At 42.0% G+C, this 64930-nt stretch overlaps 2 protein-coding genes and 1 long non-coding RNA gene across 4 annotated transcripts; 2 read left to right on the top strand and 1 right to left on the bottom strand.

Annotated features, from left to right (window-relative positions):
• The first annotated feature begins 3578 nt into the window (after window positions 1-3578).
• Window positions 3579-7055, top strand: cunh1orf52 (chromosome unknown C1orf52 homolog). Its single transcript, XM_019894395.1, has 3 exons — window positions 3579-4043; window positions 4649-4859; window positions 6006-7055. Exons 1-3 carry the CDS (start codon window positions 3741-3743, stop codon window positions 6158-6160), a joined length of 669 nt encoding a protein of 222 aa, XP_019749954.1. The 5' UTR covers window positions 3579-3740; the 3' UTR covers window positions 6161-7055.
• Window positions 7056-13371: 6316 nt separating this feature from the next.
• syde2 (synapse defective 1, Rho GTPase, homolog 2 (C. elegans)) lies at window positions 13372-60747 on the top strand. 2 transcript variants are annotated; one of them, XM_019894385.1, is made up of 8 exons: window positions 13372-15557; window positions 22528-22814; window positions 23798-24146; window positions 36140-37272; window positions 43818-43944; window positions 50485-50666; window positions 50803-51034; window positions 58581-60747. In XM_019894385.1, exons 1-8 carry the CDS (start codon window positions 13577-13579, stop codon window positions 59294-59296), a joined length of 5007 nt encoding a protein of 1668 aa, XP_019749944.1. In that variant the 5' UTR covers window positions 13372-13576; the 3' UTR covers window positions 59297-60747. The 2 variants fall into 2 exon arrangements, with proteins under 2 accessions (XP_019749944.1, XP_019749945.1); XM_019894386.1 differs by having other exon boundaries at window positions 13375-13694.
• On the bottom strand, window positions 44913-47074 carry LOC109530553 (uncharacterized). The gene is made up of 2 exons (XR_002171024.1): window positions 45441-47074; window positions 44913-45317 (listed from the first exon to the last, which is right to left on the bottom strand). It is a non-coding gene; the product is annotated as an uncharacterized LOC109530553 (long non-coding RNA).
• Window positions 60748-64930: the final 4183 nt, after the last annotated feature.

Here is a 64930-nt window from a genome sequence, read left to right on the forward strand (position 1 = left end):
ACTGGACTTCCAGTAAATCTTTAGGCACAACAGCCGTGCATTCATGCAGACAACCTTCAAAATGCTAAAGTGCATATGAAGCCTTCTGTTATGGAACATGAAGGGAGGGAAGGGACGGAAGCAAGAGAGAGGAATGGAACGTGAGCAGTGGCTATTTGGAGTAGACTTAAGATTTATGTGTCCTTGATGCTGTGCTTTGTCAGGTAGAAGTTTGACCTCTGCACAAGGCCAAATGCTGCACCCTCTTAGTCTCGCCGACTTTTCGAACATGAAAGAAACACATGACATGTTGATGGTTGCTTGTAGCTACGTATGTGAATGAACAGGTGTCAGTCCAAAAACTGGTAAAACTACACAAGTTAAATACTTAAAAATATATACTTATACTGTACTGCATGAATATACTGTATATTACCTTTTTTGGGAGCCCTTTGACTCTGACCTCAACTTTTTGTTTTGCTTGACTACACAGACATCTAGTGGCCAAAAAGTGTAGGTGCATCTTGTTTATACAATTACCCTGTTCAAAAGCAGATGCAATTGATCAAAAAAGTCTTTTTATTTATTTTTATTGGACTTAATAGGTAAAGTAAAAATATTGAGCCAATTACACACACACACACACACACACACACACACACACACACACGCACGCACAAATAAAGACAACAGCCACTGGCCACGGTGTTTCGTCATAGGGCTATTACAGTTTTTCTCTGTTGGTTTGTCTCATTTTTTTGAAACAGAAATAACATTCTCATGATAACTTGAACAAATCTCCACACCGCCTTGCAATCCTTCACAACAAATTCGAATTTCTCATTGATTTCACGCAATTTGATGAAATCAATGTCCAATGTCACAGTGATCTTTCAAAAGGGTTATCAAGTACAAGTAGTAGCCTACAGAGCACAATCAGCCCACATTGACCACATTTTCCAAATAAATAGATCTTGCGTATCTATACTTATTAACTGGTTCTAAGTGGAATTGTTGTTCTCTCCAAAATATGTCATCATCATTTACTTGTATACGTCATCATTTACACAATACTCTGTTCAATTGTCAAAATTAGTCAAGTACATAATACCATATATGAATAACTTTTTTATCAACAATTTTTGATAAAAATTGATGGAATTGAGATGCTACCATGGCACTCTCCTATCCTCAATTCGATTAATGATTTTATTTTTCCCCGCTTGGAGATGGAAAGCTTATGAACATGGGGTTCAGTCCCAGAGGTCCCTACAGTACTCCATTCGATGGATGCTGCGTGCTGGCAAATCACAGGGGATCAGCATAGGAAATGGGTTGAGACATTTGCAGCGTATCTTCCTTCGTTGCATCACAACAGAAATCTGCGAAGTCGATGAAAATCTATGGCCAAACTCAGAGCAGTGCGTGTCCGGCCAGGAGGATGAGAATAGTGGCCAAGAGAGGGGGGGTGACAACAACAACAACCGGTGAAAGTGTTAGTGTAGTTTTGAAACTTTATTTAGAGCACTGTAGACCAGATATACATATACATGTTTTTTTTGTGTTTATGTACCTTAAATGTACAGAATACTGCATACATTTTCTTTTTACGTACTCTACATTAATATATGGAAGTTACTTTGTGAGTGAATAAAAATGCTTGCAATTTCCTTGGCGGTAAAAGTTCAGTGTTTGGGATATCAAATTTTTTAGGCTGCCCTTGCCGTGAACCCTGCTAAAAAAAAAAAAAAACAACAACAAAAAAAAAAACAGCTCTCCCAACTGATGCACACCACTCAGCAAAACCAACATGCTGTTGTTGCACTGATGGTAGCTGGTGACACCAGCAAGACCAGCTGGCTCCTGGTTGGGCAGGGATGGCGTTACACCAGGGTGGGCTATAAGACCCGTCAGAAATATGTATCGCCCCAGTTAAGACCCTCCAGCATTTTATTTGACTTTTTAAATATACTGAATTTTAAAATTACCCCCCCCCCCGTGCGCCCAACCCAATAATTGGTCAAGCCACCCCCTTTTATCCTGAGAGAGAAAAAATCATGGAGCCAGACCTGTGGCGTGACTGTTTTGCTTTTACTGCTACTGCTGATTTGCTCTTGCGACTGACAACCAACAAGTCAGCACTCCACACGAGAAAAAAAAAAAAAAAAAAAAAACACCGCCACCAAATCTTTCTTATCTTCAGTTTCATACATCATTGTAATGTGTTAGCTTGACCTTTGCTGTAGTGACAAAACATTTGGGCATTTTAACTTGCAATGCTGACACAATTCCAAAGGGATACAGTCATGCATTTTATTTGAGACTATTTTTTTGAGAAAGGAATTCAGTTTTGGCACCTAGGTCAACTGTTTTGGGAGAGATACAAGCGTTTGCAGGTGTTCTGGTGAACCATCCAAATTATTTTTGGCAAAAGCACCAAGTGGATGCAAATGAGCCAAGGCAATTGAGAAGCATCTTTGAATTTTGATGGGACTGACTCCTTATATAAGAAAGGGATCTGGCTTGAACCTTAAGTGAGCAGTTTTGAGAGGTGAGCTTTTGCAAATGAGCTTTATTGTTGCGCAGAACTAAGACTGTCTGGCCAAATGATCTTAGTTTTAAGAATGTTGACAAGTGGTCTGGAATCAGACCGGATGGAGTGTGGATCCCACAAATGCAGACTCAGATAAAGGGTGATAACAAAAGAGGTTTATTTAAAGAAAAGCGAGAGACTGACAAAGTAGTCAACAAAAAGCGCTGGCGACAAAAAAAACAGGAAAACCAAATGGCAACAGAAAGCGCTTGCCAATTACAAGGACAGAATGATTAGTGAGAAATACGCAAAACGAAATGAGGTTAGTTCAATCACATGAAACCAAGAACAAATTCAGTGATTTAACAAATACTCGCAAACAAAATATTCTATGATGAGGAGAGCGACTACGAACAAGAACGAGAGATCTATAACATGGTACTTGGGCAAAAGCGGTGAACAAGAGCAATAGTTCGACAAGGGAGACAAAATGTGACAGTCCTTAATTGGTCCCTTGCTTAACAAGATAATGTTGATGTAAATTATATTTATTGAGTGATCAATTAACTCCCCATGCATGCTTTTGGAATGTGGGAGAAAACCGGAGTACCCAGAGAAAACCCACATAGGCACGGGGAACGGGGAGAATAACTCCACACAGGAAGGCCGGAGAATCGAACCCGTGACCTCTGCACTGTGAAGTGTATGGGCTAATCAGTTTACCACCATTCTGCCCATAATTATGATGATGATGATGATGATTATTACTATTGTTATCCATGAACATTTTCAACACCGCTTATCCTGAACAGGGTCACGGGGAGTTGCTGGAGCCTGTCCCAGCTGAATTTGGGCAGAAGGCAGATTGTGTGTGTGGTATTTTTTCTATGTTGTAGCAACATAAGTGACGTTTAAAAAAACGCATGAAAATAGCATACAAATCAGAGAGCTCAGATTTTTTAAAACGTGTTCATACGGAAGCAATAAACTTATGTGGAGAAACGGGTCCTTTGCCGGACTCCCAGTTCAAACGGCGGCGAGTGTTTACGACAATGTTTACGACATATACGAACAAACCACTTTGCGACTGTATTGGAGGTTGATTCAAAATGGAGTAAGGTTAAGAAAACGCAAAGGATTGAATGCGGTTTTGTATTCCAGTAATCAACATTGTGTGCAATTTATCTTCAACGATCCATGTGCGCAAGAAAATACCGAGCCCGACATAATGACTGAAGACAAGAAGACAGGCTCTCTGGGCTTCTTTGCGAGTTACGACGATTTGAGCGACAGTAGCGACTCGGACGAAGAGGCTGAGCGCCGCCGGAGAGATCCGAGACACAAACCAGAGACCGAAGCAACGAGAAGTGAACCGAACTCTTCCGACCAAGAAAGCAAACGAGAAGCCAGTGAAAATCGTTTGCCTAAACCAGACGAGCTCTTTAACTCGGTGTCCAAACCAACGTTTCTTTACAATCCTCTGAATAAGGAGATCGACTGGGATAAATTGACGGTGAAAGCTCCCGAAGAGGTAACCTGAGCTGGGAGATTTAAATTGTCATACGATCTATTCATAAATTAATCAGCTACATCTAATGACCCGAGGTCCAGGCATACACAGACGACAGATACAATATGAGCAACAAGATACAAGAATTGAGCATTGGGACTGCTCATTGAGCCAATAAGATTTTAAAGGACAATGAGGTGGCTCTCGATCGGCAATTCCCAGTCCTCTGGTTGGTTCGTCTGAGCAAAATTGGTTCCAGTCAACTTTGATTAGTGAGAACATCTGTAGTGATCTGCACAAACAACTAGCACCTCGGATGAGTATGATGATTTCATGCTTTGTGGCTTTATTAGATAAAACTGTTTCTAAACTGGTCCAAATAATGTATGTGATTCAGCTGCACACTTTTATACTGCATTTTTGGATAGTATTAATGGTTGGTTTCTATAATTGCACTGTGACAGTAGTGATAAAGAGAGGTGGGTTAAGTCGGCCAAGAACCCACTGTAAAGGCCCACCTACCAAATGTACTTCTTTCGTAGATGATTTGTATTTAAAAGAATGCTTTAGCAGTCTGCTCAGTATGTTTCTCCATTGTTCATTCTGCTTCCCTCTGCTGTTTTTAGGCACCAAAGGAATTTAAGCCATGGATGACAAATGCTGTGCCCCCACCCCAAAGTTATGCAGCGGAGCCTGAGAAGAAGAAGGGACCTCCTCCGGGTATGGACATGGCCATAAAATGGTCCAATGTGTATGAGGACAATGGTGAAGATGCACCAAAGGCTCACACAGGAAAAGCCCAGTTCCTTCCACCAGAAGAGCAACATGTTGACTCAGGTCAGTACACTTTGTTATTATACATGTATGAAAATACAAATTACATGTACCAATATGGTAACATACTGTGATGTTTGTAGTGTAAGGTGCAACTTTTTTCCCAAGCTTTAAAGCAGTTAATTGTGGCCCATTACCATGATATCTACACAAATTGAACCTGATGACGGGGAGAGGAAAATGGAGCAAATCATTTTTACGTCTAAACATAATTAGCTGTATTTGCCGTTATGGTGAGAAGTTTTATTGCAATTTTAGTCTTTGCTGGTCTAGAAAATCTCTCTGTGAAACCACTTCATTCATATTAGATGTGGGTGCTGCTACTCTCCCTACTTTGAGCTCACAGTGTCTGTACCACGACTTGATAGGGAGAGAATATCACATGAGTGCCACCCATCAATCTTTGACAACTTAAAGGTAACGTTAATGTGCTTGTATATTACGACAAACAAAGACTAAACTTAGCTCCTCCGCAACATACAAAGATCTTAGTCTTTTATTTGAGATGTATCACTTCAACAATACAATCCACAAGAGCATTTCCGACTCTCCTATTAGACAGGGCTTTGGGGTCATCCATTGGCGGGGGTTGGCCGTGTGGAATATATAAGAAAAACAACTTTGCCAGCATATAATTGTTGGTCTGCCCCTCATTAGCCAGAACATTAGGTACAGCAGCTAATGAGATCTAAAGTATGAAATTGTACCTCTTAAAAGATATTAAAATGCTTGTGACACTGTCTGAATTTTTTTTGCAACACTGACATTGTCTAATTATAAGTGCAAATCTGTACACTCTTACATGAGTACGTCACTGACGGTGTCTGCCAAAGTTAAGTGTTAGTGTCTTAAGAAAGGCAGCAATTATTATACTGCGATTGTATTACATGGCAAGAAATTTGGTGGTCGTAGGCTGCTAATGAAGTGGCTATGAAGGGACTGTAGAAGAAGCAACTTTGTTACAAAGGATTGGCAAACTGCCAGCAAAATCCTTATGGCAGCAATCATGAAAATATCAAAATTCACCCAACAGCTCTTTAACTTGAGAGACTTGATCGCTTGTGTTGGCTCTGTTTTTGTTGAATATTGTTGACCTTAATCATTTTAAATTGTGACTGTTCCACTGCAACCCTCTTGTTTGCTGATTAGATGAGGAGTCCAAGACGTCACCTTCGTCAGCCAAGAAACGTAAGGTGGAGAGCTTCCAGCAAAAGGAGAAGCGGAAGAGAGACATGGGACAGGCTACGTCTGACAAGAGTTTTGTTGAAGAGGAAAAAAGAATCCTCCGACAAAAGATTGAATGAAATCCAAAGTTGCCCCCAAAAGAAATCGGTTTCATTATGATCATTATTTTTATTAACTTTTTATGTTTCATCAGTAAAGAGCACATGGGGCATTTAGATCGATGTCCTGAATCGCAATTGGACTGCAAAGAGTTTGAGTGCAACTGGACTAAAGTGTCTGTTGAGTGATGTAATTTATCAAGGTGTTTGTTTTCATGTTAGCTTTATTGTCTTGGTGCACAAATGCAGCCCGCTCACCATTTTTAATACTACTCTTCTATTTACATTCACAGTGACAGGCTGTCTTGAGCCAATTCATAGTACTCCAAATAGCAGATTTTGCGTCACCTTTCCTTGATGCACCAAACGTGTCGTTTCAATAAAATTGTTACCAGAGAAGGTAAATAATTTGGGGGTTTTGCTATGGTTGTGGAAATTGTAGCAAGAATTTGTAGTCCTAGTGAATAGAAATAAAATCAAATTATTTTTATTTGTATTTCATTTTCAGTTACATATCATTAGCTAAACAAACGATTGTGTAGCGGTCTGTTTTTATCACAAGTTTTACTGAATTCAGTGTTGTACAATGATCCCTCACCACTTCGGGCTTCAGTTTTGTGGCTTCAGTGTTTCGTGTGTGTTTTTTTTTTTTCAATATTAAAAAAGAATTACAGCCATATCGGCACCCATATTGCGGAAAGACACGTTGTTTCATGTTGATGTGGCGAGAGAGCAGGTTTCCCTGCATGCTGAACAAAAAGCTGCAGCTTGTCGGAGATGGCACCATTAATAGAGACACATTGCTTTCGCGCGGCGACGGGAGGTAGGGAGAGGGTAGTCCACAGGCTAAAATGACAGCTGAAACTTTCAGCTCAGTCAGTTTTTTTCTTCACTAAAAAAAGCCCGTTGTCTGATAAAAAAAGAAACCTTAAACCTATTTTAACTCCCGGTAATAAGAAGACAAGGTGAACGTCATAGGGCTGCCCATCACCGTGATTTTCTCCGATTTAAAAACCTCATTCTCCAGCCTACGAGTCAAGTGAGAGCCGCCTCCTACGCCACCAACACAAGCCTCTTCACCTCTCTCAGAAGGCAATGTTCATCAATGTTCATGACTGTGTAAGGTTTTATAATTAAAGATTTGAGTAAATACGTGTACTGTTGCAATCTTTCTCTCAAATATGTAAAGTAAAAAAAAAACTTCACATATTTTAAACATGCTGATACCTGTGATGTTGCCTGCAAAAACATCAGACAATGAGTCTGTCAACTGACTGTAGTCTCAGATTTTCACCAACAGAGGGTGCTAACATGCTGTGGAACAGCCGTGAAATCCCTTTTCACGTATAACTGGATGCAAACATTCCATCCACATACAAACACGACAATTCCTAGAGGGTGCGGGTGGGGGTCGCAAATCCTACTACACGGTTTTTCACTTTTCATGAGGGGGTGGGTCCGGGAGCAATTAACCGCGTAAAACGAAGGATTTTTGCATTTGTCGATTCTACTGCCAGAAAGAAATGTGTTGCGCTACTTTTTTCACCAGATGGCACCATTATACCACTCCAAAATCCACTGCCTTGTGCTGTCGGAAGTCAGACAAGTTTGCATGTTTGCATAGTTTTCTCCGAGTACTGCGGTTTCCCCCAACATTCCAGAAACATGGATCGTAGGTTGGGTGAACCTTCTAAATCAGGGGTGTCAAACTCATTTTTGTCGCGGGCCACATTGTAGTTACGGTTTCCCTTGGAGGGCCGTTATGAATTTTGGGAAACCATATAAATGTTGAATCACCTCTACATATTACATACACAGCACACAACAAATGGATGGATAACTAGTTTTAAAATCAGAAGTCAAGAATAATGACTGTTACTGTGGATTACATGTGACAATTTGAAATTTTGGTTCAGACTTTAGCAAGCATCATGGAACTTGACATGCTTGATTTGCTTTCGCGGGCCACGTAAAATGATGTGGCGGACTAGATCTGGCCCCCGGGCCTTGACTTTGACACCCGTGTTCTAAATTGTCTTGAGGTGTGATTGTTAGTGTGAATAGTTGTTTGCCTTTGTGTGCCCTGCGACTGGCATGGTAACCAGTTGAGGGTGTACCCTCCCTACCGCCCATTGACAGATGGGACAGCTCCAGGACACCCGCGAAGACTGATGGATGAATGGATGGATGGATGATCTGCCCACCCTTATCAATGCACTTGCTCGCTTCACGTAGAAAAACGTTTTGTATATTCTGTCTCTGTCAACAAAAAGACATGTAATTTCCCAAATTTCATTGTATGGCATTTGATAGACTGAGCATTTTTACCATATGTAGGTGTGCGCACACAAATTTATTTTTTGAATTATCTGTGGCCACTGGAGCAATTCTTCTGCAAGCAAGAAAAAAAACCATCAACTTCGAAACAGTTAGGCAATCACGTGAATGCTTCCAGCCTATCTGTCATCATAGGTCGACATGAAATTGCTTCTGATAAGATTCCAGCTTCCAGGAACTTCCAGCTCTTGTCTGTAGTGCGTACCCACAGACTGATTTTATCAACCATGTTCAGACTGAAATAACCATAGAAGTCATAGTCATTATAGTTGAAGTCCTCATCCCACTTGCAGCTGAAAATATGTTAGATATTTGTTTTGAAAATCGTATTAAAGCTCTCAATAGAGACATTGATTGGTATTTGTTTTCCCAAATATGACACAGTTTGGGGTACACCAAACAACCTGCATACCAGATATTGCATTCATCTCTTATTTCCACCCACAGCATTCGATACGCCTGCAGAGTTCGAAATCGGTGAATGTGTGAAAGTGTTCTATCATAATTTGGACTCTTGGACGCTTGATTTCATTCACCAACAGTTGATTTGGATTTGATTTGATACACTCAAATTCTGAAAATCGTGAATCGTGTTTATTCTGTATTCTGCCCCCCCATAATTTAGAGCAGGACTACACACATGAGTTGCCCACCTGTCTGTTCTGAAAATAGGCCATCCATAATGGGGTATTGTCATTTCTTAGAAATTCTGTTCAAGTAATCTTTTGAAAAAATATAAACACACATTGATAGAAATAAAGTGGTGTATGTCATATACAGTATTTCTTATGTGTGTGTGTGTGTGGATGCGTGTGTGTGTGTGTGTGTGTGTCTGCGTGTGCGTGTGTGTGTGTGGATGTGTGTGTGTGTGTGTGCGTGTGTGTGTGCGTGTGTGTGTGTGTTTTAAATGAGGTGGGGGATTCAGAGCATTCTGCTGGTGGAAACCACAGCACTGGCTTCACATTGGATATAAAAATGAAATGCTCAGACGTAAGCGTAATATTATAATTTACTGTAATAGTGTCGCACGGATGACAGACGGCAGCAGAATATTTCCATCGTGGTTTCCCCGAAGTTGAGCATTTTTCCACGTATCCTTCTAACAATGCTGCGGTTTCAGAGTTAGACAAACACAGAGACAACTCCATTCATTCCAACACAAAACCACTTCATGTTTTTTTCATAATTCAGGAGCCCGGCAGTCTTTTGCCAGAAATCACAACTATTGAAATCATACGCATATGCAGAATTTTTTGGCGCAGCCCAGGCGTAAAGGTGGTCCAGTTTGGTCGTCTTAGTATTGCATCTCTGCTTTTCGCAGATGATATGGTGCTGTTGGCTTCTTCAACCCGGGATCTCCAATTCTCACTGGAGCAGTTCGCAGCCGCGTGTGAAGTGGTTGGGATGAAAATCAGCACCTCCGGACATGAAACAATGGTCCTCAGTCAGAGAAGGGTGGAGTGCTTTCTCCGGGCCGGGGATGAGATCTTACTTACCCCAAGTGTAGGAGTTCAAGTATCTCGGGGGCTTGTTCATGAGCTCACGAGGGCAGGATGGAGTGGGAGATCGACAGGCGGATCGGTGCAGCGTCTGCAGTGTTGCGGACTTTGTATCGATCTGTTGTGGTGAAGAAGGAGTTGAGCCAAAAGGCGAAGCTCTCGATCTATGTTGCTACCCTCACCTATGGTTACGAGCTATGCGTCGTGACTGAAAGAACGAGATCCCAGACACAAGCGGCCGAAATGAGTTTCCTTTGCAGGGTGTCCGGCCTCTCCCTTAGAGATACGATGAGAAGCACGGTCATCAGGGAGGGGCTCAGAGTCGAGCCACTTATCCTCTACGTCAAGAGGAGCCAGATGAAGTGGCTCGGGCATCTGATTAGGATGCCTCCTGGATGCCTCCCTGGTGAGGCGTTCCGGGCATGTGGCACCGGCAGGAAGCTCCAGGCATGACCCAGGACACGCTGGAGAGATTATGTCTCCCAGCTGGCCTGGGAACGCTTTGACATCCGCCGGGAAGAACTGGATTTCTTTCTTTTCAAATAAAGCATTGCCACTAACTACCTTGCTCTTTTCAGTGCATGCACAATGGCAGAATCTATCGATTGCTTCACACTGATCGGACAACAAACATAACTAAGACACACCAGTGTTTTTTTTTTGGGGGGGGGGTTTAATAGTTAAAATTAAAAAAAATATATAGATATCCTCTGTCCCCTGTTCAACCTTGGTAGAGGTCATTGTTCTACTAAGTGTTAGTATTAACTGCAATGTAAAATCAGTTTTATCTGAATCTCACTCAGATAGCACATTTGGAAGCTTTTAGCATGAACGACTCATTTAACATGTTCAAATACTTTTATCGCTGTCAGTTCTTTGACAGAAACTTTTTTTTTTTTTTTTTAATGAGATGTTAGAGGACGGACAGTTTAGAGTGTTCCATTAACCTACCATGCATGTTTTTGGAATGTGGGAGGAAACCAGAGGACCCGGAGAAAACCCACACACGCACAGGAAGAACATGCAAACTTCACACAGGTAGGCTGCAGCCAGAATCGAACCCGGCACCTCTGCACTGTGAGGCCGACGTGCTAACCAGTCGACGACTGGTTAGCACGTCATATATACATATCACTGCACACTGAAATATTATAAAATGTTTTCTTCAAACCAACACAACCACAATTTAAATAAATGCCATGATTGATTTGCAGTGAGCCTTTTATGATTTTATTTCATTGTAAAATGTGAATGACTAATGAACAACTAATAATGTCATTCTCCGTGACATAAAGCTGCAGTCCCCTGGGCAAGGCTTCTCTGACAGCCATCATGCAGCCTAATTTATACCCTGAGAAAGTCTCGTGTCCAGCACATAAATTTAGTTGCAGTGCACACTCGAAAAAAGGAAAGCCCATAAAGCAGCCGTGGACAGAGAGGCAGAGCCAGAGACATAGAGAGTGGGAACAATGGGCAGCCATCAGGAGGGGAGACCCAACAGCTGCGAAGCTCCAACACGCAGTCAGGTGCACACACACGCACACACGCGCGCACACACACACACACACACACACACACACACACACACACACACACACACATACACACACGCAAATATAGTCAGTCCACTCTCCATTCCCTTCTGCTCTCATGCTCTCACATGCGGTTTTCTTTCTCTCTGACCAGGCCTTGGAAAGGGGGGCAACTAAGCAGATGTTCTGCCACTGGTTTCACAATGGGCGAAAGTGACTGGTAATCAGGGATGATGGTTGCGGTGGTGGTAGGGGACACAGAAAAGACTTCCTCTATTTCTTTTTTTTTTTTCCAAGCACTGTGTAGTTGGTGTGTAGAGCAGATTTATGTAAGTGAATAATGTGTGTTCTTGATGTTACCTTCTCACGAATGCTGTATGTTTTTCATTATTATTGTTATTATTTCTCCTCTGTGGCATATCATGTTCCAGAAAATAAACTGTTTCTGCATAAAACCACTAATAACCATTATTATTCAGAAAAGACTTTCCACACCCTGTCGTGAGTGTGTCCTACAGTGGAGTCCAAAGGTTTGTCCTGTTCCTCAAACATGTGGTCTCTTTCCCCACTCCTCCTCCTCCTCCTCTTGCCCCCCTCTGGCTCTTTTTTCCACACAACACACTTTGCAGTCAGCAGGTTTTGACCTGAAAATAACTGCCCAGACAGGGTCTAGTCAGTCAGTCAGTTGGGGAGGCAGACTGAGGCGTCAGGTCTCCATGGCTCCTGCAGTGTAATAACAGATGCTTATCATGAGGGTGGCGGTGGTGATGGCTGTTTTGTGTGTGTGTTGGTGGCGGGGAGACACAGGGGCCCTGTTGATGGCTAACTATTTGGCAATAAAGAAAATTGAAGCAAAGGACTACTATAAAACCCTCTGAATTTGTATGTGTGTGTGTGTGTGTGTGTGTGCATTTGTGTGTTAGTGTTTTAACAACATGTCCCCTAAGCACATATGCACTCACACGCTCGCAGCTTTTCAACAGCTTGTCCTTTTGCACATTCCAGGTAAAGGCAACAGCAAACAAATGGCTTAAGGTTCAAATGAAGAATGTTTCATTCCTTTTCTTTGCTGCCTCAGTTCTCTTAAAGCCCGAGGTTGTGCTGCCAGCTTGGACAGGGTTAGCTGCAAGGTCAAAGAAGAGGGGATTACTCAAGATGCACTTGAGATAAAAGTGTCAGTTCAATAATCGGCAGCAATCGATCTTGTGGCAGTCCATGCGTGGTGTTGGCGTGGAGGCAAAAAAATGAGAGAGCCTTCTTTTGTGCAATATTGATTATAAACCTAAAAAAAAACCCCACAGTCATTCAAGATCGTGTGATTGAGAGCCAAAAAATGATCACCACTTTTGTCCAATTTTTCCTTCTTGCTGAAGGTTCAGCACATTTTTCTAACATGAGAGTTGATTTTTCTGCTCTTTAATCACGTATTTTCCTCACTCATCAGCCTATGTCAACAACTGCCTCTAGTTTACATTTCAGGGACAGATATGTGGTGAATTTTGAAAGTTTGTGTGTAGCTTGTGGTATTGGAGATGGAATTAAAACTCCCAACACATGCAATGAAAAAAGACGTTTCAAATTGCCAGAATGTCATTGTTATATAGAAAGGAGAAATTCAACAAAATATTATATATACAGTATATATATATAATATTTTGTTGTAATTATATATATTCAACAGAACATAAAAATATATACACGCACATATCATGTGTGTCAGTCCATCTCAAATGAGTTTGGGCCCAGGGACTGTGCATCGACTTTTTTCCTGACCTTAAAAACATTTTAGAAGCTGACACTTGTGCTAATGTTGATGTGAAGAGAGAGAGAGAGAGGGAGAGAGAGAGAGCGAGAGAGAGAGAGAGAGAGAGAGAGGTGGGCGAGTTTCGGCAGGCTGCACAGAGCGTGGAGCCAGTGCGGAGGTGACAGCAGAGAATGGAGACGAGGCTCCAGCGGCGAGCTGAGACCTCTGCGGCGAGAGAAGAGAACCCATTCGACTCTTTCCCTCTGGAACCAGCGTATTGAAAGGAATCGGGAGGAATTTCACTTATCAGGGGCATCGGAAAGGAATGGCTGATCCTCTGCGGAGGACTTTACTTGCGAAACTCCGTGGGAAAAAGTCCAAGAAAGGAGAGACGCTCAGCGCTGGATTCGGCTCTACCGCTGCTGCGAATGTGGGCCGAGAAGGTAAAGAAAAAGTTTTGCAAATGCAGCGTGACGCCGTCGAGGCTCACCCGGTAGTCACGCTATCAGGGCTGGATTACACGGCAGAGAGAATGAGCACGTACGAGAATTGTTTTGACGTGCCGGTGGTGCAAACCACGGGGGTTGAGTTGCTCCGGCTGAGTCCGTCAGTGGAGTTAGCCGGCTCACGTCCGCCGTTGCTCAGCAGCGGGGGCAGGGTTCGGGTTAATGGGCAGCTCCCGGGGGCCCCACTTCAAAGAGAGGTGCCGTTTGCGGGACACGCGATTACCGAAGCTAATACGAGCCACTGGGAGCCCGCGTGTGATGACACGATCACGATTTCAGGAGGGGTGTCCTTTGGGGAAACGCATGCCCAGAGGAAACACCTCACCTCAGTCCCATGGAAATGCAGCGTAGGAGATTCTATTGGCTTCGGGGACAATTCAAGTGATATTTATTCTTATGCACAATCAGGGAACTGCACCACTTCTGATTGTGAGCCCCTGATCCAAGGACATTCCCAGCATGTGCCAAGAACTGTCATTGCTGTAGATGTACATAATCCCAACAACCAAAGTTTGGAGACATCAATGCTTGTGAATCCAATCCCTGCTCAAACAGAAGAAAACCTCTTTCGAACAATTGAGAGCTTTGACCCTGTGTACTCAGGGGACTTCAGGGGCCCTCTGCAGAGCCCGGCCTTCTTCCCAACTGAGCTAGATATATGTGACATTAACATGACATCCATGTGTGACACAAAGGTATCACTCAAACATCCTTTAAACAGTGAAGATGATGATTACTATGATAACGAAATTCTCCCTTTCTATGAAACTCGAGCAAAAAGTGCAAGTGACAGAAGAGACGTGATGACGCTGCCCCCGATTGGTCAGGATGAAGGACAAGCTGATGATAGTCACAGTGCCCAGGAAACAGACAGACTTAGAAACCAGCTGAAAGAGGCTTATTATCTCCTGATCAATGCTATGAATGACATCAATTTGGACCAGCAGGTAAGTGCTGGTTTAACTGAACATCAGACCACCTCCTCCTGTAGTAGCCACTCGAGAGATAGCTTGTGCTCGCGTTTGTCTGCCCGGAACATGGACAGTGACTCGTGGTCCTCTGGAGGTGACCACAACCCCCAGCAGGTGTCTGACACAGATTCCTTGCTATTGTGTCTTGGCGGACACATTGATTCAAGCCTCAAAACCAGACTAAACTGTAAGAGCATGGACAATCTCTCTCTGGCTAAGATAAAACCTACTTTAGTCCGCTCTGCTAGTGACGGAGACATCGGATATTCAGCTGGACCGTTGCAGTGCACAAATCCTCTTAGAACCAATCCAATGGTGTGCGATGATCAAGTGGTTTCAGAGCTAAAACCTGACCGAGACGGTGAGGATGCTGAAGTTCTAAGAGTGGGTGAGCTTTCAAAATCTCAGGTGGTTTACAATGCCGCCAGCAGTGACGAGCGTTTTCAAGTAGCCGCCGGCGGGAACCTTATTGAAAGCAGTTGTTCAGTCAACAGCCTGACTGGTTCTTCGGACAGCAACACAGAGGGATCAGCGCCTCTCGGACATGATAATAAGCAACAATCAACTCAGGTTCCAGCACAGGGGCCACACTTAGTGAACAAGGGCCACGGTGTCACTGTCAACAAAATGCAACAGTGGATGCACAAAGGTCGCCTGTTGTCATCTGAGATGAAGCAACGCATAGAGGGTTCATCCTCGGCCCGTGGTGGGAGCCTAAACCAGGAGCGTCCCTCTCCTCAGATGTGCCCTGGGGGAACAGGGGTCCAAACAGCCAGCCGAGTGGTAAAATCTGTCAAGTCACCTGCAAGCAAGACACCACAGCATTCAGGTAGGATGGCCGCACGGAGTGGCCTCAACTCCTGTGGATCTCCTAAATCAGCGAACTTTCACCCTCCTTCCTGTATGATTACTGTCATCATCCTCCACTCATAGTACATTCCGCCTGGTGGCACTCCTCCTCTTCTGGATGCAAAGCAAAGGAACGAGACACCTCAGACCTCTTTGCTTTCTTTTAAGATTCTCTAACTGGTGGCGGGTTTTCTTTTTCAAACTAATGTAGGCACATTTTAACACTAAATTAATAGCACATCGGGTTTTAGATGGGAACACTCACAGTGTAGTCCAATAACAACTAACTCATTCTCCTGTTCGAGTTTTTCTGGTGTCGGTGACGGGATTTGTGTGTGTGAATGACATCTGGTTATGAACAAAATGGGTTCCAGTGAAAACATCTGTATCATGAAACCATCTGCGTTGGATTTTGACGTGTCTCTTTGTTCAGATGATGTTTCAAATGAAGTGGGAGCAAAGCAATTGGCTTTCAATTTATCCAAATGGCAAAACCATGCCAAAAGGAATATCTAGTTTCACAAGTTATCCATGATTTATCAGACTGAACATAGTGCTGGGCAATATGGGGAAAAAAAATCTCTCATGGTATAGGCTATTTTATATCACGACAACGATATACTATGACTTATTTGAGTTATTCTATCAAAAAAACAAAAAAAACAAATTGTACAACATACCATGCCTGCTTACCTTTTCTCACTTTATTCCCAAATGACTTTAAACAAAGACTTACATCAAATGAGAAATGCATCCAGTATTGCTGCTGGATAAAATTATCCAAACCAGAAGCAAAATTGCCTGCATATTTTTGAACAAATGCAGATATCAATCTAACAGGCATAAAAATAATATTTCAGACAGAAAGTGATTAAAAATTAAATAAAATATGAGCTCTACATTAAGGTCATTTTGAGAACATTTGTTATGCAGATCTCAAAAGTCCAATTCAAAACTCATGACTGTATTGTGAAAACAAATCACATGAGTAATATATGTATTCAATATGCTATACCCATCAATTTTCTGAATCGGTTATCTTGAATATTAAAATGCTTTTAATGTTCTAGGCCACACCCCCCAGCTGACATACGGGTTGCCGCAACAACCATAACCATTTTCTCCAGATGCTTATTAACTCGCCCGTTATTTAGCTGTTCAAAAGTGGATATGCTCTGCTTTAACGCAGTTCCAGCAAGATTTCTGTGAAATTTGTACTCAGTCACCCACGCACGATCTTTTACGATCGAAAACATCAGGTTACCTGAGAAAGTATCATAGCTTTCCAATCCTCCCTCTGTTAATTACTCCCATAATTCTTTCATGAGAATGCTATTTGTAAGAAGTAACGAGTGGTTAGCACGTTGACTTCACAGTGCAGAAGGTTCCGGGTTCAATTACAGCTCCGGCCTTCCTGTGTAGAGTTTGCATGTTCTCCCTGTGCTTGCGTGGGTTTTCTCCGGGTCCTCCGGTTTCCTCCCACATTCCAAAAACATGCATGCAGGCTGATTGGACACTCCAAATTGTCCTGAGGTGTGAGTGTGAGTGCGAATGGTTGTTCGTTTATGTGTGCCCTGCGATTAGCTGGCAACCGGTCCAGGGTGTCCCCCGCCTACTGCCCGAAGACGGCTGGGATAGGCTCCAGCATCCCCCACGACCCGAGTGAGGATCAAGTGGTTTGGAAAATGAATTATTCACTGCCATGCAGATTACTATTACTGATGTAGGAGTGAAATCACAACGTATTTAGGCGTAGTAGTAGACAGCTCGTTGATCAAGATCGTTGCTAGATAGCAAAAGTAGACAAGTAGCCACATGCCTGTTCGTTTATAGGAAAGAAATCTTAAAAAGCTGTGAATGTAATTATGCTCGTTTTTGTGTTTTGATGAAGTACAAAGTGCAAATTTAGACTCAACTCGAAATATATATATATATATATATATATATAGTGCATAATGATATCGAACATTTCGTGAAAATTATATCAACCAGCTCTAAGTGCACACGTTTCACCAGTTTGTGACGGATTTGCAGTAAATAAAAAAGTTAAGCCGTGGCATTTTGATGATTTGCTCAAAAAGACAGAAATGTGTTTTTATTTGCAAGTTTCCTTCATTGTATCATCCTTTAAGAGCTTGGATTGATGTTGTAGTACACCACATTTATCCTCAACAATGATCACACTATTCATGTGTTCTAATGGAACCAATTTAGCCTCTGACTATGCGACTATTGTTTTTGGGACAGGCAGTTTTAGGACTGTAAAAGATCACGAATTGTTTTGCTCATGTTTTTGCTCCCTTCCAGAGCAAATAGTTGAGCTGCCTTGTGTGCGAGCTGCTGTTGACTGTCAGTGCCCTGTTGCTAGAAATAGAGTATGATATCTGCGGCTGCTCAGAGGAAGGCCTCTGCGTTGGGCTATGCCATTGGCCCAGCATACAGTAGTCTATCGTTCATTGAAACCAGGGTTTTCGAAAGTTGTTCAGAACAAGATTTGAAATTCCTGCACGAGACCCAAACTTTAAAATAGGTCATGCCTTTCCATAATATTAACTTGCCTGAAGAACAATAACAGATTTTATTCTGTCAATAATCAACACAATGAAAACAGACCCGAGAGCCATACCAAATGCAACCCTCAGTTTGGGGAACTTTTTTTTTTTTTTTTTTTTTTTTTTTTTTTTAGTATTTTCCCCAATGTCTGCCTCTACTTGATTTCCCTGAACATTTCCACAGCTGTGGCCAGAGGAATCCAAAGCAGAACAGGAGCCAGTGCGCTAACTCGCTGTGTTGTGTTTAAGGGTAAGGGGGTTGGGCTGTCATGTTGCCTTCCTCCCCAGTCATTAACTCAGGGCAGCTCCATGGTAACTTGCATTTAAAAGAGACGTTGGATAGAATTTTTGGGATGCCATTCCTGCTGTTTAACTTGTTTGCGTGGCGTCACTTTCGCCCCATGAATGAACAATGTGTGCTTGCTCAGGGGTTTCGAAATAACAATGACACGAGCATGGCACTGTAATATAAAACTCTATGGTGGTTGTCCACTCATGTCAGAATTATTATATTTAGGTAGAGCAACATGCCAAACCCATAGTGAGCTACATTTTCTTTCTCACACAAAAACCATGTCGGTCTGATTTGTTTGTACAACAATTATGTAGAAAGGCAGTTTTGAAAGACATACTGTCAAGTGGTAAAGGAGAAATGTGGGGCATCTGTATTTTTAATGAGCTAAGTGAGTCGTATCACAGAGGGCATTCTTGTTATTTTTTTCAATAAATACGTCATCGGAGAGCCTTGTTTAGTCATACATCTTAAGATAGTTGGGTCTCAAGACAATGCACTTAAGAGGAAGTAGTATATGCATTCAGCCACACTGCCAAAGCATCTCAGCGGGGATGCTAGTGTTGACGTGTGATGTAACCCCGGACAATCTCTGGCGTTTGCTGATGTAAAAAGAGAAAAAGCTACTCCGAGAATCCTCATTACCATATGAATGTGCATCAACAGGAATGTATGGCAAACAGTAAAAGATCCCCTTTTGAAAGGAAGCCCGAAACGCTGTACACAACAAAGTGCCGTCTTTATGGACAAGAAAAGTTGTTGGTGTAGGTTTTGCGCTTATCAAAAGAAGAGCCTCTACGGAGACAAGCTAAAAGGAAGGCTGGTGGGAAAGTGGATCAAGTGTTCGCGAAGGAGAAAGCGAATCCGTCACTTAGTAGATTTAGATTGAGAATATAATTAGAGGGCGGTTTAGTTGCGCTACTACAGGTTTTTAATAGTACATCCAGGAAATAAGCTTTTCTCTGTTTTTAGCTCTGTCGCCAAACCGTAACACTTCTCCTCTCAGCGCCACCGCTTTTCCTCCCACACGGACATGCAAACCTTATATTATTGTGCTCTGGCCATCTGTTACCTTGAAGGGGTGTGAGATTTATGTAGGCTCACCGCATCCTCTACACAGCGCCGTGCCACAGGGAAGCAGGTTGTGCAGCTCTGTTATGCAAATGTATTTGAACTAGTTGGCGCTACATTGTCTGGTAGGTCACCACTCTCTCTTTTTAAGTAAACACAACTTTGAGAATAGAGGACAACATATGTCTGAGAATAACGTTCTAAATCGCAACATCCAGGCATCAGTCTATCATCCAGGCATGCATTTTCTTTGCCGTTTATTCTGTCTAGGGTTGCGAGGAGCCTAGAGGGGCACCGCTACACCCTAGACTGGTCGTACGTACATAAACACCCAAACAGAAAACAGTCACAAAAGTTACAGAACAGCAGTTATGAAGTCCATCTAACGGCTTGTTGCTTTGCAAATGTGTTAGGCCCAAGAAGGAGTGCGGCAGAGGCGAAGACAGCGTTCAGGCTATAAAATCTGGAGCTGTCCTCTGGAATGCTGTTCGTGTCAGCACACGTTTTTCTTTCCAGTTATGAAGGACCCCTTCTAGAAGATGGCATGCTGACAACTACTCCACACAGAGGCATCCTGTTGTCCTAAGGGACGAGCGGCATAGTAGCTTGTACATTAGTGGAGGCTTTATTGGAGCTGTTTTTTTGCAGACCTCCACCAAAGCTGACCAATCTTCATTTCGATTAGCACCTAAAAAATACTCTATCCACACATTTAGTACGGTCTGCATCTTTTTCTTTCCTCTCCAATGTTCTCATATCTAATGTTATATATATATATATATATATATATATATATATATATATACACACACACACACACACACACACACACACACACACACACACACATACATCATGCAATCTTGGAAAACAAACAAATCTCCCTGGCGGAGGTAATTTAAATGCAATTTGCGAGTGGACTGTAAAAGAAACCATTGTTGACTTCTACAATGTAAAACTCTAAAAATAGCTTCCTTTCAACTCAGGAAAAGGTACCGAACTCAGCCTTATCATGATTCATGTTATTTAAATACTTTTCGGTCTGGAAACTGCAGCATATTGAATTGCGCTGAAAGGAAGAGATATTTCCTGATGTGGTTTATACAATTATCCCCATTACATTTTTTTAAGCAACTAAAATGCGTCATGCCTGAGAGGCTTAATTCACTTTCAAGAAAAGAGATCACATTAAACCTGTTGACTTTTCTCAGTACCACTCGATGATATACATACTTGGATGTTTCCAATGATCTAATATTCGAGGACATTCTAAAATAGTCACTCCGATAAAGGCAATAATTCCACAGCACTGTTTATGACCCTTCTCAAATGACTGAGGTGGAAAGATGTTTGCTGACAGTCGTGAACTAATTTGTTGTGTAATGCTGAGAAAAGACATTTCAGCATTTCTGTGCTTCAAGTCACAGATGTTTTCCAACCACACAGTCTTGAAAGTACCCGCTTTGCTCCTTACACCAGCAGGAATGTTGAATTGATATCGAATGGCTTTCACAATGAAAAGAGAAGATGAATATGGCAGTACACAATCGGTGTTGGAGAGCAAAATCCAGACAGAAAAGAGCGAAATGAGAAAGAGCAGTTTGCTCCCAGTTTTGCCTGACATCACGTTTGTCTCCATATCTCACCGTTTCTGTTATGTCTTGAAAGAAACTCTCATTTTATGTCAGTTTGTTTCTGCATTTTGACTTTCCAAAAGTTCCTGAAACTAAATTGAAACTCCTCCAGTCATTGTTTGTTTTGTTTTTTTTTCCTTGGGGCAAGAGGGATAATTATATGACGTTAATCCTCACCCATTTACAATTTAGGAAGTGGTATGGACATACCGGATGTTTTTTATTCAGTATGAATTCTTTAAAATAATTTTATTATTTAATTGATTTTTTTTTTGTAGTCAATAATTTGGTGGATGCACATGCTGTTTATCCTTGTGGGAAAAAAAGAAGGAAGAAAACAGGCTTTTCAATGTTTCTGCCTTCCAAGTTATAGCAAGGCACTTCCCTCAGCCTCTCACCAGAACACACGTATTTCTCTCCGATGACATCCGCTCTTCAGAAAGCAAAAACATGCCAGACGGTTTGCTTGTGGCTGTTTCAAGAACATTCATGAATGTTAATCCTAAAATACACAAAAATTGTGACATATTCACAAAGCTGAAATGAGTGGAGCTTGTAAGCATTGAGGAGAAAATAGCTGAAGATCTTCCAGAAAGTCTGTGACAGTCTGATTAATCGTGTGGTGATAAAACAATATGACTAAAAACAGCCAGATAAAAATACAAGAACAAATTACCAGCAAGCCCAAACAAGACGTGGCTCTTTGAGCTAGAGAAATGAATGAAAGCAGATGTGAGATAACAAGTATATGTGCACTGTATATTCATTAGCGGTGTCACAAAAAAAGAAAAAAAATTACATCGGAAAATCGGTTTTGATTTAAAAGATGTGAGTACATTGGAAGTGAATCATTCCGCTTTAAAATATGTTGAGATACATGTTGAATTTTCTTTTATCGGAGGAATGCAAAACTCCAACATCCACCCATCATAGCCATAGCTGTATATTTTTATCCATTCAGGTCTTTGTTAAAATACTGTGAACACTCCTTTGGTTTCATGATGCAGAGTTTTCCTTCAATGTCACAGGGCCCGAATTAGCTTTAATTCAGTCTGGATTAGGATTGAATTTTAGATTGAGATTGAGATGATTGAGATGAATGAAATTGGTTAATCGGAAGCACGGCGCTGTAGTGGTTAGCACGTCATGTGAATGTGAGTTGTCATGATTGTTTGTTTCGATGTGCTCTGCGATTGACTGGCGACCAGTCCAGGGTGTACCCCGCCTCTCGCCCAAAGTCAGCTGGGATAGGCTCCTGCTCACCCGCATTCCTGTTGGGGTACAAGTGATGTAGAAAATGGATGGGTGGATGTTAACGCTGATTCATCTGGTTTGAATGTCCCCTGGCGTGTGATGGTAAGCCTTCCTTTCTCTAACCTCCTCCTTTTATCGCACATTCAGCTCTCACTGAGAATGTCCAAACGCAAGAGGCTGCCAGGGCCAATGAGCTTTCAGCGTGGCGACCGCACCTCCACACCATCACAGTTGCCAAGAAGCGCAACTGGCTGCAACAGAGCACCCTCGGAAAGAATCATTGCAATAAGGATGAGCTGCAAGGCAAGCTGGGAGCTGAGGAGGAGGCCAGCCCGGGCCAGACGCAGCTACCACCTCCGCCCAGTCCTTCTCCAGAGCAAATGAGAAGTTCAGGGGCATCATCATCACTGCCAGGCCACCTGCCTCTACCCAAGGTTAATCTCACAGTCTTGCTGTAATGGACAACAGCTTTTAGCTGGATGGATTGACACTCAAGAAATTCCTGATTTGCTTTCAAGATAATGAGCTTGATCTTACTTCTATAGTGTAGCTGCTCTGATCTTAAGCCCAGTCAAATCAGACTAACGGGAGATGTAAATCTAACCTTTTCGCAACAACAAAAGACAAAAAGACAAGAGGTTCTTGCTTTTTTTGTTTGGTGTTGCAATTAAGGCATAAAGACAAAGCTGGGTCAATCTATTTGGTATGTTTCATTTTGTTTTGTGATACCTACTTATCTTTTTATAAATCAATGTGTTGCCAGATATAACACATCTCAATTTCAAAATAAATGCCTCTTTTTATAAATCAATGTATTGCCAGATATAACACATCTCAATTTCAAAATAAATAGTGGGACGCTTGGCAACCTATAGCCATGAAATGAAAAATAAAGTATCTACAGATATATTTGTCCATTTGTTGTGAAGAATATATGTGAGATCTCAGGTCAACGATGGATGAGAGGACTCATGCCTTGATGGACAACTGAGCATGCAGTACCAATGAGTTGCCATATTATTGATAAACTGGTGCATAAAAATTTAACTTTATGTTCAAATAAGTGTTTTGATACTTCTGAGCATGAAGTCCATACAATACAGGTTCACAAAACAAAACACAAAACTGACTATGAAACAGTCTTACTAGTGGCAGGTGCTAATATTCTGGAGCTGAGTTTCCTAGCTAGGCTCGATGGTGATATTAAGTGAGCGATGAAAATAAATGGCTAATTTTCCTACTCATTATCAGTGACTTAGTTTTCCACCATTACAAGTCATACCGTCTGGGGTTAGGTGAAAACTAATTTCCCCTTCCTATTAATGTACACATATTTGGATAATATATGCCAATGTTTTTATGACAGCTTTTAGCTTGCTTTTTTTTTTTCCCCCTGTTTGCTTCTGTTTGGATCTAGGTCAGTGTGTCGCCCCACCCCAGGAGTGTCGACCCAGCAGAAGAGAATGATGCAGACGACGAAGGCGAGATTTGGTACAACCCAATTCCTGAGGATGATGAGCTCGAAGCGTCCAGACATTCTGTCTGTCTGCTTGACTACCCCCGAACTGAGCCTCAGAGGAGGCCCAGTAGAGGTCACAACGGGAGGACCCTGGAGACCAGTGGGCCAGAGTCGCTCGGTGAGAGCAGCTTAGGAGATGGCAGTCAAGGAAATGCTGTCCATTCGACAGAGGCGCAACATCCACACAGACAGATGCTTGTGTCGAAACCTCCGGAGGAGGGAGGGCCTTCCACCAGCAAATCTGGAGGTAAGTCAAGAAAAGAGACACATCATATTTTGATACTTTTTGACAGTTATAGTGTTGAAAATCGTGCTAACTGAGCTATCTGACTGCATGGGGAAAATACTTGACTTCAAAAGAATAGACCAGAGTGCGCTCATGCTTTTTGCAACCAAGAATTTGAGGCGAGCACCTTTGTTCGATGCTGTATGAAGTTAGATGGGGTAAAATATATTGACAAAAAGCCCTTCAAAACATACGATGTATATACAATCACTGTCAAAAATGTGGAGACACATTTTCATTCATTGAATTAATACATTTGTCAGACCTAAGCGCACCGTATTATTCGGCGCAACATCAATGAACGGATCTATTAAAAATATAAAAATAAAAGTATCATACATACGAAGCGGCGGCCCGGTAGTCCAGTGGTTAGCACGTCGACTTCACAGTGCAGAGGTACCGGGTTCAATTCCAGCTCCGGCCTCCCTGTGTGGAGTTTGCATGTTCTCCCCGGGCCTGCGTGGGTTTTCTCCGGGTACTCCGGTTTCCTCCCACATTCCAAAAACATGCGTGGTAGGCTGATTGAACACTCTACGTTGTCCTTAGGTGTGAATGTGAGCGTGGATGGTTGTTCGTCTCTGTGTGCCCTGCGATTGGCTGGCAACCGATTCAGGGTGTCCCCCGCCTACCGCCCGAAGACAGCTGGGATAGGCTCCAGCACCCCCCGCGACCCTAGTGAGGATCAAGCGGTTCGGAAGATGAATGAATGAATACATACGAAGCACCCGGTTAAAAAAAAAGAAAAAAATCATACATACGAAGTACCGGGTTATACAATCAGGTTTTATATGTTTGCACATGCACGGGGAGAACATGCAAACTCCTCCCAGGAAGGCAGGAGCCCGGATTTGAACCCCCGGCGTCTGTACTGTGAGGCAGATGTGTTAACTGGTTGTCCACCCAACTTAAATAAAGATATAAAGAAATCAATAACTGGATGGGGGGGATGCTGAAAGGGGCTGAGACAGATTTCTGATGGCGCTATCGACCCCTCGAGTCCCCAGTGTCGCCCATATAAGGCGCACTGTCAATTTTCAAGTGTGTCTTATCTCACGAAAACTCTGATAAGTAATTTTATACACAATGTAAGGAATGATTGTAGAATCAGGAAGAGCAGTGCTGTTTACAACATAAAAATGAATGACATTTTGTCTGGTCAACTCTATGACAGCCGGCAAATGACTCTTTGTCTCTTAATAAGCTCAGTTTGGTCTTTCTGAACTTCCGACTTGTTTTTCACTCTGATGTGGCAACATGGTAGTTTGGACCAATTGGCACAAGTTGAGCTGAGCATATAATTATGATTTTCAGCACACTTTTCTGTGGCACACAAGCAGTCTTTTGCTTGCTGAAGGAGCAGAAGGCTGAGTGAGTGGTTTGCGTATGCTGAGAAAATCAAATACTTAAGATTCAGTGCTCCTAGCAGCAGTCTTACTGCAAGAATGAGTAATAAGCTTTGGAGTAATTTTCGTCAAGATACTGTATTACCATATTATTAGTGTATATTATATTCCACTGCAGAAGTGCTCGCTGAGTGAAATGCAAGTGATGAATTTTTGTCGAGACAGTTAACCATTCTTGGGTTAGATTAGTTCTCCGTTGCTTTCATGACTTTCAGTGCGTCTTGCATGGTGCCAAAATTTTTCCTTTCTCCTTAAACTTTCTCTGTAGGTTTAGGAGCAAACCAAATCAGTCCAAAATAAATAATCATGACACATGCACAGAGCAAATTGAAGTTAGGCTCTTGTCTGTTGACACTGGCTGAATAAAAATTTGTCTAATTGTATCATTTGTGGCTTTTTTTTTGCTGCTTAAAAATATCAGTGGTCATAATTGGAGGCGGCAGTTGCATGCTCATCACTTTTGCAAGAGAACAAATGTTCTCTGGGTGTCTGTGGAAGTGATTTTTAATGTTCGTTTTCAGCAGTGACCTACTTCTGATTAATTTCCTCAATCACACCGTGGAATGGCTTATATTGTGGTCCCGTTGACAATATGGTACACGTGTACTCTTTTGGCGGCTATGAACACGAGAAGAGGGAGCTGTGTGCTTTTTAATGGTTCCGCCCCTTCACTTCAGAATCATTTTTCCTTCCCTAATGCCTGGTGACTTTGCACTTAATTCCTGTCGGTTCAATGTGATCGTCATTCCGCTTGCCATTATTGACGTTATTTTGTTGCCGATGCAGATTTCAGAAAGTAAATTGGCATTGGAAGACTTTTTACACAGCCACGATCAAGTTTGAAATCCTTTCTTTTTAATTTCGAAAGGCCGATTGTGTTGCACATCTCAACGCTATGATAGAAAAACATTGGCGATGTGTATAAAGTAGGGCCCAACTGAATTTTTGAGGACAATGCAGATTTTTACATATAGCAGAAAAAAATTTGATAACTGATTATTCAGCCAATTATTTTTCAAAAATATGTGATAAATAATAAACACTTAATTTGGTCCCATAGTGCTGCCAACAACAATGAGTGATTTTTTTTCTTTCAGAGTAATTATGTATGATATCCTGTATGTACTATATACACAAAGAGTTTCCCAAATTTTTGGCAATCAAGTCTCAAGTCCTGAAAATAGTGACTCAGGTCTGGCTCGAGTCAAGCATCTGACTCGAGTCCCCCATATGTCCTGTATTATGTCTTTTGAGGCAACATACTTCGCTTGATAGTTTCTTGTAGTAGCTCGTTTCCCAACTCGGTCTTGTGGGTTGTTTGCCAGTATTGTCATGCATTAAAAAACGTTGCCAATTTTCACCAAGGCTGGAGAGGATGTAGCATCGGACCAAGGGAGAAGCTTTTCATAACGAAGCATTGTATTACACTGACGGGCAGTTTCCAGTGATTAGTCGGATAAAAGAGGGCTTTGGCTCAGACGGCCTTGCCAAGGAACACAGTCTACTGTCATTTGTTGTTGCAAAATAAAGATGAATTATCAGTTCTATTCGACAAGGCATCTGGAGTGATTGGTGGGTTCTTAATCTCTCAGGTATATTTTTTTTTAATATCTGTTTATTCAAAGGCTCATGTATATTTTTTTCTTGCAAAAAAGCCTTAATTGTAATCACACCAGTAGTTTTGTACTTTGTAAATCCCAGTCAGTTTCCCAAAATAAAGGACAGCAACCACGGGCAAAATGGATTTTCAATGTTCTCAGAAGCATGATCTTGTGCAAAAGAAGTAGAATAATCTTCTAAGGTGTGGGAAGTGTAACAGCAGTGTATTGTACACAAAGCAAACATGATGTACATCCAATCTGTGGTGTGGTAAACCACATTAAAGAAGCATTCGTTGTGAGTTTTCTCACCACATCTTAGCAAATCCACCACAAGTCTGTTCTGTTTGTGAATAGTAAAATTTGATCCAAGCACAGGCAGTGTCTTTGAATGAAAATGTGAGTCACACTATTACCCTGCACACATTTAGCCCATCTTTTCTTGTCTTTGATTCTTTGTGATTATCAGCATTTATAGACTTCACTTTATTTGCAGGGGTAACGAATTAATGAAGCAGTGCAGATGTAGATGACTCTCTTTTGACTCTACTTTTCCTCTCTTCAGTTGGCTGGTTCTTTACCTCCTCACCGGATGCACTCCAGACTCCTTGTGTTCTGCCCATTGACTGGCTTTTTGTCCATTTCAATGCTCTGTTTTTATGGAAAATAATGATTGATGGACTCCAGGGGTGGTTAGCACGGTGCATTCCCAATCTCCTCTCTTTGGTGGCAGTTTTGGAATCTCACTTTGCCAGCGCTCGGAATGGGATCAGAGCTTTTTCCTGTGGGTGGTGGGATGGGGTGTTTTGCTTTCACTGTCTGCTGCATTCAAGATTGAACTCATGCTGCTAAAGTTACATCCGAGTTTGAATCTCTGAGTGAAAATCAAGAATCTAATCTTGGCGGACGACTGCACGGTTTGGCTGGTAGGGAGTCAACAAGACAGTGCAGCAAAATTCTGAGAACAACACTCTAAATCCAGAGGAGATTCCATAGTCTGGTGTTAGATGTGAACTTTAGGTCACAGAGTTGTGGCATAGTGTTCTTAGAATCCCGGCAACTCGAAGAAAAACATTCAGTTCTCTCGTAAGGCCAAATTACATGGAAGGCAGGACAGTTTTCTGCAGCCCATTTCCGACACAAGACAACTCAATGTGCTTCACACAAGCAAAGACACAACACCTACAAGCGTTTCCAAACACAACAGTTCACGACATTCAGAAGCAAACTAGAATGTACGTCGACAACAGAAATAACAGTAATAGAAGTGGGCTGATAAAATATCGTGGACACATGATAAGAGTTTCTCAGATATTATTATCTCTGCTGCAAACAGCATTTCTTTTCCTAGTGTCTTCATTGCATTGCATTGCATTACATTATAAAAACAAGCAAATACGGGCAACTAACTAACTAGCTAAATAAACAAACGAACAAAACTACAAGCCTGAGCTTGGAATAATAGAAAGTGGACTCAAAAGCGAAAAGCAAAATAACAATTGACAAATACACAATTATGTTTATTCACAGATGAATGCCTAAACAATTACTGACATTTTATGTCACAAAATAGGAAAATGATGACAGGACCTCCTTTATTGCTATGACGGTTACAGTGATAGTATTGTGTAGTTGTGTACCACACTGGCACTTTTGAAATCAAACACATCATACAATATGCCGTATCTTATATGCTGTCCATAATGTTTTACCTCTCACCTTTAAAGGAACCATTTTCAAACATAAATCAAATAAGAAAAAAAAAATTCTTTTGTCATGTCTTGTCTCATCTCACTCGGCTGGCCATTGGAGTTTTGGATTTTCATTCCACGCTGATAATTTATTTTCTTTACATTGCAAGTACATTTCCAAGTTGCACGATTACTTTACCTTTTAAATTTCAACAGGCTGTTTTCTATTAATTCAAGCCCCATTAAAGTTTTAAGAGTACCAACAGTGAACCCCTGCCTTTTGGTGGTTTGCTATTCACAGTCTCCCCCCCCCCTTTTTTTTTTTTTTTTGCTATATTGCTGTAGGGCTCAATCCCAATTCCCCACAAACGGTGATTATTTGCTGTACTATTGATTTGCCATTACTTTGACCGGTGCAACCACCCTTCTGTTAGAGTTGGGGCGGGACGTAAATGGCCGCACTGAAGCTTAACCACATGATGACTGCTTTGGCAAGTGGCCATGTGTTGCTAGAGAGAAGGCCTGCATGCTTGGATATATTAGCGGGGCTTTTGTAACCATCGTGATTAAGCAGCCAAGCTCCTGTGGCCCCTGAAAGGCTTTCTAATGGGTTGGAGCCAAGTGGATAGGAAGTAGCATGGAGCAGAACCACGCGGCCAGCGAGTGAAGAAACTAGTGGACAAGTGTGCTATTCACCGCTTTGTTTACACTGGACACACCGGCCCTGTTGGTTTTTACATTTAACACACACGTTTATTGTGGACAAAACACTCACAGTTCTCGATGAGCACTAGCAGGTTTACATTTTGGCATGATAAGTGACAGCAGATTATTATCACAGAATACAATCTTTTATCTGAACCAGGGCTAATGTTTGAAATGAACCATATCCCAATAGATCATGTCATCTCTCTCACACACCCTTCTCCCGGACCTGACTGGTGCCAGTGTTTTGAAAGGCCCACGTCATAAATTCCTCGCCTGTGTTGGCAGGTGTTAGAGGCTGGGTGCCCAAACGTAGCTCCAGGGTCAAAGCAGTCGTGTTTTCCTCTTGTATGCATATGAGCTTCTGCATTCTAGCTGCTTGTTACAGTACTTTGCTAAGAGCAAGTGCATATGTAAATGGTGTGGTGGACACAGTTTAAGGGCTCAGATGTCATGCACAAGAATGCAGACCTTTGGCCTTTGACCCAGGAACATTTCCTTGGAGGATAGTGTGTCAAAGTATCTGCCCTGAAAATCAGCGAGTGAAGTATTGTGTTACTGTCTTGCCTGCTGTCACGTGGCCAAAGACTAGAGGAGTTAGGTATGTGTGTCAAAGTCATTGACAATGCAGCAGGTTTTAACCGGTGATTACAGCCATCATCAGCCATCTCGTTACCTCTGCGTCCCGCGTCCTCGACGCATAATTTTCCCGTGGGACGCACAGTTCCAAAAAATGTGCGTTTTTGGGACGCAAGGAAATTTCTCAGTCAAAACAAACAAACAAAAAAAAACTACGGCAGGCCTGAGGATTTCATGGTAACAATCGTTACCGGTAGCGTGTCGTTTCCGTGGCGTCATTTTGACGGTTCCGAAAAATCGTTTAACAATAAAAGTCACCGCACACGAGTTGACTGTACGCGATTGAATCTCTCCTGTGTGATGAACCCGATTTCACTGTGCTTGTATGTGTGTTTGTGGTGTGGTGTGTGAGTGTCTTTCGTGCAAATTTGCTCCGGGGTAGCCCCGGAAAACAGCTTACACCGGAGCAAATTTGATCCACCTCAGGGAGGTGGTTTAAAAATTTGCTCTGGAGCAAATGCTCGTTTGCGGAGCAGCACCGATGTAAATTTGCACGTGTGAACTCTCCAATTTGCTCTGGAGCAAATGCTCGTTTGCGAGGGGGGAGTAGCCTCGCTACGCATGAGAAGAGTTGATTACGTACGTCGAGAATGCGTTGCTTTCGTGCTCTGTCGGACTTCCGTCATGTGTTTGTTTAATAACGACACAAGACATGGCTGGTAACAGTAGCAAGCACCTCTTGGGTTATACCATCTCAACTAGAACGGGGGGGGAATAGTCCCCAAACGTCATCTTTCCTTTTGTAGGAGACTGCACTGTCTCGGAGTTGTTTGTGTAGTTTGTTCCTTTGTTGTGTGTTCACAACCCCCCCGCCCCCCATAGAATGTATTTTGTGATTCCCTCTCTTGATTTTTCTGTTTGGCGCATCACGTTTGCTTTTCTGAGTGTCATTGAAGTCATCGTTGATTTACGTTTTCGGGGGCGGTCACTCTCGAGCTGAAGGCACGGAGACCGAGAAGGAGAAGGACGTACCTGGACAGTAGTTGCTTGAGCTGTGTATAAGTTTTAAAAAGAACCAACACGACAGCTCATTTGTTTTCTGTCGTTTTGCTCCGCTGCAGAAACTGCCGTGTGACCGCAAGTGGAGCTGCAATGATGCTGCGCCGGTGCGAACACCCTCAGCGGCTTTGTGCGTGTGACCGCTCCACATAATTTGCTCCGGTGTAAGATATATCGCAACAAAATACATCGGTGCAGCGCCGGAGCAAATGTGTGCCATGTGAACACACCTTTGGATGCACTTTTAGCCATTAGTTAATGGGGCAAAGAGGTAGATGGCTCAGTCGGTAGCACCTGACTTCGGTTGCTGGAGAGTGCAGATCAAATACCGGTCAGGGAAAACGGAAGCATTCACTTGGCTTCCTCGGCAAGACCCTTTCCTGTTCTTTTTGTGATACATTACAAAGAGAACCAGATCACACCCATGCAAGCATGCAAGTGGAGATGTCAAAGTAAAGGGGTGGTGGTGTTGGTGCCGTGTTCAATTGCACCTTGATGGTAGTCAGGAAAAAGACTTGTATCTTTTAGCTTGGGGTGAAACTTGAGTAATTTGGCGACCTCCAGCTCATAAAAATGCTTGTGGAATTTTTTTCTGCCTCGAGTACTCGTTAATTTGGTCATCTGTGGGTGTGCGCCGTCGGGAAGACTGTCACACCAGCCGCAGCAACCACTTGATTCTATGCATGACATTAACATGCGGTGAAAATGTCAATTTCAAAATAAACCTTAGCTTACTAAAGCACATCAATATGACATGTGAACATAAATTACTCGGTACTCTTTTATTTTAAGTTGTTCCTGATAGCATTGTGGCGTAAATCCTGAAACGTAAATTCTGAAACAGGGTCAAATGCTTTAAGATATACTCGCAGTCTGCTGAAATGACGCCATGTTACCATTAATGCCCTATTAGCTTATTAATGATCAAATCACCACGTCTGATTTAATGAGCCATTTGCTGTTACTCAGTGCTGCAGGTCCGTGTGAACATAGTCTTGCGCGTTTATTTTTTCCATTATTTTTTCCAAGATGGCACCCAAGTAGGCAGTCGTCGGCAAGTGCTCTTCAAGAGCCTTGCCTTTTTGTTGTTTTTATTTGTTGTTTTTGTGTTTTGTTTTGTCACATGGTGTTTGTTGTTATGTCGTGTGGACCTGATTTTTTCAGTGTTTTTTTTGGCCATGACATTCGTCAAAGGAGAAGAATCTGTGCTTGGTGGTTGCGCCTTCTCGGCAGCACGTGTGTACCAGCACTGATTTTGATTGAGAGGAATGTCGACGCCATTTGACTGTCAGTGCTGGACAGCCCCGGGGCACTTGTGTTTTTTGCACCTGTAATGGGCAGCATTTTTCACAGCCCTATTTTGTTCAGCGGAAATGTCAGTGCTGTTGGACAGTCTGCGGCTGGATGGATGGATGGCTTGTGGAGCCGATGATGAGAAGAAAGGAGCGTTAGTGCAGAGCGCAGATGCATATGTGGAACTGGAAGTTGCCGCTTGGAATTGAAACGGATTTACATTGGACAGGAGATGTGAGCCAATCTCTTTTTTCGTCAGTGGAGGCATATTTGACAATAAAGTTGACTTGACTTGACTTAATTTTGACACACTCAACTCAACTTTGTTTAGAGGGTATGAAAATAACCACAAAATATTATAAAAAGCCTTTATTGTCACGTTCTATGGTGTAGAGACAACAAAATTGAACTTAGGAAAATATAAAAGACAACTAATAATAAAATGATAATAATGACCAGCATATTCTACTAAATGTTCCCACAAAGCTTCGTGTTATGAGGTGGATAATGGTAGAGCACCAAAGAAGCAGGGAGGCAGTAGAAGCAGTGTGTACTCCACCAAATGTATTAACAAAAACTCTTACATGGGCACACGGGCCAAACTAAATCAATAACATAAACAAAGTCCTGAAAAAAAAAACCAAACTCAAAGTAACAAACAAGCTAAAACCCACGAGACAGCGCAACGATCCGACCGCGAGTGGGAGGCGTGGCAGTCCTTTTAACAGAAAAGAGTGAATGACATGACGGCCAACAGGTGCGACTTTGCTGGAGAAGCCCTCCAATGCAACCTGTTGGTCACAAACGGACCAGAACCATGACACTGCGTGACAGAGAGAGCAACATCACCTCGCATGGACGGCGGGAGAAGGAGTGAGAGAGCACAGATTCGTGACTCGCCGGAGAGTCGAACAAGGAGAAACAAAGATAAAGGCCCGACTACCTTCATCAGATCAATGTTGCAAAAGTTCAGGTGTCTCATCAACCGTTCTCCTTTGTAGTACTCGCTCACTGGTGAACGTGTTCAAATAAAAAGCTGAATATAATGGCTGGCACATCAGAGTTGGCTGGAGCAGCGATTCCTTCGTCTTTGAAAAGTCACAAATTTGGAGGACATTTCCACTTTGAAAAGCAAGCAATTAAATGTGCCCCAAGCTATTGAATGTACCTACTACAAAAAGAAGCTTATTTTTCCTCCAGATGGTGCCCCAATAGCTTAGAATAAACGAAAGCCGGAAGCTCGTATGCCTCCATATTTTCCACCGGAAATATGTCATGAGCTGCTGAGCATATAATGAATTAGCTGTTACATTTGTTCTAAATATTTCCTGATGAAAATACATTTCATATTTGATTTTTTGTCATGTCGTGTCCTGCCTTTTATGTTGAAAGTCTGGCCACCCTACATACGGTGCCTTTTTCAAGTGTTAGCATCTACTGGCTAGCTGCTAGCTGCTAAGCTAGTGCCACATAAAGGCCGGCAAGAGTCGTCTATTCGTCGGACTATTTTTCAAAGGCAGTTTAACGTAAGAGAATGCAGCTACCATGCATAGTTTCAATTTAGGCAAAAATTTTGATTATGTAAAAATAAAAACAGTTGGTCATTCATTATTAACTAAGTAAAATGTATTCTTTTCTGTATTCAGTTGTTTTTTTAACCAAGCAAAAATACATCCTGTGCTTTTTATTTTTATCTGAATACTTGATAGAATTTTCAGTAGAACATCCAAACACCCAAAATTTTCAGGAGCTGCAGCCCAACTTGCGACAACCAGTTGCCACCCGAGCGGGACTCAAACCCCGACTCTGTGATTAGCTAATGCCAATCAATACGTGGTCCATGAAGTGAGGAAAGTTTTGAATGTTTCGAGTTTTGAAGTAAAACTCAAGATGTTTTCATCACATTTTGTGTAATGGCTTTAGGAATTATGTAATTGTTTGCATACACACTGACGTGCAAGGCTTCTTTCAAGTGGAAAACACGTTTCAAGACCCCTCCCTTGTTGTTATTTGGTCCGTTTTCACCTACTATGTTCTCCGCCCATGTTCTTCTCAGAGTGCCTCTCTGTCTATTATTAGAAAGAAGCTTGGATAAGGAAGTGGGAAAGGAGGCTCAACATGGTTGGCCTAGGAATATGAGTGTAGAGCACTGTTCATTTGTACATTCACTGGCAGCTTTGCAAGCCCTCCAGTTGAACATACAGAACCCTCAGTACTTGGACAAGGGGCGTCTTTGTCCCCCATCACACCCTGCCCTGATCCCCATTTTATGCTACATGCTATTAAACCACCTCTGCCTCCTCCTTCACTTGTAGGACCCAAAATATAACTCCACGTTCCCTCGGAAAACAGAGCTAGGAAAATTGGTCCAGTCAAACTATCCATCGCTCTTCTCTCCTCTTTGTGTCAACTACTCTCTCCATTCAATCCCTCTGGTGTCAGACGTTTATCATCAGGTAAAATTAAATTTTTAAATGCTTAATAACCTCATGCATCTAACGCATCAGTTCAGAAGGATCTTTAAACACAATTGAATGCCTGTCCATATCCCAACTCTTGAGACTTGGCATCATTTAGGCCTTCTTGTCGCATCTAGTGCACCTTATTGCGTGATCCAAATGAGGTTAGTTCTAAAAACAGTCATCAAAGAACTTGCCAAGTCATGTGATCCAGACCTAATCCTGCATGAACTGTGGCTCCAATGCTACAAGGTGTTCCCTCCTAAGTGAAAAAGTAAGCAGGTACATGACTGAGGGAATCATGTTAAAACTTTGAATGTGGGACTGACGTGTTAATCTGTCTAAAACTGACTCGAGCTAACTATTGCGGAAATATTATGACGTTCTTGAGTGGAAAATTTGCACTTAAAATATGAGTCTGCTTTCTTTTTCCTTGGAAGACAGGTAGAATCGAGGTCAGTAATTAACCATGAAAAGTCATCCAAAACCAATAATAATTGTCAAAAGCCTGATTTTAAATGTACAGTAATCTGCTTATTTGTTAATGTAAACAGTAGAGGTATATTATTATACTCTACCAGGGACAAGTAGCTACAAAACCAAGCAACCCTAACATGTTGAACTACTTGTTTAAGCTCTAACTTGATGAGCAGCTGCATGTAAAAGGTGAAGTCAGGTTGTGGTTTTGGTTCCGTTTATAAGTGCTTCAATGAGTGTCCCATTTATTTTTACAAGGTTAACTTCCCACACAAGATTAATAAAGTACTCCAAAATTATTACAACACTGAGGCCAATTTCTTTTTTTTTTTTTTTTTTTTTGCTGTCAACTAAATATAACAAGTTTGCATTCTCTTGTGGTAATTTTCCAACCATTAACCATAGACTCTTGCGTGCTATTTATGGATAAAGTCAGCTGATCGACTTGGTCTGTCCAAAACTTTCCACTTCTTGCCTCTGACGACCTTGTTTGTTGTTTTGGGACATTAAGTTGCTGCGTGATGAAAGCTCTCCCAATCGGTTTTGTTGCATCTTTCTTTATGCCTGTTTAGACTTTTGAGTTCATTTAGCTCTCTAGCCATCTCATAGGGATAGCGGTGCAGAGCTAGTGTTAAGTTCAACATGAAAAGTCTCCTTTAACTTCTCTTTACTGTCTCATTGCCTCCGTAGATGTTCCTGACATCCCAAATTGTGTTGGATTCTCCCCTCCTTCCAGTCCAAACCCTACAAAGAAGAGCAGCTCCATCAACTGGTCATTCCCAGATAAGATCAAATCCCCACGCACAGTCAGGAAAATTTCCATGAAGATGAAGAAGCTTCCAGAACTCAGCCGGAAACTCAGCGTTAAGGGTCAAAGCAGCAGTCACAGCAATGGCTGTGGCCATTTAGAGGCCAGATCCCATTCGCTTCGAGCTACAGGTGTGGGGACTGAGGTCCCGTCCCAAAGTTCAGGCCCTCAACGGTTGGCTGTATCTGGTGTTGGGCTTGCCAGCCGAAATGTGATCTCACGCTACCACTTGGACAGCAGCGTGTCCACGCAACACAGCTTAAATAAGAAGAAAAACAATGGCAGCTCCAAATCTGCCAGTAAAGGTGGATACTTAAGCGATGGTGATTCACCAGAGCTGGTGGCTAAATCTGGAAAGCACAGTTCTGTTGAGGGCAAGGGTGGTAGATACAAGGACTCAGAAGTACCGACTGGAAGCTCAAAACTAAGTGGTACAGATTTGGACATAGATGCTTTCCGCCATTACAGTTTCACAGAGCAGCCCAAATGTAGCCAGTACATCTCTGGACTGATGAGCTTGCACTTTTACGGTGCCGAGGACCTCAAACCGCCTCGCATTGACTCTCGTGATGTCTACTGCGCCATCCAAGTGGACTCAGTTAATAAAGCGCGGACGGCGCTCCTTACCTGTCGAACTGCCTTCTTGGGTATGGACCACACCTTCAACATCGAGCTGGAAAATGCCCAGCATTTGAAGCTTGTTGTGTTCAGCTGGGAGCCTACTCCGAAGCGAAATCGTGTGTGCTGTCACGGCACAGTGGTTCTACCTGCAGTCTTTAGGGTAATACGTTCCCACCAGCTGGCAGTCAAGCTAGAACCTCGCGGGCTGATATATGTCAAGTTGAACCTGATGGAGCAGTGGCAGAACTCCTTGGATGGAGGACCAGATGGCAACAGGGAGCCCCAAGTCTTTGGTGTGGAGGCGTGGCGGCTGGTGGAGAGGGAGGACACCGGACTGTCGGTGCCGCTGCTTATCAGCAAATGCATCAATGAGATCGAGAAGCGAGGTTGCCAGGTGAGCCCACATCCACGCATCCAAACTGCTCAAATTTGGAAAATGAGATCATCTCATCTTGTCTTTACAACAATTACAGATTTTAAAATGTCTTTTCAAACACATAACTTCACCTTGTTTTAAAAAATATGATCTCTTTCATTTTAGAAGCCTTTATATTCTGATTCCGTTTGACTGTGTCATTGTGGATTGCCATAAATGGATGACTTTCACTTACAAACGTTTCATATAGAGGACAAAGGTGAATACAGATGCATCTAACCTCAGTTCATGTCCATATATTCCATATAGCCTAAAGCAGAAAAAAGAGGAGCACGGAATATTAGTGACAATAGATGTCCTGTATAACGCGACGAGTACTCGCCCCGCGGCCACTAATCACACAACCTTACAAGCATGGGATGAATGGAAAAATAAGCTGCACTCCACTTCATGATGTCATTGGCTTCTTTAGGCTATTTCTTCTTATTGACAGAAGAAAAAGCATGAAGCATGAAGAGACTGGTCATATGATGCTGATGGACTAATGGAGTTTTTCCAGGGTCATGTGATGATCTTAACCACCCCTTCTCCCCCATCCACCCGAGAACATTTTATGTGCTCTTTGAAACCTAGCAGTAGTGCTCTGGGGGAGATTAGAGAGGTGATGTTTCTTCAATCAATTACAGTCAAAGTGTTTGGCCATTGTTCAGAACATCACTCTTGAGAGGCATGCCAGTGCCTGGGGACAACAGGAAAAAAAAACATTCAACCTCTAAAATGAGGCCAACCATGCCTCAGCTACTTTTGCACGACTGGTTAACTGCGACAGCACTAATGGTTCTTTGTTGGTTTCCAAGGTACTTATTATTTTAATTGACTGATGTCTCATTTGGGTTTTGTGTTAGTGGATAATAAATTAGCTGTCATTTTTACATCACTTTGTTATTGTTCACTACTCTTGAAGCTTTTTATTTGATAAATCAGTCCTGTGATTTAGGCCTTAACTTCACCAGTGGAGAACCATGTACGCTTAAAAGATTGTAGATTTTAGAGCAGGGCTTAAAGACCTCCGTTGTCACAATAGAATTCTGTCAATGTGAACAATTCAGAAAGAAAAAAAATAAAATAAACAGGCGGCCGCGCTTTTGACAGTCAAGTCCATTAATTTTGTCCAACAGTTGGTATGCGTGCAATTATATGCAGTGTTTTTGTTGCACCTCATCACAATAACGCAACTTTTATTTTGTCAATGCCGCAGGTAGCGTTAAGTGAATGTTCGCGACATGTCTATCAATCACAGTGCAAATGATTGGCAGGCAGAAGAGGACAGGGGCTGCAGGTTTGACAAGAAAACAATTCATCCATCCACCCATTATCAGAATTCCTCACGAGGGTCATAATTCATCAGTGATAGGGCAATGTGATTTTCAAAAAATGTTTTCGAACTGTTTTAAAATGTGAATACGAGCAGAGATTTATGAAAATAGCATTGCATCTAATTTTCTATTTCTCAATTATTGTGAGAAATCATGAACATGATCAGTGTCTTCATAAAGATGAATCTCAATATTAACAATAACACACACTATTAAGTCAAGTCAAAGTCTACATTTGTCAAATATCAAAGACATCCCCTAATTTTAACCCCACAGCAGGTTAAAGGTAATTTGAGCAAATTTGTTTTTTTTTTCAAATGTACTGCATGCATCCAATTAGTCGCCCTTTGCACTAATCAGTCGCCAAAAGTAGCTCTCGCTTTCAAAAAGGTAGCCGACCCCAGCTTTGTCAACAAATGCAGCTTCTATTGACTTATTTTTCTACTTATTTTTCCGTTATAAAGGCCTGGTACCCATTTCAAGAATGGAGAAAATATGACTTAAAAAATCGAAGGGAGGGCCACTTAATTATTGACACTCACTGTTTACTTTAATGTCTCCATTACAATGTTTTCTGCATTTATATTTTGAGTTTAAAAATGTCTCCCCCATTTGGACAAGATATCAGGTACAATATAATTTAAAAAGAATCAGTGTGGGCCTCACTGCACTGCAAACTGTTAATTGACCGCAGTTATTTGAATAAAGTTTTCAGTCAGATGACTTTTTTTTTTTTTTTGCTTTCACCCCTGTTTTAGACCTATACTTGCTTAATTGTTTGACTCGATTTTTAAAACATTGTGTTTGCAGTGTACTGTCACTTTTTCTCTTACTTGAATGACGTTCGCACGAGGGCTGAACAGATTCCATGTTTATGGAATTCATTCTGCTTTGTCTCGGTTCATAATGAGTGCGCCCTGCTCTTGGATGTCTCTGTTTTTATCCCCATCCCTCCGCCCCTGGTTTGCCCTTGTCTTTAATAACCGAAATATTGTGTTCAGTCTCTCCGAGTCAGAGATCAAGTAGAACGAGTGACAAGTAAAGGATACCCCTTGGGTTAGAGGCAGACAGAGGCTAGAAGAGGTTTCACACCAGATCCCATAGGAATCTGCATGTTGTGTCACTAAAACACGCAAGGGCAGACACAGAGCGCAGTGTGGATTTCCAAACTAATTTTGCAGCTCTTTGAAGCAAGCCGTTCGTCAGAGTCACTCAGAATCACATGACCTCAGGGTTCGAAAAGCTTTTAAGATGCTGGAGGATTGTGGAGCACTGAAACGATGCCTGTCTCAAACGCTCAAGTTATTCATGTGATCACCGAGCATCCATGTAAAATACTTTTGTTTTCCACTTGAGAGCGATCCATGTAACTTGAAGTACGTCGTGCCTTACAAAGGAGTTCAAGATGCACATAGGCTAGTGTGTGAAACACACTTTCAATGTAATGAAGAGCACTCGCTATGTTTTTGTATACAATGACAGTCTTTTTCAATGATTTGTAAATGTTAACACATGACATTGTATGAATTATGTTTTTGTCTCAAAACTTGGAGAGCACTTTGGTTCAACTTCGTTGTTTTAAGCGGTCCTTAACCACAACACTGTTTTAGTCCATGGGCCAATTGTTACTGGGCTGTATAGATTGACGCCAAAAAAAAAAAAACAGAAACGAAAAAAAGCAAGTAGCACTTAATTGATGATGTGGATGATGTGTAATAATGAGAGAGGAATATCGACAGGACGCTAATGTTATCATTAGCAGTTTAGCTGCTAGTAAATAGATGTGTATTTGTATCATGCCCCCCAAACCCCGCTCTCGCACGAATAATTGCTGGTCTGCGCACACCTTACTTTTTGAACCAGGTGACTACTGTGCTGTATAAATAACACGGTATGGTCATTTTTCAAACTGTAGTGGTTCCACAACCTTGAATGCAATTGGTTGAGATTTTTATATGCACAGTCCACAAGATGAGCCCTATAATGCCTTTTGTATCATATTTGATACATGCATTTTCATTATGTAACTCATTCTTTATATTACATGAAATCATCTGTATCAAATTTGATACTGCAGGTTTAAAATATGATTTTCCCCAAATTATCATTTTCAGATGTAATCTACATAATGCTTATAAATGTGATATGACAAATATGTAAAACAATATGATATGGCAAAAATATTTTTGTGGATTTTGTGACAAGGAACATCTCAGTTCCCAAAAATCAGATTTTTCTGGCTATTCCTTGATGGGTCAGGCATTACAGGGTTAGACGCTTCTCTTTCGGCATCTACGCAGTCTCATGAGATCTTATAAACAATGTATTTTTGAGTTTACAAAGATACCGTCATGCTGTTGTGACTGTCAGAGATGTTTTAATAGAATACGTAGATTATTGTGCTTGGAGTAGAAACTGCACTGCAAAGACTGAACGTATGATGAAACTATAATTGGTCTTTTGTGGTGCAGTTTTGACATGCTGAATTTTGTGGATCTGGGGGATCAATTCCTACCTGCTCTGTCATACTCTGGCAGCCAGTCCAGGGTGTGGTCTGCCTTTCAACCAAAGTCAACAGTGAAAGGCATCAGACCCTGTGCTGTGACCATGCACTGGATAAGAATAGCACTGCAACATATTTGTAATTTTACTATCATCCACTTACTAAATCCATCAAATAGCAGGTAATCATTTAAGCTATCATCTAACTCCATTGAAATTTATTTTTTTGTTGAGGGACTATTTCTGATAAGGCGCAAGTGTACCAAAAGATATTTCTCATAATTACAGTAGACCCTATATGGACCATCCGATGCTCGAGTGATGGCTTTTGCCAGTAGACTTTCATTCCAATATCTCTTGGTGCATGTTAATACAATGTCTAAACAGGGCCACAATTTTTTGGAATTGTATTTGGCTCACACTCAAGTGCATTAATAAAGTCAAGGACCCATTACACTGTTCCTTTGTGGTACTGATAGTCCAGTCATTAAACTGATTTCGGACTAAACACAAATCCCTCTGATCCCATCATTGGTCTCAGCACCCTACTAAGAGTCCTCATGCGTGTTTTGTTTGACCTATTCTCCATACAGGCCTGCTGCTGCCTGTCATGTTGCTTGGCAGCCGCAGTGTATGAAGTGCAAGCCCTCTTCCGCTAACAGCTGTTACCAGCCTGTGCTCGACTCTCCCCGAAAGTCTTTTTTTTTTTTTTTAATTTCTGAATGGACTTGTTGTTCATTGTGCCCAGTGACTTCTGTTTACTTGCACACAAAGCTAAATCCTCAGCTAATCTGTCCCCGTCTTTCCCCTCGTGTGAGGTTTACAAAAAGCAGTTCAGCTCAACACGGTGGCTAAGGAAATAGTTTGACCTTGTGAGATATTCTCGTGCTTCTACTCTCGAGCCTGGAAAGAGCAGTAATACGGGTGTATCATTTTTTTTTTTCCGTGGAACCGGGTCCAACTCGCCATTCACAGCCCACTGACTTAACACGTTGCTCTGGCTGCTTGGCAGCCGCAGTGTATGAAGTGCAAGCCCTCTTCCGCTAACAGTTGTTACCAGCTGGTCCTCGACTCTCCCCGAAAGTTTTTTTTTTTTTTTTAATTTCTGAATGGACTTGTTGTTCATTGTGCCCAGTGACTTCTGTTTACTTGCACACAAAGCTAAATCCTCAGCTAATCTGTCCCCGTCTTTCCCCTCGTGTGAGGTTTACAAAAAGCAGTTCAGCTCAACACGGTGGCTAAGGAAATAGTTTGACCTTGTGAGATATTCTCGTGCTTCTACTCTCGAGCCTGGAAAGAGCAGTAATACGGGTGTATCATTTTTTTTTTTCCGTGGAACCGGGTCCAACTCGCCATTCACAGCCCACTGACTTAACACGTTGCTCTGGCAACCACACCAGTTGGTCAGCCATGCCACATACCAGACAGACACATGTAGGAGAAATTATGGTATGTCAGTAGCCCGCCTTAATCCGAACATAAGAAGGCAACTGGTTTCACTATCAAATGTCTTTGACTATCAAATGTCAGTGTCGGGATAAAGCTATGCTGAGACACTCTGGTAAGGACCCAGATGGTTTAATTGTTTCTGTTTTTATTTTAAACCTCCACTCAGTTGGATGTTTTTGAGGGCACAGGCTTTGCCCATTCACTCACAACAGAATGTCACATTTGGAATTGGATGTTGCTGAATCTCTCGATCAGCAGTCACCAACGTGGCGCCCAAAGGCAACATGTTACCTCCAAGAACCAAATGAGTAAGCCTGTGAGCCTGTTTTTAAAAATAGCTTATCGGTGATAAGCCATTGTTATTTCCTAGGAACATTGAACAAGTCATTATTAGAAAATGTAAGAACTTGCCAAAACTTTTTTGAAACCAAGTTTTGCAGATTGATATTTTTGTTTCATATATTCTTGATAAGTATTGTGAGGAAATATCAACTTTCTTCACAATGTCACACTTTCTAGTGATATTGAATAAGAAACTGAGGTGGTGTAGCCGAATATCATCAATTATTAAAAATAACAAAGTTAATTTACCGGCAAGCAAATGTGTTATTTTAGATGTGTGCATGTTAACTGGTAGCCCTTCACATTAATCAGTACCCAAGAAGGTAGGTGTCAGTTTCAAATAGCTTGGTGACCCTTTGCGCTTTGATGTAGCTCTGCAAAACACATTGCCGTGAAAATTGTATTCACACACAAGTTGTATTGAACTACGGGGAAACATTTTAATAGTCTAGTTCATATATCACTAAAGTATGAAACAGCTTAAAGAGTTTAGGCCAACTTTCGTCAGGAATGGTATTCAGATAAGATACACTTTGTTAAGAATCAGCAAATTCTAGCAAACAAATCCAATTTCCAGTGGAATTCATTTCACTCTAATTGGTATTGAAGACATCCTCTCAAATCATTTAGTGTTATCATGATATGCGTAGTCCTGTTTGTTCTATCAGAAAAGATTTGTTGCAGTCTGGCGCTGCAGTGCACATACTTATATTCTACCTCTTTGTCAATGAAGTGATGAAGTCAGAACAAGCTGCCCTAATATACTAATATAGTATCATGAAACGTGTCGCGCTCAGGGTGTGAAAATATCTCTCGCTGTACTTTTGTTGGACTCCTGAATGGGCAGTGTATGTTTACTTGACCTAATTTCACATGTGCGGGGTGTTTTTGCAGGTGGTGGGGCTTTACCGACTTTGTGGTTCTGCAGCTGTAAAGAAGGAGCTACGAGAGGCGTTTGAGAGAGACAGTTACGCTGTGGAACTCTGTGAAAACACCTATCCTGACATCAATGTCATTACAGGTAAACAAGAATGTGGGATGGCAGCAATGTGCCACATCACAGAATGCCATCAACACCAGCTTTGTGGGGACACACAAAAGGGAAAAGTTGTTGTGAGTGAAAATGTGTTTTTAAACAGAAGAATTCTAATATTCAAGATTTTTTTTATGTATTTTTAAAGTACATTTGAATGCGTATTTTATTCAAAAATATTCTTGGGCAATGTTTGTCTGTAAAATACAAGGAAAAGGGCAGCGGGAAAACAATCACATTGCCAAATGCAAACATCCGATGAAACTTTCTTAATATGTCAATTTAATATGATGCAACCGTCTGATATAATACACATCCAAACCAAATATATATATTTTTTTATTCATATACATCAAATCTATACCGGTGACTTATTTGAAAAAGTCTAAGTGGGCACTTTGTTCACGAAACACCTTGCCGCACTGATCCAGTGCAACAAATAAAATACTTCCAACGCCCCAAAACATGTCTAAACTGGTGTGTTTGCACCAGATAGGTCAGCAAGTGTGTGTGCGTGTGGCTCTCCATGAGTGTGTGATGTTTATTGTGAAAGCATTCCATGAGTCAACATACCAGTATATAGTGGCGCCTGAGGGAAGGGCCCACACACACTCTCACTATCGGACTGTGCTGTACATTCTGGTCATTCTTTCTTTGTCAGGTTTGTAGTTGCTACATGTTCTCGACTGTCCCATCCCGGTCACATTTAAGTCACGTCAGGACAGATTTTTTTACGACAATGTTATAAGTGGAAGAAGTGCAAAAACCTGTAATCTCCGAAATTATTCCATTAAGAATTTTATTGTCATTGGGGCTCTTTTGCCCTTCATTTAATGGCAGTCAAATTATTATTATTATTATTATTATTATTATTATTATTATTATTATTATTATTATTATCATTATCACTATTATTGTAGTGGTGGATTATTAGTTTTATTGTTAGAATTTTTTTTATTTTCTGCTCCAACTGTGACTTTAGAAATGGCATGAAATTACATCGAAATGAGGCATCAGTTGCATCAGTTGGATGGAGTGATGACTGTGTGACAAATGGGGGCTGGAAGAAAGTGACTTACTCATTATTTTCTGCCAACAAAAAGAGGAAGAGAACATGGAACCCCCTGTTCATTTAGGAGCCACTGTTGGTTTTAGGAGGAGGCCCTGCATAGGCGTTGTCCTATCATGTCCGCTTTGATCCACATGCATTTGCATGGCAGGGCAAAAAACACAGTTAACAGTTGAGCAGGTTCGAAAAAAAGGACCAGCACCAGTGTGGCTTGTTGGTTTTTACGCGCTGCCTAAATTTGCTCTGCCAAGCGAGTTGCAGATGAGCCTGGATGAGTGGAACAGGACAGCGACTGGGGGAAGGAAAGCAAATGTCATCGCTTCACTGGATTTTACAATTTAGCAACTCTTTTTCGCAAATGAAAATACGTAGCTTCTAATAGAAATTTCTCAACGAAATGTGAACATATACTGACACAGAAAGTCAGAAGCGAGCAAGGGGATGAGCTGAGAGCACTGGCTTGTCACGCAGCTAATTTAAAAGCGGAGCGAGTGAAAAGGATTAGCCGGGGGTCATGGTTCAATCCAAAGCTTGCAAAACATGCTCAGTGCGTGGCAGTTCATTGTTTCAAATCACAAGCACATTTCAGTCAAAGAACCACAAAACATGTCAACATGTTCAGCGCAAGTGGACAATCGAGTCAAATCTGGAATATCTTCAGCGCCGACTTTAGCGCTCCAGATTCATGATGGTTTTAGTTGAGAAGCGCAGTGCATCCTGCACCACTCTACTCCTCCCATGCCATATTGTACTCGGATCTGGTTATTTTGGTTCGGCTTTATGAAGTAAATTTTTCAACTGAGCCAAACTATACTGATGAATGTAAACTGATGCTTCCGCTTGTTGGAGAGGTTTGGGAATATAGCTTTTTTTTATACGAATTTCAGATGAGAAGAACTTATGCGCAGTTAGTCAAATTAGGGTTTGAACCCGAGCAAGTAGCCTAGCGACCCTAGCAAAGCCTTTTTAAGGAAATGTAATCACTTGATGAGGAACTGATTCAAACAGTTAACCTTCAAATGATGCTGTCTGTGTTCCATTAAGTCATGTTGCTAAAACGCTATTAGCGGTATTGACGATAAAATTGTGGTCTTTAATTTGCCCCATCTGACGCGTCTTTTCCATACTCTGCTTCCTTTCTTTCCCCGCACCCTCAGCAGTACTTCAGTGAAGACATGGAAAGTCATTAACAAGTGCCTCCTTTGTTGCCGAACAAACACAGATGGTATTTGGCTCATGCATGGGAGATTAGCTGAACCCAGAGCAGGCCGGGGATTCAGGCAACCCCTTTCCAAAGTGTTCCAGGCTTGAGTTGTTGTCCCAGAAAGTTTGGCTATAGATTTACGCCTCTGATGAGTGTACCTGGAGCAGAAGCACACCAGTCTGCCAATGTTTGAAGTGCGCAGTGGGGTTGGTGCGATGGTGGAAACACAACAATATGGGGACCTTTGACATGTCACTGGACAAGGAAAGGACACACATCCCCTCTGAGATCAACCCCACCGACCCAAAAGAGTTCTGTGGGGGCGTGCGGAATTGCAGGGAGGGGAGCAGGGTGGAGAACAAACCCGTGTTTGTTCTCCAGCCGCTGTGTTGACTACAGCACTGACAAGGGGAGTGACCTTCCACTTTGTGTAAACATGAGGTTAAAGGTAGCTCTGTGCCCCCTTGCAATTTGTGCCTTGCAGTGTTTGGTGGCACTTCCAGAACACTGAAATAGTCTTGAATGGATTGAGGTTGCTCCTATCATCAGCTGTGGGAAGTTAAATTCTCAATACGGTGAGGATGATAGGACTCTATGATTGCGTAAAGACCAGAAAGACCCAACTGCCTATTACACTTCCAGGAAGTGAAAAAAGAAGTACATATGGAGTAGGTTTACATTCTAAATCTGCTTCCGCTCTTTTGGAAAAAGATGTGAGCGTGCCTGTAGTTGGAGCGAGATCATCAAATTCCTCTCAATGTGATTGAGTCACTTTGTACAATTCAAAGGGCCACACTTCAACTTGATTAGATTCTCACTTCATCTCAATGCATGCTTAATTGCTGCCTTTTTTCTTTCAATGTCATTTTTTTCCTTATTACATTTCCAACGGCATTTGTAATTAACCATTTATCCATGAGTTTTAAAAATTAATTACAGATACATTTATCGTTAATTACATATTGTCTTAAAACAAAGAAATCAAATTATTGACCAAAAAAAAAAAACAAACAAACAAATTGGGGGCATGAGCTTTTAGCAATAAATATTTGAATTAGGCTATACCTGTACTGTATTACAACACACAAATCAATTAATCGATCACTCACAACAACAAAGGGATTTTGGGCATCACATGAAGCAGTTGATTGACTCAAATATATATTCATTGAGTGTGTGCGCACTCTAGCTTTGCGTCAACGCACAAATGAGTAATTTACGTGACGTCTCAATCATATTAGAGTTTTTATTTTTACGAAGTGCGACTTTTCACAAAGCTGGCTTGTTTCATTCAGTTGCGCATTAAAAAAAAAAAAGTTTTTACATGCTGCTGCTCTGGGACTAGTAATTCCAGCTTGGCTGTTTGCTGTGACGGAGTTGAGATCAGAGGTCTCAGTCAAGTTGTTCCACTCCAAACTCATTCAAGCACAGACCTTGCATTATGCACTTGGACACGGTCATTTTCTTTCACAGCCTTCCCCAAACTTCTGTTTACACAAATATGCAATCATTTAATAGCTCAGAAGGTAATATTTAGATGAATAGTTATGGTTCGGGGGCTATGTTGTCAAATTCAAACACCGATTCATGAATTTATTTCTCATACCTGTCCATATCGAGTACCTGGGTCAAGCCAATAGCCCAAACACTTTCGTTGTGAACAAGCAGTTTTATACTGATTTGCCTCCTTTGGTTGAAAGATTGAAACACCTGTAGGGAAACACACCTGTTCACCCCCGATTCCATGACCTTGTGTGTTTGTGTGTGCGTATGTGTTGAGCGAAAGAATATTTAAGCACTTGCATTATGTGTGTGTCAGGCGCGAACAAGGCCTGAAACGCAAAAGTAAACACACACACTGACTCATAGTAGGCTAATGATTTATTTCTGTGGCCGTGTTCTCTAACCACTGAAGTACATGTGGTGCCTTGAAGTGCACTTAGATTGTACACTCGTGTCACCAAATTAATTGATTTGCTAACGGACGACTCGAAAATGGTCGGAATTTACGAGCAGGCAGTTAGACTCCTGGGATGACAAAAGATTATTTTATCTTCACAGCCTAAATCCAGATTGATAACAGGAAGCCAGACAATGTCCACAAACATTTCCGTGTAATCTGTTTGAGAAATCTGTATGTCTTTACAGGCGAAGGGGAGAATGAATGTTTACGACTTCTTATCGCTGTTCTCCTCATACCAGATTTCCGACCTAACGTGAAGTAGATAACCAAAAACAGAAGCATTCAAGAATGTGATTCAGGCTTGGAAAAAAAATATAAGCATGTCACAACTTCACCTGTACACACTGACGAAGGCATCGGGGACATGCTCATAGAGGGCCATTTTATGAAGTTCAAAGTACATGTTTGCCCCGAGCCCTGTTCAAATTTGGCTTGCTCACTTGGAGCTGTCAGTGTTCCCATCAACCTGACAGTATGCTTGTTTGAATGTGTTGTTGTTCTTCTACGCTGCAATTGGCTTCCTCAGGAATGCGTAGTGTGTGTGTGTGGGGGGGGGGGGGGCGGCGCTCAGTGAAGTGGGGAGGTTATTGTTTATCAGTGTAAAGATTTTCAGTTTCAATCAGTAAAAAGTCCTTCTTTTATTGCTGTGATGATAGCAAGTCACTCACTTTGTACTGTATTTATTACCTCTGCCGAGACGTTTTTGTTCTCACGCGTGTGTTTGGTGGATTGTCAAGCCAAAAGATGTAACGAAAGAGAGCCAGAGCTGTCGAAAACCAAGATCCAAGCAGCCAGGCAATCAAAGCGTAACCACATTTCTGAAAAAAAAAAATTTACTTACTTGCTCCATCTATGTTGCAATGTCCAGTGCAAAACCTACGGAAACACTGTGCCTTTATTTTAATTTTATTTTATTTCCATTATTGTGGTTATATTGTCAGTAAATGTACTTTTTTTTTTTTTTGAATAAGTAGAGTTATATTTCAAGTGGAAATAAGGTTTATGGTAAAATATAACAGAATTAAATGGAGTCTGGTGATGTCTGGCTTTGAATCAATAATTTGACATATGTGTAAAATATGACTTTCAAGTCTGGGAATTTTACCATGTACTGTAATGAAATTCACCAATTAGCAACAAATTTGCCTCCATCTAAAGAAGTGGTTCTTAACCTTGTTAGAGGTACCGAACCCAACCAGTTCAGATGCGCATCCACCGAACCCCTAGTGAAAAATAAAAACATGATTCGAGAAGTGTTCCTTTTGTTTTGCCGGTGTGAGATGAGAGTTGCTCAACTTGGCATGACAAATCATGCAGATAACACGCTGAGTCCCATCATGTTCCGTGATGCATGTTGTACATACTCGTCTGACCACTTTCGTTTTTTGCTCGACATAGCACGTGTTTAAAAAGTTTTTTTTTTTTGTTTTTTTTAAATCACACGACATACTATCATGACAGTCACACGCTGACTACTGATGGAAGCAATGTAATGTGATCATCCGCAGCCAGTGATGGCCAAGTGGGCGTGTCATAACTAATTGACATGTTGAGTGGGCTGTGTCTAAACCTCCATGGCAGAGGCTACGTCAAACCCCTGAGACCGATTCACCGAACCCCTGGGGTTCGATCGAACCCAGGTTAAGAACCACTGGTCTCAAGCATTCACAGCCAACACACAGCGTCTCCATACTCCTGAGTAGAAGTCACACCCCGGGCCAAACTCTGAAAAAAAACTTCGACTTATGGTCCGGAAAATACGTTATATGAATATCAGATCTGCACCAAGAGTTGATTGTTGCTTCACTGGCCAATGCCTCTTCCACATCGCATGCGTATCATAATGTCATCTTATTTCAAACATTTCAAGCATTGCTCCAGTACGCCTTCTGAGATTGTATGAAAACTGATCCAGATGCATAGGGGGGGAGAGAGAAAGAGAGAGATGGGGAGAGGGAGCAGACAGTTCCCACAAAGGGCTGTCACACTGCCAGCAACCTGTATCATTCCAGTACTTATCCAGACATCTTCGCCTCAGATAAAAGACGTGCCTGCAATACTTCAGGGGCTTTATGGAGACAGACAGTATTTTCCTGTAGCTGCTGGAGGCTGAAGTCACAGGTGTACATGCACCACCATTGACACACGAAAAACAATTGCCAGCAGGGGTTTTGCTGTGGGAAAATGTCAAAAACAAAAGTACCGTTCAAGTTCTTTCGCGACCCAAAGCAGTACTTATGATTGCAAGTTGACGGACGACATCACAAGCATTCTTTGTCCCCCACCCAACAGGCGTTTTAAAGGACTACCTACGAGAGCTACCCTACCCTCTGATCACCAAGCAGCTCTACGAGGCAGTATTGGACTCGATGGCCACCAGACCTCTGAGGATGGGAGCAGCAGGTTGTGAGAACGACCACGCTGACTCGGAACACACGGTCAGCCTGTTGGACAACCTTCCAGAAGTGGAGAGGGTGAGGCACATGTTTTGAGACATGAATTCAAAAAGGATCAGAATGAGAATAATGACAGCACTTACGTGCTACCTGCACCAGTGGAACCCCTGCAATAGCGAATCATAATAAGGAGCTGTGTTGTTCTCTGTCTCAGATGACATTGCGGAAGCTTCTTGACCACCTCAAGTTGGTGGCCTCCCACCAGGAAGTGAACAAGATGACATGTCAGAACCTGGCAGTGTGTTTTGGCCCTGTGTTGCTCAGCCAGCGTCAGGAGGCCTCCTGTCACACCAACCGAGTCTTCATCGACTCAGAGGAACTCGCCAGTGCACTGCACTTCAAAAAGCACATTGAAGTCTTGCACTACTTGCTGCAGCTCTGGCCAGGTAATTATTTAATCATGTACAAATATAGTGAAACGGTTTATTGCGGGGTTATGTTCCAGACCCTCCTGCAACGGGTCAAAGTCTTACAATTTACCCTTCTCGTACACTTGAATTTATATATATTTTTAAATTAAACACAATGGAAGCAAAATACTACTTACTGTAATGTCTGTGTGTATATATATATATATATATATATATAGAGAGAGAGAGAGAGAGAGAGAGAGAGAGAGAGAGAGAGAGAGAGAGAGAGAGAGAAGGGAGGCACGGAGGTCGACTGGTTGGCACGTCTGCCTCATAGTGCAGAGGTGCAGGGTTTTATTTCGGCTGCGGCCTTCCTATGTGGAGTTTGCATGTTCTCCCTGTGCCTGCGTGGGTTTTCCAAAAACATCAATGGCATGTTAATGGGAGACTCTAAATTGTCCTGAAGTGTGAGTGTGAGCGTGGATGGTTGTTCGTCTGTGTTTGCCCTGCGATTGACTGACAACTAGTTCAGGGTGTTCCCCCGCCTACTGCCCGAAGACAGCTGGGATAGGCTCCAGCATGTCCATGACCCTTGTGAGGATAGCCATAAAAGCAAATTTGTAACATGCTGGTTGCTGCTTATTAATATCTACGGGTCTCCACATATAACACGGGTTAGATATTTGTAAAGCAATCATTTAGATTGATTAAAAAAAAAAATTATCTTAAATACAGATTGACGCTCACCCCTCCATCCCCCCACCCCTCCCCACACATACACACACATGCACACACTAATGCCGAACGCAACCGTATTTTTCAAGTTTTAAGTCGCTACTTTTTTCCCAAACCTTCAACCCTGCGGCTTTTAATCTGATGCAGTATATTCACGGTTTTTACTGATGCGCGTCGAGCCGTCAAAAGATTGACCCATTCTTGTCACATCCGACCACTGAAATTACCGAACATGTCACAGTTGATCAATGAAAGTGTCCGCCCTCATTCTGAATGCTCATCAGTTATTTGTGGTTGGAACCACATGATTTACAGCTGCGGGAGGAGACGACTGCATGGCTTGCAGCAAGACAAGAGATAGAGAGAGAGAGAGAGAGAGAGAGAGAGAGAGAGAGAGAGAGAGAGAGAGAGAGAGAGCGTGAAAGAAATGCAGAAACGTTTGTGTTCAGCAGATTGGAGTTTAATAAGAAATAAAGAACAAGTGCAATTAACACAGCCATCTCTGCGTTGCGACCCTTGTCTAAAATCATCTACGAATTTGCCTCGCGTGACAACAAAAGGCTCAGAAAGGTTCTGTGATGCTGTTTAACTGAAGCAGTGTTCGGCATTATTGTTTTAGGGAACAGCGTCTACTACTGGGTTTATAATATAGATGATACGCCATGTACTGTAATAATGTGGTAGACCCGCAGCTATTAGTCCAAAGCGGCTAATATATGTAAATTTTAATGCCTAAAATGAAGTGTTGTACCTTTTAATCCGGTGCTGTTTGTAGTCCGGAAATCACGGTCATTACACAGTTGCGTTCCAGAACCTCTATCACTCTCTTGTTGTCACACGCAGCAAACTCGTCGAAAAGCTTCACCTCGCAGCAGTGCCGCCTTTGAAAACCAATTTGTCACATATTGGCGAGATGCAGGGGACGTACTGCTTTATTCTACATAAATCCGTGAGGGGATGTCGCACCATAGACAGCCAGACTTGCTGTCTTGTCATCCATTGCCAGTGATGATGGGAGTCGATCGGCAAACGAACAGGAGAGGGACGGGGAGGCACTGCAGAGATGGCTTTATTCACGGCACTCGTTCCCTGTTGTCTCAACTCAAGAGTCTTTCTTTTCAGTCTTAATCGCTCCTGTGCAAATGACTGTCGTGGTTTAGCCCTACAAAGAGCTCTGAATGTTGAGGTTATCCACCATCCAGAGATGGTCATTCTGTATATAAAGAAACAGTGATATCATTTTTTTTTTTTTGATGGCCAGTCTTATCTGAAACAGGCAGTCACGGCCTTATTGAAATTAAGGTTTGGTACCCAGGCGCAAACGCGACGAATACGCCAATGTTTGCATGCGAGAGTCCTGCACATTTTTCAGTGTGGCATTGTGTAATATGGCAAGACATGTCATGCGTTTTGTATTTTATGGACGATGCGTTTCTCTCGTGAAGTGACATAAGCTTTGTAGTGAGCGCCTCTATGAAGAGGAAAACACCCCAAAATTCCTAATACTTGATGTGAGCATAAGTAAAGAGGTCAACATAAATTTTGATGACCATTGATCGCAGTTTTTACACATTAGGTGACGTTTAGAGTCCTACATTACGGCTTTAGACGAGACTTTAGACGCTGCATCACTGTACGTTAAGTGAGGAGGGACATATTACACCAGTGTCGGCAACTAAGGAGCCATTTGAATCGTTTTATAGAAAATTCCATGGGAGCCACAAACACTTTGGAAATATAAAATGAATATAAATATTCCTTTCCTTGTTATTTCTGAATCGGGTTGAAGCGATATGTCAGCCCATCCGACATAGTCTATTTTGCTTTAATATCAGCCATACATTTGACAAATAATATGGTCAAACTGAACTAGGAGACCATCATACAATCAAAAGCAATAATTCTGAATGAAGGCAGGACAATGACGGAAGGGTAACCAGGTTACGGACGGAGGGCAGACCGGCAAAATAGGGCTCATCCCTGCCACTGTCATTTAATAGCAATCATCTCACATCTGTTACCTCCTTACACATGAAACTGCCCACAAAGGGTTTTCATATGAAACGTAAGAGGCGTTGTCCCCGGTGTTGAGATAAATCACAAAGCAGGAGCGGAGGCAAGCATTACTCAATTGTCCGCCATCTGCCACTGAGTGTGAAAAGATAGGGCAAAGTTAGTTTTATTTCACAACTGCTGGTCCAGTGGTTAGCGTGTTGACCTCACAGTGCAGAGGTACCAGGTTTGATTCCGGCTCCAGCCTCCCTGTGTGCAATTTGCATATACTCCCCAAGCCTGCGTGGACTTTCTTCAGGTATTCCGATTTCCTCCCACGTTTCAAAAACATGCATGACAGGCTGACTGGACACTGTAAATTGTCCCTAGGTGTGAGTGTGAGCGCGGATGGTTGTTCGTCTTTGTGTGCCCTGCGATTGGCTGGCAACCGGCTCAGGGTGTCCCCCGCCTACTGCCCAATGACGGCTGGGATCGGCTCCAGCATGCCCCCTTGTGAGGATAAAGCGCATCAGAAAATGGATGGATGGATGGATGTAGTCTTTCCGGAACTGCTGCTGTGATGTCGCGTTCAGTGAGTCAAGGTGATTAGCTTGCAAAATAATCCACTCTCGTTTAAAACCATGTAAAGCAGTCATAATTAATAGCATTATGGAATATCAATGTTGGGAAAGTTCTTTCTATTTTTTTTAAGCGAACCACTTAAAATTTCATTTAAAAATTAATTAGTTCCGTTCATAGTTCATAATTTTTTTTTCAACCAAGTTCACAGTTTCAAAAATGAAAACTTGTTCGTTTTTTTTTTCTCCACTATGTTGCTGCGAGCTATTACCTGCTCTTGTTTCAACCCATTCAGTGCACACTGGGAGCTCACTGCAACTTTCATCGACAGTTTCAAAACCCTGAAGAAAAACGTATTGCTTGAATGTTTTGTTTTTGAAATAAACACGGGAGTCGTGCAACACTAGGACTACCAGAATTCTAAACCTATCTACTAGATACAGTCTACCAAAGCCCTCATTTTGACGGCTTGCGCTCTTGTTGTGCTCAGACACTGACACTGCCCAAAATGATTATGAAACACTGTTTGAGTAGCGAGTGGTAGTAGTACCGCTTGTCTCGTCTGTGGTCACCGTGTTTGTATGCGCAAGGGCGTGACTTAACTTAGCTTCAAGCGGACAAGAGGAGGACCACTCGTCCTTCATCCAACAGAGTTTACACTTTGCCAATCAGTCTGGTGACCAATGGTGGTTGTGTTGGCAGCTAACTGCTACCTTGGTTGACACTTCAACAGTTGTAAACAATTCAATCCAGCCGGTTAAGAAAGCTGACTCTATAATATGCCTCTCAGCGTCCAAAATTTCACTTCAACTGACTCAGGCAAAATGGGCAAAGGACAAAAATTGCCTTGTAACGCTTCAAACGGTCCACTGGTCACCCAACCATGTGAACTGCATTAGAAAGTGGCGGCTGAGCACAGGGAGGCGTGAGCGGACACCCCAGACCAAAGCTCCGCTGCTGTGGAGAGGGTATTTTCCACAACCGGCGACATCCTCCGGCCAAAGAGGATGACCCTGGCCAGTGCCAGTTTGTCAAGTTGGTCTTCCTCAAAGAGGAACATTTACCTATTGGGGTACCCTGCCTACAAGGGGCAGTTTGAGGAGGAGAAGCAGCAGGGGGCTGAACACAGCTAATGAGCTTTATATAATGTTTATGAATTATGAAAATCACAATGTCCCATCACTGGTGAGCTATTTTTAGAACAGGCCTGTGGACTACTCATGTGGCCCTTGAGGGCTTGCCCGTGGGCATCACGTTGGTGACCCCTGTCCCACATTATAGCGTTAAAGATCCACAAGTTAACTTTACCAGCTATGGATGTAAATTCTGTGTTTTCCATTTAAAATGCTGAAAACATTAAATCAATTAAACTGTGATTTACTTCTAGGAAACAGCTTAAAAGTAAGAAGTAAACACACAACATAGATGGTAATATTGATTCGAAAAATTACTTTTAAATGCAAGTAACCAGTGATGTTAATTACATTACATTTTGGAAGTAACTTGTAACTGGAAGTAACACTGCTCACGTCTGTTTGTGGAGCAGCAAAGTCGACCTGTGGACTAGTCCGAAGAACCTAATGCCAACAGTTGCTGACTTTATGATTGAAAAATGATTGTTTTGTCAAACATTATTCATGCATCATATACGAGTTTGCGTCACATGCATTTGGGCATTCCCCCCCTCACTCCCAACAATTTCTGCTTGCTTTTATTGGATCCCATTAGATTGTTCAGATAACATCTCCAGTGAGTGGATGTGCCCTCAGCAAATTGAAGCCATATGGGGTAAAATGCTCCCAATAACCTTTATCCTAGCAGAATTAATAACACTAATAGATATATAAATATAACCGATAGCATTTTCAATGCAACTTGTTTAAAAGCCGAGCAGCGTCTCCTTTTTGTCCTTTTCTAGAAGATGACATTATATCCTTGCACTCAAATTAAAAGCATTACAGACCCGACCTTAGCTCCTAAAAACTCGCCTCATGTTTCACAATTATTCTACGATCTATTCAGCCACCACATCTTAGACAGTTTGCATGCCTTACAAGGACATCCGATCACACCTTCCTGCGGGATGTGGAAAGGCGCCGGGGGTCACGTGCAAAATGATCTCACATATTGTCAATGTAAACAGCATTAATAGCCATTTTACTGTGTTAAGAGACTGGAGCACATTGTATAAGTAGACATGACAGAAAGAGGTGGATGATTTTGTAGAGCGGGCACAGAAAGAGCACAAGGACATATTGCCTTTGGAGCTCCATTTTATCACTCAGCTAATTCATTGATTGAATGAAAGTGCAATGTCACCAAAGGGTAGCCACAAGGCATGCATGCAGCTTTTGCACTTGGTATTGCTAGGATGCTTTATACATGTTGAAGCCCTAACACTTGTCATGTTTTTCCCCCCAATCCAGTGTGGGAGGGCTAGCGGGCGCAACAATTAGAGGTAGACAAAGACAGAGACAGGTAACAACACCACGCTGGTTTGTGCTGGAGTGTTCGCTGATTGATTTTGTAGAGCAGCAGTTACTTGATTCTTTTGCAATATCTAACCAGATATCAGGACATTTAGTTGAAGCATAGTCAGCACAGCAGTCATAACAAACAGTGGAAATGTGTTAGTCATGGAGTGCTGTGGTGTGATTTCAGCATGTGTTCATATGAGCATTGCATGTCGCTGTATACGGTATAACTGCATAATAGTCTATTTTAGTTTCAGACATCCATAAGCTTACTTGTAATTACCCTTTTCTCTTCAGTCATGAGCATAGTGGGGGTAGGGACAGTAATTTTTTTATTTATTTATGAATTTTATTATTGGGCGGCCCGGTGATCCAGTGGTTTGTGCGTCAACCTCACAGTGCAAAGTACCGGCTTCAATTCCAGCTCCGGCCTCCCTATGTGGAGTTTGCATGTTCTCCCCGGGCCTGTGTGGGTTTTCTCCGGGTACTTGGGTTTCCTCCCACATTCCAAAAACATGCATGGCAGGCTGATTGAACACTCCAAATTGTCCCTCGGTGTGAGTGTTAGCGCGGATGGTTGTTCGTCTCTGTGTGCCCTGCGATTGGCTGGCAAGTGGTTCAGGGTATCCTCCGCCTCCTGCCTGAAGACAGCTGGGATAGGCTCCAGCACCCCGCGCGACCCTAGTGAGGATACAGCGGTTCGGAAAATGGATGGGTGGATGGATGGATTTTATTATTGCTATTGTTATGGCCGTAGGTGAGCTAAGTCTAAAGCCCAGCTGACTTTAGGCAAGAGGCACGGTGGATCCTGGATTGGTCGCCAGTCATATAGGGAGACAAACATTCACACCTAAGAGCAATTTAGTCTTCAATTACCCAAGTTGTAGGGTGGTCACAATAGCCTCAACTTGGAACCAACACCAATGTGTATTTTTCGACTTTTTGATACATTATCAGATAATGCAAAAAAAAACCCTCGTTTCTGAATTAATTCCACCTTGCCATGGTGGAGGGGTTTGCATCTCCCAATGATCCGAGGAGCGAAATTGTCTGGGGCTTTATGTCCCTTTTAGAGTCACCCCTGGCCAACAGGTCCTATATGAATGACCAGACAAAGTGCGGCTCATTGAGCCCTTATGACGAGTAAAATTTTTTATCCATGTTTTCCTTTGCCCGGACGCGGGTCACCGGAGCCCCCCTCTGGAGCATTTTCATTATTTGAAGAAATATCACTCCTGGAAGCTGATGCAAATTCTCTATTAGCATGCCAATGGAATTTTACATTGACTGCTAGTGTTAACATAGGTGATGTTTGTAAAATGAAGCATGTCTTGTGTTTAAATAGACAATGTGGATAATTCTCTTTGTTGGGTGGGGTGTCACACATTCACGGAGGGCAGAATAACATTCAACATGCAGGACGCTTTCACATCATCGGAACTTGCAAACCCACCACGCTGTTTGGCTCGTGAACCGTTTTTTCTTTTACTACAATGTTTGCATGATCATGAGAAGCCAAATCCAAATCATGATGAAATTTTGATTAAGTTAGTTGAGGTATGCACTACAGCCACAATTATAAACATAGGAGTGTCGTAAAATGACAGTGTCTTTTCCAATGTGTCAATCACAACAGAGCATTAATATATTTGCAGAGGGTTTTTTTTTTTTTTTTTAATACCCTAGTATATTCCCCAAATTTACCTAAGAAGTCCAACAATTGTGCCTGGTGAGTGCATATTTGCATGAATTGATCCCTCCCTGATGGATTAAAAACTACTTTTTCTCTTCGTCCTCTCCAGTTGTGGACCCTCATCATCAGCCCTCCTCCCCCGAAGGTCCTGACTCACTCACGGCCCCTCCCCTACGGCGGAGAAAAGAACGTCCACAGGTGTTGAACCTCACTGAAGCGGAGATGGCGGGTGTTCTGCGACCCAAACTTGGACGCCTGGACAGCCCGAGCAACCGCTACGCGGGCGACTGGAGCGGCTGTGGCGATAGCTACTTTCCTTCCGAGATGCTTCTGCTCCCTCACAGCAAAGAGGAGGCCGACTACGACGATGTGCCCTCGGAGGATACAGACGCAGACGAGGGCCTTGAAGAGCCTGAGGATGCAGAAGCCACCGTGCAGGAGGTTATGAGCCTTTTGCCAGGTCCTGCCGAGCAGGTGCAGACTCTGTGCGAGTTGGCGGCGGCGGTGGAGGAGCAGCAGCAGCCAGACGATAAAGACAAAGACGACGTTTTGGCGGAGGATGCAAAGCATGACGAGAGCGACAGTTCCAGAAACAGGCACCGGTCGGAGGAGGAAGTGGAGGAGAAGGAAAGTGTGTGTGAGCACATCTTGCCTCCGCGGCTGCAGAAGGAGCATGCGTACCAGGCTTACATGAAGATCCATCAGGACATCAGCCCTGTGCTGAGCAACAGGGTCAACCTGAGAGACCTTCAGGAGAGCATCGACACGCTAATAGGGAACCTCGAAAGAGAACTCAATAAGAACAAACTTAACGTCGGGTACTAACTCCTCCCACAAGCACACGAGGAGAGATCTCAACTATTTGAGGTTCGTGGCATGACGTCATCGTCAGAACTGGGACAAATCTTTATAAATGATCACATTTAACAGGGCACTTCTTTCCCACAGACATTCCTTCATGCGTTTCTTTTATTCTCACCGTGTCCTTCGTCTTGGTGTTGCCCTTTCAGCTCCAGTTTCATGTTCCACCTCGTTGCTTTTCTTCTTATGAGAAGAACCCATTGACCCCTCAGGGGTTTAAAAGGTGCCTTAATTGTGTGAAGGTGGTTCACCGCATGCAAAATCCACTCTGAAACACCCTCCATCCCCTCTGTATGCTACGAAGACTTGGATGCTTTTCCACTACGTTTGCTGTACAAATTTGCATTTCGGTGTCTGACTCCACAAAAGTAATATACAATACACAGTTGCTGACAGGATTTAGCTCACACCTCCCATTTTATGTCTTAGTTTCAAACGAAAACACCTCCGTGCTTCCACATTTATTTTTCCTGGAATGCTTGTGCAGCAACATTTGTCATGGAGCACTTCCACATCGAGGAAAGAATTTCAAGAAGCGTCACAACTTTCATGAAGTAGTTCTTTCCAACCAAAATTGGCAATTGGGTTCTTTCAAAAAATGTGCTGAACAAACCAATAACCAGAAGAGAAAACCCTGCCTCATCATTTTACCCATTAAAGACGTGTATTAGTAAGCCAATCTTATTGCCTGTCCCTTGAATTGGTCAGAAAAGGATTATGGTTTCTGGTTGGGAAGCTTACCAGTCATGAAGTGATCCATGCTTTGAAAACTGCACTTGCCTACGTAAACTAAGGGTGTCAAAAACATCAGTGAATGAAATCTCAACAACCAAAGCCAGTATCCATTCATTTCTTATAAACATATTTCCCCCAAATGCATCCCTAAGTGGGTTGTACAGAATATATATGACACACCATCATTTGTATTATTGCCTTTTTGAGCGAACATCAATGACAGGAGTGTTCTGTTCTCCAACCAAGGCTTCACTGCGATTTACACTCTGACCTGTATCACGCTAATGCACTTGCAAAGCAACTTGTGGTTCTCATTGTCATTATAATTCATTCACTTTTGGTTTAGAACTTCTGTGTGTGTGTGTGTGTGTGTGTGTGTGTGTGTGTGTGTGTGTGCGTGCGTGCGTGCGTGCGTGTGTGTGTGTACTAAATAGAGATCAGCATCACTTCTGGTTAAACATAAACACACCGTATGAGTCCAATAATGAAAATACAATACATCATATAATAATAAATAATGCAATGCGTAAATATATTCCCATGTAGTGTACAATTGGCACAATGTATAGGAACTGAACAATTGTGTTCCCGATGGCGTTTTTGCAATACCACCAACTTTTACAGTCGTGTGGTTTAGCTTAGATGGAAACATTGTTTAGTATAGATGACATTAAAAAAAACGTATTTTCCACACAACAAGGCGCTTCGGATTATAAAGCACACCTTCAGTGAATGGTGTATTTTAAAACTCTTTTCATGTATTGGGCACACCGTGTTATAAGGCGCATAGAATGGAAGCTAAAATAGTGGCTGCGGTTGCGCTATACATCCACTAGTGACATTAAAAAAAAACGTATTTTCCACACAATAAGGCGCTTCGGATTATAAAGTACACCTTCAGTGAATGGTCTATTTTAAAACTCTTCATGTATTGGGCACACCGTGTTATAAGGCGCATAGAATGGAAGCTAAAATAGTGGCTGCGGTTGCGCTATACATCCACTAGATGGTGCTATGCTAAAGGGAATACAATACAATACAGCTTCACAACCACTGCAGCGGTCGCAATGAGAACTGATCACAAATATCGTCATGAAACATACAACGAAAAGGCGTACAAACCTCGTGACCTCACATCCACAAGGGGCAAAATATCCTTAGAAGTCTTGCTTGTCTCCTTCTTCCTTCGTTAAGTCAGTAGTTAACTCTGCTTTTGGTATTATCTTCGTTTCATCATAGTTGCTCAGAGCTCACAAAACAGTTATCTGTGAGAGTGTGTGTTGGCGAATGCACGTCAATTAGTGTCAGGCAGAAGCCTTTTAGGTTACAATTGGTTCTTGCTAATAATCACCACTAAATGGTATAGGAACACTAACAGGGAAACAAACTCAATGGGGAAAATATAGAGAGACGTGTTGGATTATAGGGCACACTGTCAGCTTTTGAGAAAATTTAATGATTTTAGGTGCGCCTTATACTGCGGAAAATACGATACATTTGCTACAACAGAAGCAGTGTTCCTAAAATTGTAATTCAAAGCTCTGTTTTATATGACAAGTGATCCCTCCATGACAACTGGAGGCAGTATGTTAATAGATCTTTTTCTCAACATGAGCTTGATGGGAAAATGTTCAGGTATTTCCCATACCATCGTCATCTCTGAATTCTTATCTTCTTATCACACTCATTATTGCCTCATGAGGAACAAAGTAGTATGGCCATGCAGCTCTTGCTTGATCACAAATCCCTGCCAATTATCTCTTCATTAAAAATAAAAAAGACAAAAAATGATTTCAGACATTTGCCCCCCCCCCCAAAAAAAAATCATACTGAAATAAAATCCTGAGAGAGTCTTTAATTATTGAGCCCAATTCAGCACAACTGATTTTGGTGTGACTGTGTAGAAGTCCAACAATTGTGTCAGCATCCAAGTCTCTGTAACAAGACGTGATTGCGCATCTTGAGATATATAATATCTGAATGGCAAACTATTCTTTATCGCTCGTGCTTCGTCTCCTCTCAGCTCGCTGGCAAAACGGTGAAAGAGACGCAGCTAAATGTGAAAGAACTCCGCTGCCAAAGTAGACTATGGATGTTTTGTGTTATCCAGTGATGAAATAAGAATACATGAGTCAGTATTTAACCAATATGGATTTGTATATAATAATATAAATGTATTCAGAGTATATTATTTGTACGTGTGTATGTATTCCCACGATGTATTTAAATGCTTCTGACCTCGTAGTGTTGACTTCTAGAAATAGTTGCTTTTCTCCCCTTCAGGCTACCTGAACACATCTTGATGTGCTGGACGAATGGTACGTGCAACTTAAGCTGTACAATGTATGCTCAAGGTGTTATTATTTTTATTTTATTTTTGTCATCATGTGTAAATAGTTGATATCGTCTCCGGTGGACTGAGCTGTGTTCAGCATTCTAGGTGCTGTGATGTTTTTTTTTAAGGTACTGAACGTTGCATGGTCAAAAGCTTTACTGACATAAAATAAGGTCGTTCCTCCTCTGCCTTTGTATTCAGTATTTATGTGTAAAAAGACATTTTTTTCTATTGTAAGCCTATTTGTTTGTCACCACGTTTCGCAGTCGACATGACTGCATCGCTTCAGTTTTTCTCCAGAGGACCGCCCGCCCATACATCTACTGCCGTACATACACAATAGTCATCATGAGTTTCAGTTCATTCATCCTAATTGTAATTTCACTCACATGACTATCCAAAGCAACTGCTCCTGCACATTTCTTCCTTTACGATGACAGCAATAATGAATTCTTGATCAGAGAACGAGTGTCCTAAATAATCGATGGCAATATGATATCGATTTGCAATAGTGGCTGCTGGCCTGATCGTATTCCAAGGGCAACAAACACAAATAGAAGGCAAGTGCAACTAACCCAAATAAAACTCTCAAAATTCAATATAGTTGCAGCCCATGTAACTCCAGACAGCTTTCGGTGTTGACTTTTTTTATTGGCATCTTCTGGCTCCATTCTCGATATAGCATACAGTCTGGATCACGATACAGTTATAGTTTAAAATCATCTTATCCTCTGGAGAGAAAATGCTACGAGAAAAGCATCCCCGAATGAATTTCATGAATAATATGACTTTGCAATGATCCTGAGTCATGTACGATCATAATAAAGTATATTATTTAATGTGTGGTATGCTAAATCGGGATGTCATTGTTGCATGTAAATGGAAAAAAAAAAGTCAATTTAAGGACTTTATCAAGGTTCGTGCTGTTTTCCTCATCTCTTTCCAGATAAAGCACGATCGCCCAGCCTTGTATTAACACATCATGGAATTGCCCTTGTCGACTTCTGTCAGATAAAGCACGATCGCCCAGCCTTGTATGTGTAGATTAACACATCATGGAATTGCCCTTGTCGACTTCTGGGAATCTCCCCAAATTGTTTTACAGCTTCAGGGACATTCCCAGGATGCAGCTGTATTACTCTTGTGTTATTCACTCACGGGAGACTGCACCTCTTAAAAAAACTGTGGATGTTTAGGAACAACATTTGTAGAAATCTGGATGCATATCGATGAAACAATTGTGAAAGCTATACGTAACAGTATTTCATTCATAACTCGAGTGTTATAAAAAAAAAAAAAAGTAATTAAATCAACCAGTATGGCCGACTACGTATCTGCAGTGAGGTGTTCTAATCTCTCATGGCTGTTAGCATGACAAGTTAGACGCCGGAGGCTTCTCGGCACCGTAGGTTTTTCACCTTGTTTGAATCTGTTGACAGCTCATATCACCTCTCGTGACTGCCTCGAACAGCCATGAAGTTTTACAGCACAGGATGTATTCACCTGTCCACAAAGACATTATTTATAATATGCTGCTAAACAGAGAGCCAATTACGTGACAGTTTACAATGCACAAGATTTGAAATATGGACTAGAATAATCTCGGTGGAATTGGAAAATCTTTGCACTCATATTTTGTTGTCTTTTTTTTTCTTAATTTAATTTACCTGTTTATGAGGTTTTACAGTGGAACCCCCAAAGTTTCGAATAATCCTTTCCGTGACTCGAGACATCGTAGTGGGTCCCGGTGTGTGTGGAATTGAATTAATCAGTTAGGGTCAAGTTCTCACCAAAATCAGACCTTCATTTGCTACTTAGAATGCTTGCCAGAAGGGGAAAAAAATGTTTTCAAACAGTTATGAAAAATTGGTATGTTGTGTTCAACTCCCCAATTTTAATAACAAATTCAATTTAATTTTGAAAGAATTCAAGGTCAACTCTGAAGGAATTTTAGGAAATCCGATTTGAAATACTTTTATGTACAAGTAAAGTAATTCAACGAAATCCATGAAATAAAGCATGAAAAAAAAAATTCTGTTTTGTAAATTGGCAAAGTAATCGTTTTCCCAAAGTGAGATCCTGACAAGCGTCAAAACCGGAAGTGTGACGTCACTTTCAGACAACAATTGCGTTTCAAATATATCTGCGAGGATCTGGGTGTTTGAAGAGTTGGAGGAAGAGAAGGTAATTGTTGTAAACCATAAAAGATGATACCATCCGTGCACTCATATATTCGTTTGATTGTTTTTGGACAGGATTGCATCCGTGTACACGTATAAGACCTCAGGTCGAATGTTTTCACAAACAACAGCCACACTTACCTTATTGGTAAATCCGTTTGAGAAAACAGAGGTCTTCCAAGTGCTTGTAACAAAGAATGCTCGTTGATACTGGCGTAAAATTCATTCGCTTTGTGAAAATGAAATTGTATTGTTCCAACTTTCTGGTTCATTTACATGCCTTACACTTTGCTTTTGGTCACTCAAACAACTGTTTGCCTGAATGTTAACAGTGCATTGCTACACAGC

The sequence above is a fragment of the Hippocampus comes genome, unplaced genomic scaffold, assembly GCF_001891065.2.
Source record: "Hippocampus comes isolate QL1 unplaced genomic scaffold, H_comes_QL1_v1.1 scaffold282, whole genome shotgun sequence".
In the NCBI taxonomy this organism is placed as follows: domain Eukaryota; kingdom Metazoa; phylum Chordata; class Actinopteri; order Syngnathiformes; family Syngnathidae; genus Hippocampus; species Hippocampus comes.

Bases quoted from the DNA above. Each gene is read 5' to 3' on its own strand.
- cunh1orf52 (XM_019894395.1), top strand. From the start codon at position 3,741: ATGACTGAAGACAAGAAGACAGGCTCTCTGGGCTTCTTTGCGAGTTAC. The intron at 4,044-4,648 runs GTAACCTGAGCT...TGCTGTTTTTAG, and splicing joins CGGTGAAAGCTCCCGAAGAG to GCACCAAAGGAATTTAAGCC. The intron at 4,860-6,005 runs GTCAGTACACTT...TTTGCTGATTAG, and splicing joins AGAGCAACATGTTGACTCAG to ATGAGGAGTCCAAGACGTCA.
- syde2 (XM_019894385.1), top strand. From the start codon at position 13,577: ATGGCTGATCCTCTGCGGAGGACTTTACTTGCGAAACTCCGTGGGAAA. The intron at 15,558-22,527 runs GTAGGATGGCCG...TCGCACATTCAG, and splicing joins CAAGACACCACAGCATTCAG to CTCTCACTGAGAATGTCCAA. The intron at 22,815-23,797 runs GTTAATCTCACA...GTTTGGATCTAG, and splicing joins GCCACCTGCCTCTACCCAAG to GTCAGTGTGTCGCCCCACCC.